The 72,089-nt window shown below is 46.1% G+C and overlaps 2 protein-coding genes across 2 annotated transcripts; one reads left to right on the forward strand and one right to left on the reverse strand.

Annotated features, from left to right (window-relative positions):
• Positions 1–711: 711 nt before the first annotated feature.
• On the forward strand, positions 712–51,896 carry LOC137421677 (transducin-like enhancer protein 1). Its single transcript, XM_068107958.2, is given in 21 exon segments — positions 712–1,105; positions 1,217–1,230; positions 1,232–1,315; positions 1,474–1,537; positions 1,996–2,040; positions 6,384–6,446; positions 6,586–6,660; positions 14,647–14,851; positions 15,806–15,825; positions 19,238–19,327; positions 19,643–19,696; positions 23,872–24,024; positions 24,693–24,825; positions 25,937–26,121; positions 33,110–33,186; positions 33,727–33,976; positions 49,127–49,374; positions 49,532–49,679; positions 49,810–49,960; positions 51,020–51,096; positions 51,212–51,896. Coding segments are annotated over 21 exon segments (2,514 nt in total). The 5' UTR covers positions 712–835; the 3' UTR covers positions 51,320–51,896.
• Positions 37,811–40,582, reverse strand: LOC137422714 (uncharacterized). The gene is made up of 2 exons (XM_068109410.2): positions 39,001–40,582; positions 37,811–38,566 (listed from the first exon to the last, which is right to left on the reverse strand). The coding sequence occupies exons 1-2, from the start codon at positions 40,580–40,582 to the stop codon at positions 38,205–38,207; spliced, it is 1,944 nt and encodes a 647-aa protein (XP_067965511.2). The 3' UTR covers positions 37,811–38,204.
• Positions 51,897–72,089: the final 20,193 nt, after the last annotated feature.

The following is a 72,089-nucleotide window of genomic DNA, read 5'->3' on the forward strand; positions in this document are numbered from 1 at the left end:
CATATCTGCGAGTTCTTCGGAGCACTCGCGCGCGCATTAAGACCGCCATCGTTGCGCGCGCGCATTAAGACCGCCATCGTTGCGCGCGCGCATTAAGACCGCCAGCTCGAGCGCGCGCGCACGAAATTGGTGGCGCGCATCGGGATAATTAAAAGCGACGTTAAATGGCTCGTTTCACCGGAAAGGATTTAACCATGCGGACTATGTCGGTGCGGTGATGGTAGACGGGGAAAATGAGATATCACTTCTCCCCGTCTCTCTCCGGCCCAACGTCTTCGCCGTTCATTTAAATATGCATTCCGAGAATAACGTGACACATTACGCGCACTTTGGTGCTCAGAAAGGAACGGCCATGGCGCATCGGAAAGTAATTAGCCGCCGGTCCTTGTGCGCTCCGCAGGCAGGTCGCGGAATGCGCTCTATTTGTCAATACCGGCGGAACCCCACGTGCTTTTGAGCGACGTCCGGCCAAGTGGCTACAGTGCGGGCCGCGCTCTTTTTGAGTGAAGAAGTGTTTGCACTTTGTAACTCTAATCAGTCGGCCGCCCGTCTTTGCCCCGCCACCGAAGAGGCGTGCTCCCGCGATTGGCTCGAGCACGCGCGTCGTCACGGCCCCACGTGGGGCGCGTCACAGTGGCGTCGCCGCCGATTGGCTCGCGGCGCTAACATGCAAACGAGCATCGCCAAGTAGGGCGATCGGAGGGCGGGTCTCGCGGGCGCGCGATCCGGGAACGCGGGTGGCAGTGAGACTGCGCTGGGTGTCCGGTTCGGGTCTCGCTCTCGGTCTCGCGTCCTAGTCGGAGCTCGCTCGGGACGGCCGTCGTGCCGCGCTGGTATGCTAAAGGGTCGGTCGTGCGCGCACCGTGGCCGGTTACTGGCCCATTGCGTCAGCGAAGCGCCTGGCCGAGCCGATCTCGAGGCGCTCTACGGGATTGCCGCGGCCAACCCCGAGGGCTTCTTGTCGGCCGCGGTTCCTCGCTGGCCGTGCCGGGCGCCCTTCGCGCTCGGCTCGGTCTTACGCGGAACGCGGCGTCCCGCTTGGCCCTTGCTCGAACTGCGCTGCGGCCGGCCGAGCTGCGACATGTATCCGCAAGGAAGGCACCCGGTAAGTTGTGGACATGACCGCTCTGCGCGCTCGCACTGTACCGGGTCGGGACAAAAAAACATTTCCGATCGACCACTTCCGCTGGACCTTTTCCTGTGTGTCCGCGCGCAGACTCCACACCAGGCGGGGACAACCGTTTAAATTCACGGTCACCGAGACTTGCGACCGCATCAAAGAAGAGTTCCAGTTTCTCCAGGCGCAGTATCACAGGTAGGTTGACGGTGGATTCCAACCACGTACCCTCGAGCCGCGTGTCTCCCTCCCTCAAACGGACCTTTTTTGAGAGTAGTTGTGACGTCGTACGGTGCTCGGGATTCCGTATTTTTGCTGATATTTATTACTCCCATTGTTTGCTTCCACCCCGGCAGTTTGAAGCTGGAATGCGAGAAGCTGGCAAGCGAGAAGACCGAGATGCAGCGCCATTACGTCATGGTGGGTCATTACCCCCGTCTTGCATCACGAGGCTTATCTCGCACCACCGCGCCCCGTCCCTAGTATGGCTTATCCTTGCATCACGAGGTCCTCACGTTGAGAAATGCCGGTTAAATGCTCGAGTCGCGGCGACGTCGCGAGAAAGGCTAATTGAGCGGAGCGGTGGCAGATGGTCGCCAAGACCGCCTCGCCGGCACGCTAGGGGCTGCGCTTAATGGCCTTGATGGAGGTGCCACCGCGCTAATCGGGCACCAGGGATCGATCGACACCGGTTGCCCACCTGTACCCACGCCCTCCCCTTAACGCGTTGCTGCCTGGTGCAAATATCATTTCCTTTTGATCAAAATAATTTCATGAAACTTGATTCGGGTTCGTAGGTCGATGTTGTGAGCAATCGTAACATCGGTCTGTAGGAGCGGGTGCGTGTTTCTCACACCTGTGTTTACCTGCCTTTGCAGTACTACGAAATGTCGTACGGCCTCAACATTGAGATGCATAAGCAGGTATGTTTCTTGCACCCATCCCCCTCCATCCATTCCATCCTCCCTTGCATCACATCATTCCCTCCTCTAGTTATCCTGCAAAGGTGAATGATGTAGCTCGCGTCGACTGCTCTTTTATTATATATTTATATATATATTGTCCTCCAATCGACAAGCACATCAAGGTTGGCTGTTTTTCAAGAAAAGCGTCTTATCTGGCGAGGCCGCGGCCGTTGGGACAGGCACCCTGGATGATGTGATTAAAGTCCTGTTACCGTCGAGATTAGAACCTCCTTGTGCACCCACGAGAGCACAAGCATTGCAACCCGCGGGGAGGCAGTGGCTAAAGCTCAAAATGACGACGCACGCCCACACCGATTATTTTTGCTAACCTTACGGTTAATGGAGTGGTGGAGGAGTTCATTAAATCAAAAGGCGTTTTACCAGCGAGATGTTTCGTGCATTTGTTCCACTTTCTGTGCTGATCTTGCAAAAGGCCGCCGGCTAATTGCTGTTCAGGATGAGTTTTCCATGAATAATGTATTGTGGAGCGCGCTGATCATTAAAGCGGGGTCTCTTTCCTAGGACCGAACGGTTCGGGGTCTGTGGATTAGCCCTTTAAAGACAGACGGGTCATAAGCCGGCAACGGTGAGATGAATGACCACCTAATGGTGTCTTGGGAGGGTTTCTGATGGATCCTTTCCTGCTGGAGGCCCTGATGCACTGACCCGGACCCACGAGCTCGCGGCTTGTAATTGCCTTGGAGTCTGGGGCTGATCGCCTGAGCGGACCGGTCCGAGCACGGTGCTGCCTAGTTAACCAGCAAGTGGACTGCGTCTCATTATGCAATAATCAATCCTCAAGAGGCAATACCATTTTGATGGTTGAGGGAATCATTCCCAGGCCTCGTGGGTGTATATTTGGGATTGGCTTTTAGCCTGGCACCATATGACCAAGTTTTTTTTTTTTTTTTTTTTTTTTTTTACCACCACCGCTAACCATATTGAAACGATCACAAAATCCATTTGTTTCCAGTTCTTTCATCGCGCGATGCATTTTGACATTGCATAGGCATTCCTTTCGAATGCATGGATGACATTGCTTTTGAGTATTGCAGCCCGTGTTTTATTTATTTATTTATTTATTTTGTCCGAGCATGTACAGATTGCTGCGCAATTTCCTTGCAGCACATAATCGAGTATCCCCAGGGTCGTAAGCACGAGGAGGTCGGCAGTCGCAGATTTTACTGAACACTGCCCCTTACTCACAACTTATCGTACGAGGGAAGTGAGACGTCGCCGTGCTTTGTGATCCACAATTCCGTTTGAAAAATCCCAGACCACATCAAATTCCTCGGTCTTACCGAGATCTGCCGTCGTGTTCAAATAGCCATTTGTTTGGGCGGCTCCGGTGGTCGGAGCGGTTTTGCCTGATATCTTGCGGCACCATCTCTCGGCGCCGTAGTGAAAGGGAAAGTATTTTGTGTTCCGGCACATTGCCAATTTTGCGTGAATAGCGCTAAACTGCTTGTAAAAAAAACATCCGTCTTTAGTACGGTAGTTTGGTGCTTCTGGGAATAAACTGCGACTAGGGTAGAGAACGTGTTCACTTTGAGCGTTCCCCCATATCCTTTGAATCAGCCGGAGCGGGAACGTCCATATATGATCTTCCGTAGGTTTTATTGGAATTCTGTTAGACTGTTTTTTTCGAGCTCTGCCGGTGTGACTTATTTGATTTCGGACCTCAGCAAAGACTTATCTTTGCCTGTTTATGTCCAATGCGATAGCCAAGCCACCCTTCTCGGAGATCGATTCAGTTCCTTGGGCTGCATCTGATCTACCTGATTATTTGATTGGGATCTCCACTGGGCCTGGAGCACGTTCCTCCTGCCACTGTTGCTGCCACATGGGAGTAATTGCTGTCTGAGACCGGCCAAATTGGCTATGGGTTGTTTTTGCACGCTGTCCCATGCCCTACACTCTCCTCGCTATCATCGATTTGCTTTTATGGGGTTTTATTGGCTGATTTGCTAAGCCCCCTGGGTTGCCGGAACCCAAAAGCACACCTCGTGAACCCGGGTGATTGAAGTACAAGATGCGGTGTTTCTTTCACCCGAGCCTGTTTTTAATGTTGCGAAAAACTATTTTGGGCTTGAGACCTCTGATGCTGATGCTGATGATTATGATTGTCTGTCAAGCAACGATGTTAGCGCAAAATTCCTTCTTTGGGGACATGTGGAATTCATTGCTATTTATGCTCCGCATTTCTGGATGGATGATTTGGGTTTTGAAATACCCCTTTAATTGTAACATTAAGTGGAAGATCATATTATCATATGTACACCACAGGCAAATACAATTGGAACACTTGTTGGGTGGAACTTCTTAACATTATCACACAAAACCTTAATTACATGGGAAAATGTAAGCAATGCGCCATTGATGGATTGCCATTGATTGCTGCTGCCACTAATACTACTCCTACTGCTATTTCTTTTAATGACTTCAATTACACCCACCTCCTTGTGGGGCCAGCCAGGACTGCTTTTGGCCTAAGTCTTTCACGAACCGGCGTGTGCCCATGCCTGACGTTTTACCGAAGCTGCAGGAATTTGTAATTTGTTCACGGTGCCGGTGATAACTCGCTTACTCTTCATTAAAGACACCGTGGGATCTTTAACGACCGATGCTGGCAGACGGCCCCTCGTAGGGACTGCGCACACCTTGAGGCCTCAGCCTGCATGCGAAACACCGGGATGGCAGGTTGGCAGTTAATAGCTGCGTCGAGATTCAAACACAGGCTAGACGGTTCAAAATAGTCTTGGCTATCCTGCCACCTCCAAGGTTACCATTGATGTTTTTCATCACCATATCTGATGAAAGCCCCTTTTTCCAGATAAATTTCAAGTACTGATCAAATAATTAATTGCTTTATGAAAACTTGTAATTAATGCCAACGAAGTGCCGACAGTATCGCCATTTCTTGCGGATGTTTGTATATCGGTTAATTGTCATCCAGAACTCCCATTTAACGAGTGTACAGTTTTGGGGTGAAGGGGAAATCCTCTAAAATGGAAATCCTTTTATACCAGTAAATTCAGGAAAATATACACCGTCAGGTTTATTGGCAATTCCCTTGGTATTTTATTAATTTTTTTTAACCCACGAGTGTTTTGTGCAGTGACAACCCGTCTTAGGCACACCCGTCTTAGTGACCCGTCTTAGGCACACCCGAATGAAAATTCACTGGGCGTGGATTTTTCCTTGAAAGTCGGCTGCTTTGAGGATAAAAACCTGTCTCTCTTTGTTGTAAAAATAAAAACTAAAAGACATTTTCTTTAAGGAAAATTTACCGTGCTCGGATCATGTTAAAGTGCGCATAAATCAAACGCGTCTACACACGGTCCGTATACAAATTTACCATAAAAGCGCCGTTTCGCCGAGTGCTTTCCTCGGCTCATAAAGTGCACCAGAGTTTGAGGAATTGTTTTGTCGGTAATTTCCATTTTGAAAGCTGGTGGGCCCTCACCTCTTTATTCCTACTTTTGCTCCATGCCTCGGAATGGTACGCACCACAGGTAGATTAAAACTCCCGTTGGAATCATTAGAAAGGCTTCGGCTCTCGTGGGACAAACGGCCGGTCCTCTTTTTTACCCTCGCAGACCGAATTGACTGTTTTGTAATTTGATGAGAAGCCGGTGAAACGAAATCAACTTACGGAAGGTAGAAAATCTTTGTCTTCCTTCTCCACATGGAAGGAGATTCCGAAGAGCGAGCGTCAACCCTTTCTGTGTAGGTGCCTGGTGCATGCATCCTGCATTATTTACGAAGCTTATGTCCAGGTTCCTGTCCATCGGCGGAATGCATAACATAGGAGAAAGGGAGGAAGGAGTTTTTTTTTTTTTTCTTCCCCTGCATCACCAACCTTCGTGCTCTGCATCTGACGAGATGCTTCGGTGAACGAAATGTTATTTCGGTGCATGTCTCTCTCGCATCACCTCAACTCTATCCTTGAGTTTACCTTTGCCAAGAGGTGATTGGCTATTTCAAAATGTATTGAAAGCTATTTGCTGATGTTTGTTGCTTGGTTCTGTGAATAAACTCGTGTAGGTAATATAGATTTTTTTTAGCTTCGTGATTCGGAACCTCTTTTGGCATTTGATTATATCAAAGAGCACTGAATAGTGAGTCTGTTTGTTCATGCGTTTGCTTTGGGATGCATCAATAGGTGCGGGGTGGGTGGGTGATTGGTGAGAAGGTACCTTGAATTGAATTCACAGTGCAATAATTTTTTTTCTTTCCCCCCCTCCCCCTTCCTTTCCACACCTTCCCACTATACAACCATCCCTCACCTGTTTTCTCAGACGGAGATAGTGAAAAGACTGAATGCGATTTGTGCACAAGTCATCCCTTTCCTGTCACAGGAGGTAAGGATTCCAAATGGTGTCATTCCGTGCATTTGCCTTTTTGTGCAGTGATATCTGTGCTAGGTGGACCCACCGAGCAGCAGTCGGCCGTATCACGGGCCAGTTGAGGTGAGCCACTGAGCCTTGCTCTTCTCCACAGCACCAGCAGCAGGTAATCCAGGCGGTGGAGAGAGCCAAGCAAGTGACCATGTCGGAGCTCAACGCCATCATTGGGGTACGTACCGGCTTGGCCAGGGTTTGTTTCATCGAGCCTTCTCTGAAGAAGTGGATGATGTTGCACAGAGAGTTTCTGACATTTATTTTAAGTGTATGCTGCAACGCAGGAAATGTGAGGTGGGAAAAAGAAAGTGAATGGTGCATTGGAAGAAGAAGAGGAAGAAGAAGAGCTGTGTAGTGGGTGATGCATTTGACAAAGTGTGTGGTGCAAAGGAAATGGAGTTTTTTTTGGCGAAAGGATGGAGGTAATGGATAATGGGTGGTATAATGGAGGTAGTGGATTGGTGTTAGAGGTAATAAGTGTTGCAAGCTGCGAGGTGGATGGTGCAGTCGAGGAAGTGCATGGCACACGGGAGGAAGCAGATGGTACGGGGAAGGAAGCAGATTGTACAGGATGGTGCAGGGGAGGTATGGAATGAAGCGAGAAGATTGGGAAAGGAAGCAGGTGGCACAGAAGAATAAATTGATTGTGAGGGGTAGGAAGTGGATGGTGCAATGGGTAGGAAATGTATGGTGAGGCGGAGGAAGCAGGTGGAGCGTGAGCGCAAGGGGGTGGAGGGCGAGAGGAAGGGGTAGAGCATGAGAGGAAGGGGTGGCGTGTGAGATGATAGAGGTGCAGAGGAAGTGGGAGAAGCGGGAGAGGAAGGAGACAGTGAGGGGGAGGAAACAGATTGTGCAGGATAGCGCAGTGGAAGAAGCGGTTGGTGAGAGGGAGGAAGCAGATGACATGGGGGAGGAAGCCGGTGACATGGGAGAGGAAGCAAAGTGTGAAGGGGAGAAAGCAGATGGCGTGGGGGAGAAAGGGTGTTGCACGTGAGAGGAAGTGGGTGGCACAGGAGAGGAATTGGTGGTGCTGGGGAGGAAGTATTTGATATCGGGGAGGAAGTGTATCGTACGGGATGGTGTGGAGGTGGAAGTGGATGGTGATGGGGAAGGAACAGACGGCATGATGGTGCGAGAGAGCAGACGGCGCGGTGGTGCGAGAGAGCGGACGGCGCGGTGGTGCGAGAGAGCGGACGGCACGGTGGTGCGAGAGCGGACGGCGCGGTGGTGCGAGAGAGCGGACGGCGCAGTGGTGCGAGAGAGCGGACGGCGCGGTGTTGCGAGAGAGCGGACGGCGCGGTGTTGCGAGAGAGCGGACGACGCGGTGGTGCGAGAGAGCGGACGGCGCGATGGTGCGAGAGAGCGGACGACGCGGTGGTGCGAGAGAGCGGACTGTGCGGTGGTGCGAGAGAGCGGACTGCGCGGTGGTGCGAGAGAGCGGACTGCACGGTGGTGCGAGAGAGCGGACGGCGCGGTGGTGTGAGAGAGCGGATGGCGAGGTGGTGCGGACGGCGTGGTGGTGCGAACGAGCGGACGGCGTGGTGGTGCAAACGAGCGGACGGCGCAGTGGTGCGAACGAGCAGACGGCGCGGTGGTGCGAACGAGCGGACGGCGCGGTGGGGCGAACAAGCGGACGGCGCGGTGGGGCGAACGAGCGGATGGCGCGGTGGGGTGAACGAACGGATGGCGCGGTGGGTTGAACGAGCGGAGGGCGCGGTGGGGCAAACGAGCGGACGGCGTGGTGGGGCGAACGAGCGGACGGTGCGGTGGGGCGAACGAGCGGACGGCGCGGTGGGGCGAACGAGCGGACGTCGCGGTGGGACGGATGGCGCGGTGGGGCGAACGAGCGGACGGCGCCGTGGGGCGAACAAGCGGACGGCGCGGTGGGGCGAACGAGCGGACGGCATGGTGGGGCGAACGAGCGGACGGACGGCACAGTGGAGAGAACGAGAGAGCGGACGGCGCGTTGGAGAGAACGAGAGACCGGACGGCGCGGTGGAGAGAACGAGAGAGCGGATGGCGCGGTGGAGAGAACGAGAGAGCGGATGGCGTGGTGGAGAGAACGAGAGAGCGGACGGCGCAGTGGAGAGAACAAGAGAGCGGACGGCACGTTGGAGAGAACGAGAGACCGGACGGCGCGGTGGAGAGAACGAGAGAGCGGATGGCGCGGTGGAGAGAACGAGAGAGCGGATGGTGTGGTGGAGAGAACGAGAGAGCGGACGGCGCGGTGGAGAGAACGAGAGAGCGGACGACACGGTGGAGAGAACAGATTGTGCAGAATGTCACGGATGGCGTGGTTGAGGAAGCAGATCGTGCTGGGAAGGAAATAAATTGTGCAGGATGGCACTATGGAGAAAGCTGGTGACGTGTGAGAGGAAGTGTTGGCATTGAAGTGCGTGGAACGGGAGAGGAAGCTGGTGGTGTGGAAGCAGGTGGCACGGGAGATGATTCAGTATGTGAAGGAGAGGAAGCAGATGCTGCGGGAGTGGAAGGGGGGTGATGCGGAGGAGTAATGGGGTGGTTTGAGGGAGGAAGGAGGTGGTGTGTGAGAGGAAGGTCGTGTTGCATGAGAGGAAGGTTGTGTTGCATGAGAGGAAGGTTGTGTTGCATAAGAGGAAGGGTGTGTTGCATTAGAGGAAGGGTGTGGCACGTGAGAGGAGGGGGTGTCATCTGGGAGAATTGGCTGGCGCGGGAGAGAAAGTGGATGGAGTGGGCTAGGAATTTGGGTGGTGTGGGGGAGGAAGTAGTTGATGTAGGGGAGAAAGTGTATTGTATGGGATGGGGGGGGGGGGGATCAGGAAACAGATGGTGATGGGGAGGGAGCAGACGTCATGGTGGAGTTAGCGGGCGGCGTGGTAGTGCGAGCGAGCGGACGAGCAAACTGTGCGGTGGAGTGGCCAGATGGATGATGTGGTGGAGCGATAGAAAGGTGCAATGGGGTGAGTAAGAGAACTGCACAGTGGAGCGGACGACACAGTGGAGCGAGTGGACAGCACAGTCGAACGGACGAGCGGACTGAGCGGTGGAGCAAGAGGACAGCGCGGCAGAGTGGAGGAATTGTGCAAGACGGCGCGGTGGAGCGAGTGAGCAAGAGGACAGCGCGGTGGAGCGAGTGGATTGTGCAGAATGTCATGGATTGCATGGGCGAGGAAGCAGATGGTGCTGGGAAGGAAATAAATTGTGCAGGATGGCATTATGGAGAAAGCTGGTGACATGTGAGAGGAAGTGTTGGCATTGAAGTGGGTGGAACGGGAGAGGAAGCTGGTGGTGTGGAAGCAGGTGGCACGGGAGAGGATTCAGTATGTGAGGGAGTGGAAGCAGGTGCTGTGGGAGTCGAAGGGGATGGTGCGGGGGAGTAATGGGGTGGTTCGGGGGAGGAAGAAGGTGGTGTGTGAGAGGACAGGTGTGTTGCATGTGAGGAAGGGTGTGTCGCATGAGAGGAAGGGTGTGTCACGTTGGAGGAAGGGTGTGGCATGTGAGAGGAAGGGGTGTCATCTGGGAGAAAGGGACTAGCACGGGAGAGAAAGTGGATGGAGTGGGCTAGGAATTTGGGTGGTGTGGGGAAGGAAGTAGTTGATATCGGGGAGGAAGTGTATTGTACGGGATGGGGGGGGGGGGTGCAGGGAGCAGATGGTGATGGGGAGGGAGCAGATAGTGATGGGGAGGGAGCAGACGTCATAATGGAGTGAGCGGGTGATGTAGTGCGAGTGAGAGACGTGGTAGTGCGAGTGAGCAGACGAGCAAACTGTGCGGTGGAGTGGCCAAATGGATGATGTGGTGGAGCGAGAGAAAGGTGTGATGGAGTGAGTAAGCGAACTGCACAGTGGAGCGGACTGATCGGTGGAGCAGAGGAATTGTGCAAGATGGTGCCGAGGAGTAAGCGGAAGGTGAGGAGGAGTTAGCGGATGACGTGAGGGCAGCAAGCAGATGTGCTGGGAAGGAAACAAATTGTGCAGGATGGCGCTGGGGAGGAAGCTGGTGGCGTGGGAGAGGAATCGTGTGACATTGAAGTGGGTGGAACGGGAGAGCAAGCTGTTGGCGAGGATGTGGGTGGCATGGGAGAGGAGGCAGAGTGTGTGGGAGAGGAAGCAGATAGCGCAGGGGAGGAAGCGGGTGGTGAGTGAGAGGAATGAGGTGGTGCATGAGAGGAAGTGGGGTCACGTGACAGGTAGGTGTGTCACGTGACAAAAGGGGTGTCGCATGACAGGAAGGTGTGTCACGTGACAAGAAGGTGTGTCGCATGACATGAAGGTGTGTCACGTGACAGGAAGGTGTGTCGCGTGACAGGAAGGTGTGTCGCGTGACAGGAAGGTGTGTCGCGTGACAGGAAGGTGTGTCGCGTGACAGGAAGGTGCGTCGCGTGACAGGAAGGCGTGTCCCGTGACAGGAAGGCGTGTCGCGTGACAGGAAGGCGTGTCGCGTGACAGGAAGGTGTGTCGCATGACAGGAAGGTGTGTCGCATGACAGGAAGGTGTGTCGCCTGACAGGAAGGTGTGTCGCGTGACATGAAGGTGTGTCACGTGATATGAATGTGTGTCGCGTGACAGGAAGGTGTGTCGCGTGACAGGAAGGTGTGTCGCGTGACAGGAAGGTGTGTCGGGTGACAGGAAGTTGCAGCGTGAGAGGAAGCATTGTCTCATGAGAGGAAGGAGTGCTGTGGGAGAGGAAGTGGGTGGTGTGGGAGAGGAAGCTGGTGGAGTTGAAGCAGGAGCCATGGGAGAGGAAGTGGAGTGTGAGGGGGAGAAAGTGGATGGTGCAGGGGAATAAGCAGATGGAATGGGGGAATGAGGAGGTGGCGCGTGAGAGGAAGTGGGTGGCACAGGAGAAGAAGTGGGTGGCTCGGGGGAGAAAATGGTGGCTCGGGGGAGGAAGTGAGTGGCTCGGAGGAGGAAGTGGATGATGTGGGGGAGGAAGTGCATTGGATGGGATGGGATGGCATGGGAGGGGGGAGTGGATGGTGATGGGGAGGGAGTGGACGGTACACGGAGCAAGCGAACAGCACGGTGGAGCAAGCAAATGTCGTGGTGAAGGAAGCGGGTGGCACGTTGGAGGAAACAGATTGTGCAGGTTGGCACCGTTGAGGAAGTGGAAGAAACACATTTGGGGGGATTGCACCAGGGAAGGAAGAGAATGCTCACCTCTTTAGAGGAGGGGGTGCAGTGGTGCAGGGGAGGAGGTTGGAAGCCGATGGGAAGGTGGAAGAAGCTGATGGTGATAGGGTGGAAGCAGATGGCACTGGGGAGGAAGGGAATGGTGCTGGTGAGGAAACTGGGCAGGATGGCGCGGGTGTGGAAGCGGAGGGTGCGTTTGACGAAACAGATTGTGCAGGATGGCGTGGGGGAGGAAGCGAATTATGAGGGGATGGAAGCGGATAGCGCAGTGGAGGGGGTTGAAAGCGGATGGGTGAAGGAAGAAGTGGGTGGCTAGGGGGAGGAATCAGATTTTGTAGGATGGTGAAGTGGAGGAAGTGGATGTTTTGGGGAGGAAGTGGATGGTGCTGGGAATGAAGTGGATGGTGCTGGGAATGAAGTGGATGGTGCTGGGAATGAAGTGGATGGTGCTGGGGAGGAAGCAGTTTGCACAGGATGGTGTGAGTGAAGGTGTAGATTGTGAGGTGGAGGAAGTGGATTGTGCATGGTGGTGCTGTGGAGGAAGTAGACATGAGAAATTTTCCAATATTCTTAATGAGTCTTTCCAGATTTGCGCATAACTATGGGTAATACTGCAGCTACGGTATACAAATTGTGACGTGGACTTTGTATTAAATATCGTTGCATTTGATTTGTGACATTTCAGGTCATTTTTGTGAAATATGAGTATTTGAAAATCTTCCCTATTATTATTATTATTCATGCTGCCAAGAGGTTTTAGCTGTTTATGCCTCCTCTGTGAGACAATCGCAAGATGTGATTGTAATTAGCACGTCGGCCACAGCATCAGTGTGGGTGCTGACGTGATCAACACAGTGTCAAAGCACATTCACTTGCACAGCTACTTTTCCTAACAGTTGATGCTGTGCTTCCCTCTTATTGTGGAGCAGCATCGTCATATGGGGAAAAAATTATGTGATGTATTCAGATACTTTGCTTTGGTTGTCGGTCTCTCGACTAGCGACCGTTTTCACCCCTCAACCCATATTGGGCTAAGGGGTATTGTCGTCACGGGCGTCGTCCGGGCATCCGTCAACTTTTGGTTTCCGTCAATTTCAAGGAGAACGGCTTGTCCGATTAAATCCATTTTTGCAGTGTGTGTTGGGGTTTAGTAGAGGAAGGTGCCTTTCGAAAATGGGCGCGCTGCGATTTTCAATATTGCCGCCACGGCAGCCATCTTGAAATTGGTTTCCGTCAACTTCGAGCAGAACGGCTTGTCCGATTAAATCCATTTTTGCAGTGTGTGTTGGGGTTGGGTAGAGGAAGGTTCGTTTCGAAAATGGGCATGCTGTGATTTTCAATATGGCCGCCACGGCAGCCATCTTGAAATTGGTTTCCACCATGCATTGGCTGAGGGGTTACGCCCGCTTTGCGGTGCTATTTATTAAAGTATGGAAGCCACAGCAAAGCATGTGATAAACTACACCTGCACTGGGAAGAGTGTATACTTCCGCCAGGCTGAACAGTTTGTTTTGTATCTCAATGATAGGCCGGATCTGGATTCGGACCTGAACCTTAATATAATCGCCTTGTTCTTGTCACCAAACCAAATTATTCCTCAAGTTTAGTCATAACTCGCCCATAACCTTTTGAAATAACATGTTATATATTGCTTTTCACCCAATTTCTCAATGGTGAAGAATCACTTGAAACATTAAATAATTCTCGTATCTGAATCCATATTCAGATCTTCACCAAAATTGAATCGATTCTTCCATGTCACATATGCAACCTGTCCACCAGGTTTCGTCCGAATCCGTCCACCACTTTTTGAGATATATTGTTCACAGAGAAACAAACAGACATAGACAGGGGTGAAAATACAAATACAATAGGGTGAGGTAATCACCTCAAGACACCAAAGCTAGAATTAAGAGGCTGAAACACAGAAGACCAAACAACTAAATTCAAACTTCCTGGCAACTGGCACGATTATTTGTTTTTTTTCTGCTCAACAATGGATTTGAAATTGTGTGTAACCAAATTTTTCCCATAAAATGAGGCCTTATAGTTGGCATGGTGAAAGGGTGCTGTGGAGAACCCTAAACTCTCAAATGATACTCTCCGCCCTCCACCACCTTGATATTTTCTGGTTTTGATGTTTATCGATGTATGTAACCTGTTAAGTTCTTGGAGTTAATATTTTTCATGTTTGTAGCTTCTGAATTTACTGCAAAGTTCCTCTTTTACAGCTTTTTCCTCTTTTTCTATCCTTCAAACCAAAGCACTCACCACGTCTGAGGAAGTGGGTAGTGCGATAGAGGAAGTGGATAATGTCCTATATAAAGTGTATGGTGCTTTTCGGTGTAATCATTTAATGCATCACTTCCTGTTGACACCATGTTGTTATCCAAGGAATGACATCCAACGGCAAGTGGTGGCTGTTGTTTTGTGCTTGCTTCCCGGTGGACGATAACAGCAGACTCTCCATACCTTTACTGACCTTGTGGTGGTGGATTAGGAAAATGCATTAATTTTTTGGGTTCTATTATGCAATCGACGGTGGAAGTGTAGTTGTAAAAGTACTTGTTCTGAGACTGCGGCGTGACCTTTGGCAACAGTTTTGGGATTGCATATCTTAGAATGAAGTTCACAGTTATGTCAACCTTGCTTCCTACATCACCCTCACCTTTCAGAGCAGCAGGTTCAATAGCCGTGTTGCTGTTTCGGGTACCCCCCCCCCCCCCACACTCTCCCTCCTCTTCCCCCCCGAAGGGGTGGCAAATATAGAATGCTATTTGCCACTAGTTTTTACCAGAGCTGAATCTGTTTGTAAAAATGTTCATTTGCGGGTTTTAATATAATTGTTTATTTAACATAAGCATTGCCCATGCGCTCATGAAGGTGTTTTTTGGTGGAAATGTTTTTTGCTCTATATTGTTTGCCATGCGGCCATGTTGCACTTCACTCTATCCTTGCATCATGCTACTTATTCTTATTTCAATGTCTTTTCAAAATAGTGTTTGACCTTTTGTCTGTTCTTACCTCTTTCCTTCACCTCTGTACCTCAGCACCAGCAGCTGCAAGCTCAGCACCTGGCCCATGCACATGCGCCACCAGTGCCTCTACCCCCTCACCCGGCTGGACTGCAGCCCCCTGGCCTTCCCCTTGGCAGCAGTGCGGCGTCCGGCCTCCTTGCGCTCTCCGGAGCACTGGCTCCTCCACCACACCTGCTCAGCAAGGAGGAGAAAAACCACCACGTGGACAACCACAGAGGTGAGGTTGGCGGTAAAAAAAATTCAGCTGATATTATGCTAAGCTTCATAGAACACCAGCAAAGCTACTGAAATGGTGCTAGCGGTGCCTCAGTTTTTTGGTCTTTACCTTAGTCAGTGTCCTTTAAGTGTCCGTTTGGAAATCCAATTTGAACCCAATAGCCCATGAGGTTAGGATCCCATTTGCTGTGCTTCTTTTTCCACCAATGTAGGTAATGCCCAGGTACACCGATGTCTCCTTAGAAGGTTCTTGTGATCCGACTCGTTTGAGAGGCTAACACATCTGAGCACAAATAGCTCCTGATCCTGGGGTCCCATTTTCTGTGTTGATTTGGTCAGGGTGCCATTGATATTGTCTGCTCTTCGTGAATGACACTGTGGGATCTTTTAACGTCCACCAACTAGTGCTGGTAGACAGGATGCTCAGTTTAACGTCAATCTGAGGGATGCCAAACACACCCTGGAATTAGGGAGGAAGGGTTTTTAAAAGACCGGCGAGGAAGAGGAGAGAGACGCTGCACGTGAGGCACCAGGATGACAGTTTATAGCTGGGCCATGATTCAAATGCAGGCTAGAAAGCTTGTGGTGAGGGTGGATACCTCTAGGCCATCCTGTCAGTCTTGAGAGGCTGAAAAGGAGCAAAACAAAAGCTAAAGTCATAACGGAAGTGCAGCAATAAACGCACATAGTGTGAGAGACATGTAGTTTCAAACAGAAACCGAGATGTGGTTTTGAAAAGGCCATTTTGTACCCGGAAATTTCCACTATTGTTTTAATTTTATAGTTTCCTCGCTCGGAGCTGCTGGCCGTCCGTACAACCTTCACCCTTTAAAAGTACAATTGACAGTAATGCTTATTTCATGCTGTGATGTTCAAATGGCTGCTAACATACCTGTTTTGCTTTTTCTCTCTTTCTTCCCTTCTGTGTAAAATTGGCCCTGAACTGAATTTTTAGCGGAAAGAGACATGGCAACGGTAAGAGTTTTACACATTTGAGTTTTGTAACATTTTTTCTTTCTTTCCTGTGAACGCTACATGCGCATTGGAATGTGAGATATTTATTTATCTATTTTTAATCAGCATCGAAACTTCTGTGTCTTGGGTTTGTGTCCGCAAACGTCCAATTTGATGAATTTTTAAAAAAGAGCGAGGGCGAACAAGATTGCTTTCAAAGCAATGAAATGGCATTCTTTTCATAGCTACGTTTTACGGGCCTCTGTTTCTGTTTGTATGAATTGTGTTCCCACATGTTGTCTGCTGCCTTGCAAAAAAAAACTGGGGAGGGCGAAGGGGGGAGATTGGGGGAGGCGGGGAGGGGGTTCGACCCCTAACCTTGAAACGCCTAGCTCTTGGAAACATACGACCACTCGCCTGTCTCCAGCTCTTTGTACAGAAACCCAAATAGGAACACGTCAAAGTGTACAATAAGCACGAGCAATCCTGGTCTGGAAAGGCGTCGTCATTCGAAACTTTGCGCATTACGTCGAAACGAGCCTTGATTGGAATAAAAACCTAAGCGGCCTCTGTAATTCTATTTTCTCCTTGCGCGTTCTCTTGTTTACCTTTTGTTAATTTGAAGCTGCCGAGGAGAGGGACCACAGACCCTTATTATGGTCACGTTGACCGAAAATTTGAGGCTCGGCTCCCAATGGATTGTAGAATCGGCAGTAATGGAATAATGACGTTTTGGAGCAGCCTGTGTTGTGTTCGTAAAAGAGGTTTTCCAGCCCCATTCCCCAACCTTTTATTTTTAAACACCGTGCTGCTAATTTATGACACATTCCCTTCACTTGTCGCAAGTTCTCGTCTTGTTTGCCTCGGGGGCCTTTATTAAAATGGGTTTCTTGTGCATTTCTTCCAGTTTGCTTTGGCCACCGTCTGGCTGCGTATTAAGTTGCTCGCACACGGGTGCATATTCTAGCGTCCGTCGCGGTACATCTGGAGGACATTTTGCTTGGCTGCGGTTTCCTGAATCAACAAATGTGGTCCTTTTGCACTATGCGCAAATTATTCTTGTCTGCTTTGATAGTTATTCCGACTCCCTGCTGCTTTCCAGACCAGCTTTTTGAAGTGTCTGGTAAACAGCGTTGTTTCCATTTAGTAATTCCAGACGTGTTCCCCATCAAGCCCCCCACCCCCTCCCTTGCCCCCTGCTGGTAGAGCAAAATGAAATCAAATGCATTTGGGCTTTCTGCCACAGTGAAGCTTTCATTTATTTATTTATTTGCAAATGTCATTTAGGGGTTCTGAAACTTTTAGCACTATGACAACTGTTCGTATTGTAGCTGACAAAGTTGCTACATATTATGCTTGTATATTATTTTCAGGGAAAACGATCACAAAAACAACCTTTTGCCTCTAATAAAATATTAAATCGTAATCCCTCGCCTGGTGTTGGCTTAGCGGCTAGGGTGCCAGCTTAGGGTCCTAGGATCCTGGGTTCGAATCCCGGTCGATCGCTGAATTAACGCCAGGGGGGCTGACTCAGCCTGATCATCCTTCCGAGGTCGGCTAATTGAGTACCAGTTCACCGGTTAATTCCCTGTTTGTCGTAAAAGGCGACAAACAGGGTTGGCGGCAGGAAGGGCATCCGGCCGTAAAACATTGCTTCAAAAAGGGGACCAACAAAAACAACAACAACCACGGTGACCGAAAAAGGCCAACCCCAGCTTTGCGGGGAAAAATGGCCTCTAAAGGTATTTTTTATATTTAATCCCTCTCCTGCTCGCCCTTTTCCGTTTGTGTGCAGCACATGGCTGCTGATTGACAAATTCGCTGGGGGTGTGGCTGTGCCACTGATGCAGTCAGTGTTCCCTGTAGGTTAGAGCAATAATTTATAATTTGTTCAGAGTGCCTGTGATAACTCACCTACACTTCATGAAGGACACCATGGGTCTTTAACGTTCACCAGCTAATGCTGGCAGACGGGACATACCTAGGTTAACGTCCATCCGGGGACCGGCACACACATTGATGAATCACCCTGCCTGTGAAACACCAGGATGACAGTTTATAGCTGGGTCGGGATTCAAACCCAGGCTAGACAGCTTTAAGGCTAGCGTGTGTACCTCGAGAGCACCTGCCAGCCCACTAAATTGTAATTGTGTGCGTCTGTCATTTGCTTAAAGGGGATTGGTAATTCTTCGATTACAAGTAAACGGTGACCATGGATTCGGCATTGCCAACCGAAATTAAAAGCTGTTAAGAAAAATACACAGGTGGCTCTACTTGATGGCCCACCGAGTGTCCCTTTCAACCCATGCTGCACAGTGCCAAGAGGAGTCCATGCAGAGCGAAGCAAGACGTATTGAAACCTTTGTTTCCTCATTTCAATTTACTTCTTTCTTTCTTGCATTGGAAAGTTTATATGACACGCAAGCTAATGTGCCACGAACGCACCAAGTTGCTTTTCATTGCGATGTGGATTTTGGGGAAGTGTTCTCCTGCGGCACGCAATTTAAAATGCAAACCTAATCGGGTGAACTCTTTCGTGGCCACGCGGGCTGTTTTCCTTCTGTTAGCCAGGAGCAACCATGTGTATCTTATTTGTATTTGGCCGACATCCAAAGTGGCAGCAAAGCAAGTGCAACCGGGTGTTGAATTTATATAAACATAAACAGTATAGTAACATAGCTGTGGGCTGGGGGGCTGGGGAGCTGGTGGAGGGGGTAGGGTTAACCTTGAGCCAATGTATTAGGGGGCTGTGGTCAGGGGGGATGAGGTGAATCGTGGCTGGTTGGAGAGCGGACGAGCGATGGTTTATTCCTTCCTTTTCATCCATAACCATAATTGACCGTATGGTGGGGCTTTTCGGCAAAGGTGGAGTAATTTGAGTTGACTGATTACCTACTTCCAAGCAATAAATAAGGAGGCCCAAGGCTGCAAGGAGTGGTTGACTGAGCTGGGTATGCTAAGACCCCTGGCACACATACCCTGCTTTGGAAGGTCCCCTTTGACTTTTTGTATTTCCACCTGGATCGTGGCTGGAAAACTGCCCGGTTAACCGAGTGCATGCTCAATTCGACGAATATTGCCAAGCGGGAGTGCTTTCATTCGGAGTGAGAGGAATTCTGCGTGATGGAAAAATTTGGCACTTTGATTCATGAACGATTTGCCTCAAATTTGCTCAAATTGTTTGCCTGACCTTGGAACTGTGAAAGCTTAATATTATTAACAATTGTGCATTAATTTAAAGAGGTTTTCTTATTTATTTATTTATTTTATTTGAAATGTGGGGACAGTTTTATGAGGCAAATTGTGAGAATCCTGTACCAGGAAGAGGTTTGAGTCCTGCCAAGTGCATTCTGCATCCTGCCAAACATGTCCGCTTGTGAATTGTCTTCTTCGCTGGTGTGCCATTTCCACCCCACCCCCACCCTTTTTACAGAACAAATCCATGTCGCCACCGAACAACCTGCGGACAAGCGAGAAGCATCGCAACTCCATGGATTTCTCCAGTGATGGCAAAAAGCGGAAGGTGAAAGGAAATGTTTGTTAATTGCTGTGCACATGTAAATGGAGCGTTTAAACAGCCCAGTGGATACATCTTAAGGTTCCCCAGGTTGTTGTAGCAGATATGTCACCTGTCGTCATTCCACAATCGGGCACAGGGGCACCACCAGATGTAAACCCATTAATGTAGTTATTACCGGACTACGTGTAAACTGCCCACGTGGGTCCAGTTGTACGCCATGTCCTTGCGCTAAATAATTATCTCTGTTTGGTGTGCTTTGTCAAGCATTGCACGGATTATTCAAGGTTGTGTCACCGAGACCTTTTCATTTCTTCACAGGACAGTGACGTGGATAAAAGTGATGATAATCTTGAGGTCGATGTGTCTAACGAGGTACGTATTGTGACGTCGACATATTCTCAACTCGTCTCATGATCCTTTTGTTGAAGTCATGTTTATCAATAGATGAGGAATTTTTTCCCGTCACTTCGCTGACGGATTTAATTGAGAGACAAGTTTTACTTTTCAAACATTCTGCTCTATTCACTCTATAATTTGTACAAGGTCATCTTCCATCTGCTTGGAAGTGAGCCAACATCACCTTCATCAACCATCCTTGCTGCTTATATATGGCGCGAGCAAAAATCACTTCTGCTTTGCTGCACAGCTCAGTGCTGGAGTCTTTGGTTTGAACCTCCACTTAACATGAATGAAATTAAACATTTTGAAAATTTTGAATTATTCTCACTCAGATTTCAACATCACCATAACGCATATTGTTAAGTTGTTTGAAACTTTCTTTATATAAGACCAGCCGAAAGCACCCGGCGTTGCCCGGGTTCTTTTTGAATGAATTTACTACTGTAATTCAGCCTTTACCTGCGGCCGTAGAAGATTGACTACTATAATTCAGCTCAGCTTTTAATTGCGAAATGGGCCCAGCCTGGCCGAGGCAGCCTCGACCGGCCTCGCCACCTAGCCTATAACCTTCCCGGGGCCCGTCCCGACATTTTTAGTTATTTTTGAATGAATTTACGACTACAATTCAGCTTTTACTCGCGGCCGTAGAAGATTGACTACTATAATTCAGCTCAGCTTTTAATTGCGAAATGGGCCCAGCCTGGCCGAGGTGGCCTCAACCGGCCTCACCACCTAGCCTATAACCTTTCCGGGGCCCGTCCCGACATTTTTAGTTATTTTTGAATGAATTTACTACGATAATTCAGCTTTTACTCGCGGCCATAGAAGATTGACTACTATAATTCAGCTCAGCTTTTAATTGCGAAATGGGCCCAGCCCGGCCGAAGCGGCCTCGACCGGCCTCGCCACCTAGCCTATAACCTTCCCGGGGCCCGTCCCGACATTGTTAGTTCTTTTTGTTTGAATTTACTACTATAATTTAGCTTTTACTCACAGCCGTAGAAGATTGAGTACTATAATTCAGCTCAGCTTTTAATTGCGAAATGGGCCCAGCCCGGCCGAGGTGGGCCTCGACCGGCCTCGCCACCTAGCCTATAACCTTCCCGGGGGCGGTCCAGACATTTTTTGTTGCAGAGGTTTCCTTCTATCTTTCACCGTTCAGGAGATTAGCACGTGCAGACAAACAAACAAACAAACAAACAAACAAAATCTTTCTTATATATATATATATATATAAATATAGATATATAGATAGAAGATGATTTGTAATACTGGCTACCACCAGGTGGCGATATATGATACACACATATACATGGAGAGAAATGTGGTCTTCCCCTCATGTTGAGCCCCCCTCCCCTCCCCACCAGATATGCTACCCCAAGAGAAACCATACTTGGGGTACCCTTGGGCAACATGCAAAATTAGGTTGGATTTTGTTTGTTATTTTTTTTCGTTTTTGAAGCACATGTAAACAAATACACAAACAAATACAGTGCATTCAGAAAGTATTCAGACCCCTTCACTTTTTTCACATTTTGTTATGTTGCAGCCTTATGCTGAAATCGTTTAAATTCATTTTTTCCCTCATCAATCTACACTCAATACCCCATAACGCCAAAGAGAAAACAGGATTTTAGAAAGTTTTGCAAATTTATTAAAAATAAAAAACTGAAATATCACATTGACATAAGTATTCAGACCCTTTGCAATGGCACTTGAAATTTAGCTCAGGTGCCTCCCATTTCTCTTGATCATCTTTGAGATGTTTCTACACCTTGATTGGAGTCCACCTGTGGTAAATTCAATTGATTGGACATGATTTGGAAAGGCACACACCTGTCTATATGAAGTCTCACAGCTGACAATGCATATCAGAGCAAAAACCAAGCCATGAGGTCGAAGGAACTGCCTACAGAGCTCAGAGCCAGGATTGTGTCGAGGCACAGATCTGGGGAAGCCCACAAAAAAATTTCTGCTGCATTGAAGGTTCCCAAGAGCACAGAAGCCTCCATAATTCTTAAATGAAAGAAGTTAGGAACAACCAGGACTCTTCCTAGAGCTGGCCGCCCGGCTAAACTGATCAATCGGGGGAGAAGGGCCTTGGTAAGAGAGGTGACCAAGAACCCGATGGTCATTCTGGCTGAGCTCCAGAGATCCTGTGTGGAGATGGGAGAAACTTCCAGAAGGACAACCATCACTGCAACACTCCACCGATCTGGGCTTCATGGCAGAGTGGACAGACGGAAGCCTCTCCTCAGTGAAAGACACATGAAAGCCCGCGTGGAGTTTGCAAAAAAGCGCCTAAAGGACTCTCCGACTGTGGGAAACAAGATTCTGTGGTCTGATGAAACCAAGATTGAACTGTTTGGTTTCCGTCTGGCCACTCTGCCATAAAGCCCAGATCGGTGGAGTGTTGCAGTGATGGTTGTCCTTCTGGAAGTTTCTCCCATCTCCACACAGGATCTCTGGAACTCAGCCAGAGTGACCATCGGGTTCTTGGTCACCTCTCTTACCAAGGCCCTTCTCCCCCGATTGCTCAGTTTGGCCGGGCGCCCAGTTCTAGGAAGAGTCCTGGTTGTTCCAAACTTCTTCCATTTAAGAATTATGGAGGCCACTGTGCTCTTGGGAACCTTCAATGCAGCAGAGTTTTTTTTGTCGGCTTCCCTAGATCTGTGCCTCGACACAATCCTGTCTCTGAGCTCTGCAGGCAGTTCCTTCGACCTCATGGCTTGGTTTTTGCTCTCATATACATTGTCAGCTGTGAGACCTTATATAGACAGGTGTGTGCCTTTCCAAATCATGTCCAATCAATTGAATTTACCACAGGTGGACTCCAATCAAGGTGTAGAAACATCTCAAAGATGATCAAGAGAAATGGGAGGCACCTGAGCTAAATTTAAAGTGTCATAGCAAAGGGTCTGAATACTTATGTCAATGTGATATTTCAGTTTTTTCTTTTTAATAAATTTGCAAAACTTTCTAAAATCCTGTTTTCTCTTTGTCATTATGGGGTATTGAGTGTAGATTGATGAGGGAAAAAATGAATTTAAACGATTTCAGCATGAGGCTGCAACATAACAAAATGTTTAAAAAGTGAAGGGGTCTGAATACTTTCTGAATGCACTGTATGATGCCAATTATTGCTGCGTTCTATGGTGATCAATAAAGCCTCCAGTCTCCTAAACTGCGACGCAACGTTGTCTTATTACTGTGTATAAGGGTGGTGTATAAGATTGCTTCAGTCACACTACACTTCCGGATTTTTTTTTAACGATCTTTAAAATCATTATGTTATTAGAATTGAAGTATACTAGGGCATGCCCGTACTATATATATATCTAAAATTATATCCCCCCCCCCCCCCCCCTCTATTTACATGAAATGGTTTGGTCCAAAGCGAACGGCTTGCGAGTACGGTGACAATCCCCCCCCTCTATTTACATGGAATGGTTTGGTCCAAAGCGAACGGCTTGCGAGTACGGTGACAATCCCCCCCCTCTATTTACATGAAATGGTTTGGTCCAAAGCGAACGGCTTGCGGAGTTTGGTAAAGAAATCGCCATAGCGTGCACAAACGCGCAGGAAAGCGAAAGAATCGCAAATTAGTTTTAATTAGTTTTAAAACATAGTTTAACGCCAACATAGTTTGCCAACGTGAAATAAATGAATACGCTCTCAAATGTGCCGTCCGAGGCAGAGTCTGTTCGGCACGTTCGGCACACGTGATAGCTCGCTGCTCTCTGATTGGTTGAATCGTTTTTTGGACATAGCTCGGTAACTACTTGTCCGATTAATATGAAACCTTGAAAAGGCACATCCTCGGGTCCCCAGCAGTATACCTGGCAAGTTTCAAGTATATCGGACCCGTGGTTGTCGAGAAACAGCGGTCACAGACAAACACACAGACATACACACATACACACACACACACACACACACACACACACACACACAGAGATTACTGGAATTATAGATAGATGCTGGACTTAAACACTGCATGGGGTATCGTGTTCTATGAATTAATCGAGTTAATAATGTTTTGTTGTTGTTTTGTGTTCTTTATTAAACAATTGCTTGTTGTTTTTCCGCTTGTAATGTTCTTGAAATTCCATTGGGATTGTACAGTTTTCCTATGTCGTTCCCTTTAGGACACATCTTCTCCTCGCGGTAGCCCCATACACTCTCCGCGTGAGAATGGCTTGGATCGCTCACTAAACGGCAAGAAAGAGACATCTGTGAGCCCGGGCTCGGTGGCGTCGAGCAGCAGCACACCGTCGTCGAAGTGCAAAGAGCTTGCTCAGGTGCCGACCGTTCCGAGACGCATAGACGGGAATTGGAGGTGTGAGATAGGTGTTTAAGATGGCACTCGCCACGCTCGCCATTTCGGAGCGAGGAGTTAGCTTGGCATTGTGGTACCATCAGGCCCAACCCGATCATTCCTGTGGACCCGCAGAGGATTTTCATGGTTGAAAGGCCTCGGTGCTGATTTTCACCTTTTTGAATAGGCTCCGGGTGAAGCAGCCTGTTATTTTCGCAGTTTCCTGGCCTGCTGTCAGACATCACACAAATGTGCTGTCTCTAGCGTTTCTGAACCCGCGATTCCTCATTCTGACTGACACACTCTGGCACGGAAGGCTTATCCACCATTTTAAAGACATGTGCTGATACTTTCCTAAAGCCAAGTGAAGCACTTTGCCTCTTCTCTGAAGCGCTTCCTATATCTTTTTGGGGTTCTTACGACAAAGACCTTTAAATAATCCCCTTTTCGCTTTTACCCTGAGCTGTAGAAATGTTCGTTCATTTCGTGTTTTTTTCACATATCTATAGCTCGTGCTCTCGGTAGAAATGTTTGAATTACTTTTTTTAGTGAAGCTGTCTTCTGTGCTTTGAGCTGTGATGACTTGCATTGGATTTTCCAAGGAAGCTTTGCATGTAGGAATTTGGGTTTGATACCAAGCCTGCTTTTCAGACCGACAAGGGAGCTGGCTTGGGAATCAAAACCAGTACATCGTTATCCCGTGGAGAACTGCCCGGTCTGGCCACGAGCGCAGCACCCGGCCTCAGGCCTGTACCTGGGAAACTTTCTGCAGTTGACCACCTCGGTTAGTCTTTCTGACTTCGGGGCCTGAAATGGCTGCTGTCACATAATTAGCCCATCCGCCACGCAGTGGGTGATGGGATTTTGCAATCACTTCTGTGTTTGTGTGTGTCTGTCCGGCTGTAACTTTAATTAAGAATTTGGTCAAAGGTCAACGTCAAATAAAATTGTCACTTTTCATCCAGTTGACCTGAAATTTTAAGAATTTGCATATTGGGTCGCTGAATTGGTTCATTGGTCAAAAGCTAGAAGCCGATTATTTTTTTATTTTTTTTTTATTTTTTGTAAGAACAAGATGTCAAAGGTCAAGATCGCATAAAATCGTCAATTTGTATTCGATTGGCTTGAATATGAACATGGTTTGCATATTGGGTCACTGAATTGGTTCACCAATAAAACGCTAGAAGCGGATTGTTTTGAGGTCAAAGGTAAAGGTCACAAAATCGTCAATTTTCATCTGATTGACTAGATATTTGAGCAGAGTTTGCATACTGGGTCAATGAAGCCTATTGCTTTTGAGGTCAGAAGGTCAAGATCGCCTAAAATTGGCAATCTTTTTTTAGTATTTTTTTTTAGCTGTTTTCATCATGTTTAATATGCTTCAAAAAGGAAACCACGGTGCCCCAAAAAAAGGCCAACCCCCGCTCTGGGGGGGAAATGGCCTCTAAAGGCGGTTCTTTTTTTTTCCCTTCATCATATTTACCATACGGACAAAGTCTGAATACAAAGCGGATGCGGAAGGGCTTTGCATTTTCTGTTGCCTTCGAGTTTCCTGCTTGAATTGGCCAGATCCCACTGTATGTCTTTTTCCATGTACCGCTATTACGATTGCCTTAAGGCAGACACTACTCTAACATCCCTCTCGACACCATGTTGTGTTTATGACCAACCAACCAAATGTGCTGATATATATATGTATATATGTATATATGTATATGTATAAAATATATATATGAAAATATCATTTTTGAGGTGGGCTGGGAATTTGAAATTTTGCATACTGATGTCGCTCAACTAGATGTTTGCATCTATTTCTTAAAGTTGTGAAGTGTGTGTTTCTTTGTGTGATTTTTTTTTAAATGTCAACCCTCATGACCCTTACTTCTTCTGCACAGGTGCTAGCCTCCGAGCCCCACTTGCCTCTGTGGCTGGCCCGTTTGGAAGCCCATTTGGAATGCTGCCCCATCCCGGTCTCAATGGGGAGTTGGCCAGTCCCGGGGCCTATGCCAGCCTACATGGAATGGCACCACAGATGAGTGCTATGGCAGCTGCAGCTGTTGCTTATGGGCGCTCTCCTATGGTACGCAATGAAAAGTATAAACATTTAATGCCAAGAATATATATATTTTTTCATTCACATGCTATAAATAGAATTCGGGTCCCTTTTATTCACATTCTATGTCTGATTCCCTCCCCCCTCGCCCCCTACCCCCCCCCCCCCCCGCCACTTGCCAGTTTGAATATTTTTGTTTTAAAGGGAGGCATTTTTTGCCGTCTTCTCTCTTGCCTCTTCTCTCTTTTGTCGTCTTCTCTTTTGCCGTCTTCAGCTTCCGTCTTCTCTGATTTGGGGGCCATCTAATAAGGCGAATGAAAGAGATAAGGTTGGGGATTGCTTATGAACAGGAAGAGGAGAGCTGAGAGGAAATAAAAGGGGACAGTTTTATGGGAAAAGAGAAATGTATAGGGGAGTAAGAGCAGCTGAGATTGCTACTATTGGTTCATGAGTTATCAAACAGTGACCACTATATTCGTCATGGGTGTGTGTCTGTGTCTGTCTGTCCACAGCATAACTACCCGATGATATCATCCAATCTTGATGAAACTTGGGTGGGAGGTTGATATCATGATCTAGTTGTGTCCTGCCTAGAGTGGGCGTATTGCACCCATTGTGGGCGGAGCCATGCCCGAAAAAGATGTCTTTTTAGGGGGTAATCGATTTCAAGCTACATCTTCTCCGAGGGGTTTGGTGGAATCTGACAGGGGTTTCGGTATTTCGTTAGGCCAATGTCATGTGTCTAGCCCCAAGGAGCTCGATTTTTCATTTTCGCCCCAAGGTCAAGGTCACAAGGTCACGAAATTTAGAAAAGTCGATTTTTGATGGTTTTATTACATTGTTCGCTTCCTGATAAGGTGAAATGTCGTACATGTTTTTATATTATCACATACATCATGAAATACAAGTTTTCCAACAAATTTCAGAATCTTCGACCTTTGACCGTTGAAGCTCACAAAGGTCAAATTTTCAAAGTTGTCGGAATCGAACCGAATTTTCGGTATTGTGTAGCTTACTAGTCTCATAACAGATAATACATTCCTATTTATATATTTTCAATGTCGGTTTTGACCTTTGTCATTGAATACCGCTCGCTCATGAACCATCGTCATCTCCTGACTTGTTTTTCATGTACCTGATATGTAGATTGTGTTACGTGGTCCTCCCGGTGACTACCTGGTCTCGGTGACCCCCAGACCGTGAGAGGAACTCCGCCAGAAAGATCTATTATTTATGCTCTTTCGTAACGCATAAATCTGAATTCCAATCAATAAGAAACCCCACACCAAGGATCCGGAATAATCAATGATATATTCCCCGAGCAATCAACAACCATCCACAATCAGCAATCAATAGTACAAACATGTAAACTCATCTATAATAACTCTAAGATGGCCATCTTATACATTCCTCACGTGAGCCCCACTCCCGACTCCCTCCATGGTCAATGTCTCTCTCAATGTCTCCGTACTCCAGTAGTTCGATCTCCGCACGTGGGCGGTTGAACGGACCCTTCCTGACGTGCTTTCACCGGGCACGTCCCGTACCGGGAACAACGGCTGCAGCGCGCACCTCCTGGCCAAGCAAAGCAGGTACAGCAAAGCAGGCAAAGCAACACGCGGCTTGCCCAGCGCGCGCGGCCCAAGGTGCGACCCGTACGCGGCCTTGTAGACGGTGAGGCGAACTGTGCCAGCTGCTTGGTTCCGTGCACGAACCCACGGCGACTTGACGTGTCAAAGGGTAGTTACACGTCCCGGTAACTCCTCTCGCCAGACGGGCTTTTACACGCCGATTCTGTTACGTTGCTCAATCGATACCGCTCGCGTCCGAGCTCGGCAAGGAAGAAGAAGAATCGTCGCTTCTCCAGGACCTCGTGTCTTTTTTCCTTCCGTTTCCGGTCTCCTTTTTCCCAGAAGGGCTCCTGACCCTTTAATCACAACAACCTTTAATCGACTACACATTGATAAGCAAAGACCTGAATAGTAATTCACATACATTCACATAAATATGTAACACTCCCCCCCTTCAAGAAAGACAGTTTGAACCCAGCGAAAACTTTCTTTGCCGGCCAACTTGGATAAACAAACCAGATAACTCACCCCCCCCCCCCCAACTCATCAGTTCCCCCCGGGCACAGTCATCACTTAAAAATAAAGCAACAAAATTTCACACAATCCCCTAGATTAATTCCCTCTGGACCAAGCGTCAACCACTTCTAGTTTCTCTTGAATGACGGTTAAGAGGTGGTGACCAAAGCCCCCAAATTTAAACCTCTCTATAGCACTTTTTCGGGAGGCCAAGCGGAGTATTCCCTACATGGACGCCTTAAGGAATGTGGAGTTCACGGTTAGTCCGGGGAGGAAAGTTCATTACATGGATGCCTTTAAGAACGTGGAGTTCACGGTTAGTCCGTGCAGGAAAGTTCACTACCTGGACGCCTTTAAGAACGTGGCGTTCACGGTTAGTCCGTGTAGGAGCCCCGGCTCGGCGGCTCCCCCGTATATAGTGCTTCAACTTCTCCAGACTCCTAACAGTTACGGTGGGACCCCTTGTCCCAGCCGTTACCTGACTGGCGGTCTCCTTCTCGGCCAGTGCTCGGACATTCATTCTTTCGGGAGGTGCCGTAACTCTGGGAGCCTCCATAGTAATATCGGCTGCTGCCAACCCCAAAACTACTGCCAAGTTGTCCTCTTCTGTAGACCTCTCGACGCCTACGAAATGCCTTCCCTACTGTTATGGTCCGACCCTCCAAATCCTTACCATTCCAATTCTTCTCTGCCTCCCTGGCGTCTCTTGTGCTTGCAAACGTGACAAAGCCGAACCCTCTTGACCGTTGCGTTTCCCTGTCTTTTACCACCCGCACTTCCACCAGCGGCCCATATCTGTTGAGGACAGAGGTCAGAACTTCTTCCTCTGTGTTGAAGTTCAGTCCCCCTACAAATAACTTGGAACTTTTGTCGCCATCCCGAGCTGGTGGGGTGTTATTTTCCCTGCTGTGCTCTTTACCAACCCTCGGGTTACCATAAATTTGCCCCCCGGCCAAATCATTCCCAATAATCACAGATACTCCCTCTACAGGAAGCGTGGCTTGTAAACCGACGGTGACCGGTCCTGACACCAAATCGGATTCCAAATGGATGACATGAAGTGGGGCACTAACACAGCCACCGATCCCTTGTAACCGAACACTATCACCAGTTGCGGTACTCTTTGACAATGGCAAAATGCCTTCAAGCATTAAGGATTGATGGGCTCCTGTGTCCCTCAAAACCCTAACCGGTCTTGGGTTAGTCAAGTCTCCCTTGAGTGAGACCAACCCCTCATAAATAAATGGTTGGTAACTCTTCTGTGGGCGATTTCTTACGTTTGCCATCGCATTCGGAGTTGTACTAGTCGGACTCCGCTCTGGGTTGTCCCTTTTCATGAGGTAACAACTGGACATCAAGTGTCCAGGTTTTTTGCAAAAGGCGCAAGTAGGCCCAGAGGAAAAACTCGTGGTCTGCCTCGGGCCCCCCGGGAAATAAGTTTGTCTTGGGCCCGTAGCCCCCTGATTTCGAACAGTTCGGGTATCAGCGTTGTCCCCATATTCATCTCGAGGCCGCCGCCATGTATTGTTGTTCTCCGCACCTGCTGGTCCACACCTCCCCTGCGGAGATCTAGGCGAGGAGTTAGGTTCGTGGACCCCTATCCGGTGTGTTAAGGCATAATCATCTGCCATGGTGGCTGCGTCCCACAACTTTGGTACTTTCTTTTCCTGCAGGTACACTTTGATGTCCTCGTGGACACACTGTTGAAATTCCTCCACCAGGATCAAGTCACACAATGTTTCGAAGTCTTTCCCGACTCCTTTTGACTCACACCACCGATCAAACATATTTTCTTTCACTCTGGCAAACTCCACATGGGTCTCACTCTCCCTCTTCCTGGCATTCCTGAATTTTTGCCGGTAAGCTTCCGGAACCAACTCATAGGCTTTGAGGATGTGCTTCTTCAATACCTCATAATCTGCACATTGGTCCATTGGTAGCGCCGAATAAATCTCTTGAGCTTTTCCCACCAGCACACTTTGCACTAGTATGGTCCAGGCCTCCTCCGGCCAGTTTAACTGTCGAGCCACTTTCTCAAAGTGTGGAAAAAATTTAGCGACTTCCTTTTCACTGAAGGGTGGAACCAGCCTCACATGTCTGCCCACATCCCAGGTGTTCTGGCTAGGTGTCGACCCCGTCAGCAAGGGTGGTACCTCTCCCCGTTCTCTCATTAAATCCAGCTCCTTGAATTTAATCTCTTGCTGAAGCGCCAGATCACGTTCCTTCAACTCCCTTTCGGCTTTTCTCTCCTCTGCTTCGAGTTCCCTGGCAGCTCTCCTCTCCTCTGCTTTTCTCCCTTCTAACCTTTCCTGGAGTTCTCGTTCCACTCTCCTTTCCTCTGCTTGTTTCTCTTCTCTCCTCTCTTCTGCTTTCCTTTCTTCTTCTGCTCTTTCCTTTTCTGCTTTCCTTTCTTCTTCTGCTAACCTTTCCTGGAGTTCTCGTTCCACTCTCCTTTCCTCTGCTTGTTTCTCTTCTCTCCTCTCTTCTGCTTTCCTTTCCTCTTCTTTTAACCTTTCCTGGAGTTCTCGTTCCACTCTCCTTTCCTCTGCTTGTTTCTCTTCTCTCCTCTCTTCTGCTTTCCTTTCTTCTTCTTTGATCCGTTCCTGGCTCCGTAATTGCAACTCCAGTTTCCGGAGCTCAACGTCTTCTGGTTCTTCGGGTAGCTACTGCCAGGCTAACTCGTCCCATGTTCCTAATTCCACCATAGACTGTATCACTGTGGTCTGCAACTCTGCCTTCCTCAAATTAGTTCGGACCTCCAAGTTAAAATGTTTGGCCAATTTCAAGAGGTCCGACTTTAGTAACGCTCGGAACTGTGCCTCACTCGGTGTTACCGCAAAGTTCTGTGCCACAAACGCCATGGTGCCTATCGTTAACACCTGTTAACCTTCACCCAAGACTTTACCCCCAATTTCCCCAAACATTTACCAATTAATACTTAATTAATAAATTTTAATTAATAAAAATATTATTTTATTATTTTATACAATTTTAGATCCCGGACGTAGACCCAATTGCGAATCCGCAAATCGTAATTTGGACGAGCCCCCAATTCTGTTACGTGGTCCTCCCGGTGACTACCTGGTCTCGGTGACCCCCGGACCGTGAGAGGAACTCCGCCAGAAAGATCTATTATTTATGCTCTTTCGTAACGCATAAATCTGAATTCCAATCAATAAGAAACCCCACACCAAGGATCCGGAATAATCAATGATATATTCCCCGAGCAATCAACAACCATCCACAATCAGCAATCAATAGTACAAAGATGTAAACTCATCTATAATAACTATAAGATGGCCATCTTATACATTCCTCACGTGAGCCCCACTCCCGACTCCCTCCATGGTCAATGTCTCTCTCAATGTCTCCGTACTCCGGTAGTTCGATCTCCGCACGTGGGCGGTTGAACGGACCCTTCCTGACGTGCTTTCACCGGGCACGTCCCGTACCGGGAACAACGGCTGCAGCACGCACCTCCTGGCCAAGCAAAGCGGGTACAGCAAAGCAGGCAAAGCAACACGCGGCTTGCCCAGCGCGCGCGGCCCAAGGTGCGACCCGTACGCGGCCTTGTAGACGGTGAGGCGAACTGTGCCAGCTGCTTGGGTCCGTGCACGAACCCACGGCGACTTGACGTGTCAAAGGGTAGTTACACGTCCCGGTAACTCCTCTCGCCAGACGGGCTTTTACACGCCGATTCTGTTACGTTGCTCAATCGATACCGCTCGCGTCCGAGCTCGGCGAGGAAGAAGAAGAATCGTCGCTTCTCCAGGACCTCGTGTCTTTTTTCCTTCCGTTTCCGGTCTCCTTTTTCCCAGAAGGGCTCCTGACCCTTTAATCACAACAACCTTTAATCGACTACACATTGATAAGCAAAGACCTGAATAGTAATTCACATACATTCACATAAATATGTAACAATTGCCTCTGCTCATCTCGTTATTTTTTTTTTCTGCTCTTATCTGAAATATGTCAGGATTGACAAAGATCTAGAAAGACAAAGATGTGACAATACATACAAATAGTATTTCTGGTATTTCTCTGCTATGGTATTTCCAGTTGCAATGTGTGAATGTGAGTCATGGACAGTGAAGAAAAAAGGAAAGGAAGAAGATTGACAGTTTTGATATGTGGTGTTGGAGACTAATGTTAATTCCATGGACTGCATGAAGAACGAACAAATCAGTGCTTGAATAAAGTAGACCTCCATGTACATTAGAAGTGCTGATGATAAAAAAACAGAAACTGTCATACTTTGGATACATCATGCGTGCAGAAATGAAAGTCCGGAGAATTCCACCATGCTGGATATGATTGAGGAAAGAAGAGGAAGAGGCAGACCTTGTATGTGCTGGATGGATGGGGTAAACGATGCACAAAGCAGTCTCTGCCAGAGCTTTGAGAAGCAGTATAGGATAGGAATGTTTGGAGAAATCTGATCATGAATGACACCAGAAGTCGGACATGACTTGACGGAACTAGATACGACTATATCTGAACTAATGCTGTCGTTGCCTCGTATGTCGACCCTTATACACCAAATGCAATAGCTATAAAGTATAGATATGATTGTGGATCAGGAACAAAGTGCAAGTTTCAAAATAACTTCTTTTCATACTGGTAAGTGTTTGTGGAGTTTTTCCTCAGATGGTTCGTATTGAGAGTGACAAACAAGTTGTCAGGTCAGGAGTCCATTTAAATCTGCCATTTAGCGTGCTGGTGAAAATTGGACCTCTGTCTGTGTACTGTGTAACCAAAAAACCGATGTTTTGAAACGTGCGTCTCTGGGGTTTGCTGCCACACTGTTCGAATAAATGAAAAGAAAGATGATGCAATGTCATAATTTTGCACAGTTGTTGCACCATTGCTTACACTCGAGACATTTGTCAGGTGTGATAATTGCATCGTCTCTTTCTTTCATCCCGCAGGTTGGATTTGACCCCCATTCCCACATGCGTGCGCCCGGAATCGCAACTAGCTTGGCCGCGGTTCCTAGCGCAAAGCCGTAAGTAACCAGGACATTAAGGATCATCAAACAAGCCATTTAATACCGGGAGGTCATTGTCAAAAACCCGGTGCAGCCACTAGAATGAGACAATCGTGTGCACGCATTTTGGACTCTCCATTTGAGGCGGTTTTTAAATGGTTTGTTATTACTGCCCTTTGCTATTTCATTTCCCATTTCCCCCAGCATGCCAGCACTTGCGTAATTGCAAGTCTGTGAGCACTTAGGAAAAAGCTGTTTGGGGACGTGGGGTTTGTTTGGCCCGAGGAAGCTGGCGTGTGGACACTCGCTCAGTGTGCCCCTGCCGGCGGCCACACTTATTACGATGAAATTCTTAATGAGTTGGCTGCTTTCATATTCCACGATAATTTGACATTTTTCGACTCGTATATATTTCATTTCTTCTGGCTGTCAGGACGATATTTTTCAGTTTGGAAAGGCTGTAACTCGACCTTTGCCATCTGATTTTAATTATTTGTGAGACAAGGTGCAGCTCTGTTGATGTAAAGGTGTTGATTGTTTATTATTTAATTTCTCCAGGGCATACTCGTTCCACGTGAGCGCCGACGGGCAGATGCAGCCTGTACCTTTCCCTCCGGATGCACTCATCGGTCCGGGAATTCCTCGTCATGCTCGGCAGCTGAGCACACTGCCGCACGGTGAGGTGGTGTGTGCCGTCACCATAAGCAACCCGACGCGGCACGTGTACACGGGTGGGAAGGGCTGCGTCAAGATCTGGGACATTGGACAGCCTGGCAGCAAGACCCCCGTATCCCAGCTCGACTGTCTGGTGAGGTTTGTCCACGAGTCTTTTTGCCAAGATGTTGTATGTCCCGCCCCCCTCTGCCATCCCCCCTCCATAGTGTGTCAAATGTTTGATGGCAGGAAAAATTACAGCATATGAAAGATGGGGTGCAGAGGCCAAAGGGGAAAAATAATGAGTTTATAAAGCCAAGGATTACTGGGGAAAATAGGTGTTGAAGCTGATGATGAAGTTGGAGAAAATGGTTTTTGAAATGGGAAAAGCTGGTTCTGAAGACTGGCATATCGATAAAGCCAGGGAGTGTGGGGTCAGGGGGAATATTGACAGCACATGTAGTAGTACTAAGAATGATTGATAAGTGAGCAACACATTAGAAGATGGTAGAGGTGCAAAAGAGCCTGCTGAATACAAAGTTTGATAATTGATCATGAAAATTGATTTGGCATCTTCTCTAAAGAACGAAAACTGGTGCCACAGGACCTGATATGCCAAGAATATCCACCTTTTTCATGGGTGATCAAACAGAAATAATAATCCTGGGTATTTTGAATGTTTGAGTATGGTGAGGCTTGTTTGGAAAGTCCATGTCGATTAATCAGATTTGTACTTTCAACTCGCTCCAAAACATCAGAAACACGAACTCGAGCTTCCTCAAAAATTGTTTCTTTTTCTTTTGTATGTTGCTCATGGCTGCAGGTAGCATCATTTTCTGGTGGTGCAACTGTGCTGTTGAAGCAGTGCTCCCATTAGGTTGGAGCAGGAATTTGAAATTGGTTTATGATGCCAGAGATAACTTGGCTACTCTTCTCGTGGTACACCATGGGATCTTTAATGTCCACCAACTAACACTGGTAGATGGGACGCCCAGTTCAACATCCATCCAAGGGGTCCACGCACACACATTGATGTATTGTCCTGCCTGAGAAACTGCAGGACGACATTTTGTTTGAACGAGATTCCCTGACCTACAATGTTCTGTTATTATTATTATATCACAAGGACATTTGGGAGATGTCATTGTAATTTTACATTAATCTAAGGGACTTCACGGCAAATCAACATAGTAAATGGGATTTTGAACCTGAGATTGCAGCATTAGGAGCCTTGTGCAGTTGGGGAGGCCAAAACATGCCGATGTTTCTGAAACACAAAATATTGTTATATTCACTCCTTCAGTGTTTAGTTTAGCAATATCTATACAGCTGATGGAGTAACTTGTAGATAAAAGGTGAATCGTTTCCCACTTTTCTAAAACATTATGTTTGTGGGTCAAAGTACAATTCCTCAATCCGGAGTGGATGGAATATCGCATAAAGTGTAAATTTAAAATCGAGAAATATCAATAAAGACAGTAAAGAAGCCTTAGCGTCGGTCAGATGTAAAACAATGTTGTGTACCTTCTGTTCAACCCAAAATAGCTTTTCTTGATTGAAACCTATCCACACATACCCAGCAATATATTAAATATTGACAATAACTTCACCAATATTTGTCCTCCATTCATGTGACATCTGCACCTTCTCCATCAACAGTTTCCTGATGATGGAGTTGCGCAAGCATGACAATGTGTTGGAAAAGTTGGCAGCCAGGCCAAAACAGTTGTTAATTTGATCAAATTATATATTTTGAAATTTTACTCTTTGACCTTTTACATTTTCAACCTTGAGTAATGTCATTTATTAATTATCAAATACAAGGTCTGCCATAATGACGAAGAGAGAAATCTTGACTGGTTATTCATAGGAAAATGCAGTAATAGAGCAATAATGTTAATGATCATTTATTATTATTAATAATTATTGTTGAAATTATTATTATTATTACTAGCAAGTTGCTTAAATTCTAAATGGGTAGAGATGAAGGAGGCGAAAATGCAAAATGGCGTCTTCATTCATCGAGCTGGCAATCTGGGAGCAACAATCTGCATTTATTGCCACATCTGATTCAATTTAAATGCTCGAATGGCGACGAGGTGCTCCATTTGAAACTGTTGTTTGATATATTTATCTTTTTGATGCCTCGGGTCCGCAATAAAAAATTTGTATTGGTTTCAATGCCAGTGACAAATTGCAAATTAATAGTAGGATTATTAGATCATCAACCAACAAAACTTGCATTTCTTGCAGTGTAACATTTCACCTTCTCCATGCCACTGCTGATACTGATAACGTTTGACAATACCATGGAAATAATTTTGGAAACATTTTTGGAAAAGACTATTTTAGCCAATAAAATCATCTGGGTTTTTGTTGTTTTTTTATGTGGAAAGTACAGGGAAAAGGGTTGGGGCCTTAATCATTTCGATCAACCTCCTGTAGCAAGGGAAGGGAAAAAGTGAACCATAATGAGTGTTCCAGCATTACACATACACCATAACAGGTGCAGCAGGCAGATTATCCTACCTTGAAGGTCATTAATGAGCCAGCTGGGTTTTACCCACAGTCCATTAGGGGTGCGGAAACTCCTTAGCCTAGCTTGACTCCCCAGAGATTGAAATCCAAATCCTTAATATCGCTGCCTTCATCAGGATTTGAACCCACAACCCCCTGGGATCCCAATCCATTGGCCTTACTAATAGGCCACCACTGCATCACAATTTATTTGTTCGTGTATTGGAAAACGAGGATCGATTATTTAGCCAGTGGCACTATAGGGGGTAAGCAGTGAGCCCTGACAGGGTATGTATGGTCTTCAGTTAAGGTCACTTTGTGATGGCTGTGTGGAATTTGACGATGTCTTTCATTCCCAAGGGTACTTTGGGGCAGTTAATGCTCAGAAGTAAATGCATTCTAGGTCTCTTGCCTCAAAGGGACACTCTCTATTTGTATTTTCTTGCTCTTTGAATGGAATAAACACACAAATGACCACATCACGATAAAGCACATTAAGTGGCTACAATGGCCTCTGTAATAATTACTATATATATTGGGTTGTTCTGTCTGTCTGTCCCACCCTGAAACACAGAAACGCTCATCAGAGAGGAATAAAAAGAAGTAAAAGCTGCTTCAAATTAATCCAAACCTATGGGAAAATTGTAATTTTTTTCAATCAAACAAAAAATTGAACCTGGGTGGTGTATATACAATAGACCGCTGTCTCGATTGCTCCCCAAAAAAATCAATTTGTGTTATGACATAAAGGTGGTGGACAAAAATGGAAACACCAATGTAAAGTCACTTAATAGGGTGTTGGGCCACCACGTGCGGCCAGTACGGCCAGTAGGTGTATGTCCCGTGGCATAGAGTCTCCCAGCATATGGAATTCTACAGAAGGGATGCAGCACACACCATTCTTCTATGAGAAAGTCAATCAACTCACACCTATTTGATAAAGGTGGAAAACGCTGTGTCAGGCATCATTCCAGAATATCCTATAAATGCTCGATTGGGTTCAGATCTGGTGACTGAGAAGGCCATGACATTTTGATAGCATCAGTGTCATCCTCATGAAACCATTGGGTGACCACACATGCTCTGTGGTTGGGGGGTTTGGGGACTCTCCTCTTGTAGCCATGCTTGCCATAACTATAGGCAACCAGGCATGTGCAGCATTTTTATGCCTTCGCCCCCGAAGGTGGCCGGAGGCATTATCTTTTTGGGTTATCTGTCCGTCCGTATTAGACACAGGGCCATAGGGTGGATATCTATTTTTTTTTTTGGTTTCATGACCTGAACCTAGGGATTTGGCAAGATGGGTGTGGGATGAAGCCTTATGACCTCCAAAACATCTTGTTTTTTTTCACAAGCGATATCGTGGTACGTTACCGAGAACCGCTGCCCCAAAACACCAGTATACACCAATTGTATGTTACATTTGAAATACCCATTTACACAGTAAAAAAACAACACAAACTATATGATGTCATGTTCACATTGGTCTTGGCAGCAATATTTATTAATTCAGACCCCCAAAAGTAGTAAAAATGTTGTTTTAACGACTTGGTAAAATAACATGCTGTTGATGCATTTATCAGAAAGTCATGTTTTTGGACCTTAAAACCTGCATAATTTTAAATTTTTGTACAATATTTGTGATTGGTGTTGCTACTACGATCCATGGTGGTTTACCAATGCTATTTTGAAACTGTTAATAGGTCCAATAAGTGTGTAAGGGGTGATATTTTAACCCATCAAAGACAATTACGCGGCGTACAAGCGAACCAGTGCGCATTGACGTCATGATAAACTCGAGATGGGCTGAACTATAGCCACAATTTGTCTCTTCGGCTTGGTCATGTTGAAACTTGTCCAAAACATCATACAAATAGTGCAGTTATTTCATCCTCTTCAGCATCAGCGTCTTCCTCATCTTCAGATCTGGAGTCTTTATCATCATTCTTATCATCAAAGTCAACATGGCCAGTTATGTTTGAGCAGTCGTTCCTGCCGCACTTGCACAAATCTATGCACGGAATGTTATTCTGTAGGCAAGTGCATGTAGTTTCGTTGCTGCATCGTGTCTTCTTGCAGCTTCCAGTGCAGTTAGCAAGCTCCATCACGCTGTCTGGTGCAGGTGGAAGTGTCATCCAGTCCATGGCAAGTTCCTCTTCCATCATCCATCCATAGCCATTAGGGTCGGGAATGTCAGGGATGGGCTGCAGGCTCCTCTTGTAAATTCCTGAAATATTGAAGTGATCAATAACATTAAGAATGGAGATATACATATTTCCAAAACAACATCAGAGGTATATCATTAACACTAATAACAGAACAATCATATTATTGGGAAATTCTGTGTAGAGAAACATGCGAAATCCAAAACATCCTGCTCTGACTGAGTGTGGAGCAAAAAAATCTCTGGATCATCTACATGTCATGTTATCTTAACCACTCAACTGTATAGATAGTTACTTCAATTACTCTTTCAAATAGACCTGTTAATTTTGAACATTTACAAAGCATTGTTCTGACATTCAATATTTTGTTTTCAATTCAATAAACTTTCCAAATAATCATCTTCATTAACACATGCTGCACCATATACTAGTACTCCTGTCCAAACATAAATTACAGGTGACGTTCAATATTCAAAGAAACAACCAATTAACTTACCAGCTTGGTAATTGGCTCTCTTGATGTGCTGTCTCAGGGCATCTTGGTTGGGAGGCATTGTGATCTCAGACGTTCTAGCAAGACGAAACATGTTGTACCTGGCCTCATTCACAGTAGTGATATTGTGCTGTCCATATAACTTGCAGACAAATGTCTCCAGTGCTTCCATCATGTCTGGATGTATGTCAAACCGTTCTCCAAGGTCCTTCAAGGCACCGCACAGCTCTGGATTCTTTAGTATGATGTTTAAGGCCTTCTTTTTGCCTTTGCCATAGAAGGCGCTTACACTATCACAGCCAGTAAAACAGTGTAGGCCTATCAAAGCTTGGCTGACATCATCCCCAATGCTATCGTAGATTGCTTTCAAGTCAATTGTCCTAAGGTTGACTCCCTTTCCTGTGTGGAAATATAGATGTGCAGAGATTTGGGGTACTAAGGCTATGCCGATTATGAACACATCTGTATCCGGACTAACGATGATGACGTCATTGCTTGTGTGTGCTGCATGCGCGGCATGGAGGAACATCCGTGTGTCCGCCTCTTCATGCGTCGAATTTAGTGATGGCTCTTCTTTCACTTCAACTACCTGATCTGGAGTGCTGCTTCCTGTGAAGATATGGCATTTGGTTCCATGTGCCAAGAACACTGTAATTCCTCTGAGGTATGCTGTCTTGACCTTACTCCACGTCTCAAACAAGTATTCGATTAGCGACTCCTTGTTGTCACCGTTGGATAGGAACTTTTTCCATTGTTGAGGAAGGGACTGGCCATATATTTGCATCACTTGAGACCCTCTGGCTGCTCTCTTCTCTCGCTCGGCGTTCTTAATCGATACCTTTCGATAAGTATCGGTTACGAAATGGATCTCACTGCACTTGTTTCCCTCTGCTCCCTTGACAAGGCGCTTCAGTATTTTGTGGGCCAGATTGAGAAATGTCCTTTCCCCGGTGAGTTTGTTGATATTCAATTTCTGTATCATTGCCATACCATCCATTACATACATGCCTCCTACTGGAATATCAACCACAGGTTTCTCTGCCTGACTTTCAAGTGCATGAAGTAGGTTGGCTTTGTTGGTCTTGACGAGGCAGCCTTGCACACTTGCCAAAGGAAGAGGTAGTGGGCCAAGAGAATAGGACATTAACTCTTGAAGATCAATTTTCCGGAACTGCCCGATGACAACAAGCCTTGCTAAGAGATTTCTGGCAGCCTTCAAAGACACATCCTTTCCACGAATTTTCTTTTTCACAGCCTTAGACATGTTGGTGAATGTCTTAAGTTTCAGTTTCTTCATTGAGCCAAACAGGTCGACTGTCTCCGTCTGAAGTCGTTCTTTACATAGGGTGGTGAACTCTGTTTCTCCTCTTTCATATGCTGTGTTTAGATCTTCCTGAACTTCTCTCGTAGCCACCACACCAGATGTAACATGAACCAAGTCCTCTCCATCATATTCAAATGGATTAATCATGCTGTTTGTCATCTCGATTATTTTGTCAACATCAGCTTTGTCACGTAGCATGCGACTTTGTAGTAGATCGGAGCGTGTTGAGCTGTGCTCTTCATATCTGGACTTCCCTGCCATAACCTCGCATTCCCGTGCAATTGACCCCCTCGCGTGGTGTGACCAAATCCATCGGTTAACTGTCCCCTTGCTGGTAGTGAAACCGGTCATGCCCCCCTTGGTCTTGGAATCCCTGTTTGCTGCTCAATGGTCTGGTCGCAGGCGATTTGGGCAAAAGCTTTGTCGCTTCTCTGGGTAGCGAATTCACCCTCCATAAATTTCTGATGAATGGTGGGATGGGTCTGCTGAACATCTGACATTTCCAGCCAGTATACTGGAAGGTATCTGCTATAATTAATGTGATCATAGGCAAATTTCCATGGAAGCATACATCGTATGCTGGCGAGGTGAACATCCCAGTTGGCTTCTCGTGTCCCTCTAATGAATAGCAAGAGAAGCTCCACCGTCTCAATGTATGAACTCCAGAAGCGAAATGTTGGTTTGGTGTCACTTGCTTCTAAGAATTTGTCAAAGGAGGTTTTGAAGTCTTTGAACTTGTCGCTGTTGAGAATGACATGGTAGTTTGGATCTGGGAAAGCTTCAGCTAAGTTTGACAAAAGTTCCTTCACTCTACCTGCCTCATGTTCTGGAATAGATTCAAAATATGCATCCAGGAGCATCTGCTGCATCGCGTCTGACATCAGCTTATGGGCTCGAACTGCCCTGTTGTAATGCTTGCCGCTGAACACTCCATTCACAGACCCCACTGCAACAATCTCTGACTCAACCAGGATGTCTTGGAGACCACCATCTCGAAATCTCTTTCCAATACAGCCAAGAAAGGACATTGCAGTGTGGAATGCCCCAAGTCGAATTACCAGTCTCTTCATGAACTGTGCATTCTTCCATCTAATGAGCTGTGCCTTGCAATAGATGGCTTGGTCAACGACAATGACGACTGCTTCCAACTGTAACTTGTCGGTGATCTGAACACTTCTCTGCAGTATTGTTAGTACCGTATTCATTTCAGTCGGAGTGGCATCAATGACAGGGAGATACCCTATCACGCTCTTTGGTGGAACTTCAACACAAGACAGTAGTTGGTTGAATCCTGTCCAAGATGGCAGAGTCCCGTCAATGTTGTACTTGGTGATGTGGTATGCTAGGTCTATCGTCTTAGGGTGCTGGAGTAATGGGAAGTACGTTGCTCGATCCAATGGAACGCTGGTTGCGAATGGAGCGGGTCCTTCTTTTTTCCCTCCATAATATGTGGCAAGGTTCACTGCAGGTGGCTGCATCGATCTCTCCCGCGTCCTCTTAACTGTAGTGACTGGTGCTGGTTGTACTACTTCATGGGATTGACTTGGTCGCTGTATTATAATCCCATTGGTATTGTGCGTTGTTCCGCGCCCAGACAATGTCTCCTCCCCGAAGTCATTATTGTCCCATACGAGTGTGACATGCTTGCCCGCCTGAATGATTGATGGAAGAGCATCCTGTCCACGATGTAGTTCTTGGTTAGCCAGTGCAGTGTCATGATTTAAGACGACAGAGTTTGAGACGCAGTAACCAAACCCGTTCAGTAGGCTGATTAATTGGGCTGAACCTGAGAGATGACGTACTGTCATTGCAAGTGACAAATGTTTGGGCATCTGTTTCCTTCCCTTTGATTGGAGGTATATGATGTCCTGTGCAATTGTGAGAATTCTTCTATGTATTGTAGATTCTATCTTTACAAACTCATCAGAATCAGGTTCGTCTGACACTCCCACCATCCATGCAATAAAGTTATAGAGACAGGCAGGTACAATTGCTTCTGCGGCATTTGTTGTCAGGTGCTCAGAGGTTGGGGGCTATGGCATATTTGGCATGATCTCATCTATTGCATTTCTCAATTGTAGTGCAGTGAAGTAGTGTTCTCTAAGGTTATTCTCAGTATGCCCAGGTTGCTTTGGTGGGGTTGGTTCAGAGTCGGATGTTTGTTCTGTCTCTGTTGTGTCATCACCTGAACCATGCATGGTTTCTTGCAACACTTTCTTTTCTTCAACCAGCACTTCAGTGGAGATGTCATTAACATACACAAGGTGTCCTTGGCAGCGCATATACGGGGTTAGAAAGCATAGTTGTGGAAATGTTTTCATCAGTCTTGTCTTGAGAAAGCCACTTTTGTAGTTTGATTCTATTCCGTGTGTTGCTTTGATTTGTTTCATGAACATGTCATTAAGTCGTTTCAGTCTGTAGATTTCCTTGTTGTCTATTATAAGATCCTTGACTGTTGCACAAAATAATGTGTATGCTTCTGAGTAGTTGGAGTCTCCTTGTTGCTCTGCATTAGGTGTTGTTGCTAGCTTGCCTAAATACCGGGTATACTCCTTGTAGCAGCGACCATGGTATTTTACCTCTATCGCAACACAATCGCGGTCTTGAATTTGAAGCAGCAGGTTTGTATTGTTGTTGTCTTTAGCGGCTTGCTGCAGTCTTGGTGCCTCAATTGTTGAGCACCTCGTTAGAGGCTCTTTTCTTCGTCCCCTTTTGCCTGTATTGATTGTTCTCTCTTTCTGACAAAGGATGCATATATTAGGCAACACATATTGGGATCTGGCTGAACATTTAGGCTTGCCTAAGCTGGAGCGTAGAGCACGTTTCTTGACTGGTTGTGGGCCTTTATGCACCTTGTCAATGTTGACGTTGATGTCATTGCATGTTGAAGCTGCAATAAATACACATAAAAGAAAACAATAAAAATTATGTGAGTTAAAAATGTCTAGACCTCGTCATGGTTAGCCTGACTAGATTCCCTCCCCCCCCCCCCCCCCTTCCTCAGACTTCCTTTTAAAAATTTATTTGTTTCACCTCGGCCCTACCTCCTTGCATAAATATTGGACAGTTCCTTCAATTCCAAATCGTTCAAGACTACACACAAAATTATTTTACATATACCTCACAAAAAAAAAAAATCAAACTAAGTTTTGAAGCATTGTCATGATTTATTATTCAAGTTATTGAACCTACCAGTATTGGCTGCATTTTCTTCTCTCTTTTTCATGCTGCTTTGCACCCTGCTCACTCGTTGTTTGTCGGTAAATCGTGAATAACACACTTGATGAAACGCTGCATCATGCGGTATAGCTATAGCAGGTATTGTTACCATACGTGAATGGATCCACATATCCACGTTCGCCGAATTCCACGTTCCACGTTCCACGTTCGCCGCTCCACATATCCACGTTCGCCGTTCCACGTTCGCCGAATCCACATTCCACGTTCCACGTTCGCCGTTCCACATATCCACGTTCGCCGAATGGATCCACGTTCGCCGAATTCGTCAGCGTGGTTCTTCACGAAATTTCTCGCAATTTCAGCTTGATCACCTTCTAAATTCTGCCACGTAAGAACAAATTGCAAATATCGCGGCCATGTTCTATCACTAAAAGGTATTAAACTTGATCTTTTGGCCGGAGAAATGCACATATAACAGCGTTTCTCGCTCCCACCCTCGTCACCGTCGCTGCTACTGGAGGCCGCCATTTTGTTTACTCGCAGCCGGACGCCCAGACATCGTTCGTAGCGCGAATAAGCGCGATCCTCATTGGTCAATACATCGAAATGCGTTCGAGGCTAAACGGAGATTTTGGAAATAAAATTATACATTTCAACATTATATTACAGACTAACGTACCAGAATCTGACTTGTGAAAAGTCATGAACATTATTTCTTAATTTTTTCTATATTATCATGCCAATTTGATGCCCACCCGATTTTCAGGTCACGAAATGAAATGAAAAATTGGAACACCTGGCAGTCTATATGGGCTAAACCTCATTTTTCTGAGCAACCACATGTCTCATTGAGACAAAACTTTCAGGGTGGGAGCGACACCCATGCAGAATGTTTTAATGTTAATTTTGATGTCATAGGTCACATGGTATGACAGATATCTTGGATTAAACGCAAATGTAAAAATGAAAAAAAAAAAACTCGGAAACTGCTGAATGGAAAAATTTGAAATTTGGCACATTGTCAAGTACTCCCAATGGCGAACAAAAGCATGATAATGATGACATCATCAGTGAAATCTCAATCAGACATGTGGTTGCTGATACCAGCGATAAATGTTTTAACTGAATGCTTCATCCTAAAAATCTGAAATTGCATGCGCATAATCTATGACCGATTTGTTTTTAAATATTAAATATATGACATCATAGGTCACATGGTTTGGCAGCCATATTGGATATAACCTAAAACCTGTGAAAAAAATACCTTTGTCCAAACCACCAAAGCGATTGACTTGGCATGTTGGTCGACTAGGCATGGCTATTAAAAGTTGACAACAAAAACGTCATTGGTCACATGATGTGTCAGCCATATTGGATTGAAGCCCGTATAAGTATTTTTTTACCACGGGCTTCTGCTTGTGCAATAAAAGTGAAACCTAGGAGCAGATTACAATAATTAGCCACTATATAAAAATGGAATGGCGGTAAGAAAAAACAGGACAGGAGGAAGGATATGGTTAAGATTAATGAAAAATCAGCATGAACAAACTCATCATTTCACATTCAAATAACCTGCAAATATCACTTACAAGAGTTGACCAGCTTGAAGTTCCCATCTGAGTCCTTGTCTCATCATGCGGGGATCCCAAGTCATAGCCAATATGCTGTGTGTATTTGTCCATTGTCTAATTCTGGCCTTGTCCTGCATGGAATATTTGTACAAGCACCTCCATAATTCCTTAGACAGTGTTGGAAAATATAAAACATGTAATTAAAGAGTTGCTGTAGAGAAGATGACAAATTCTCACATCAACAGCTATAGCCCCTACCGAACAAACAACTGTATTACAATCAAGCCATCTGTTGTTGAGTGGCTTAGTGGTTGAGTGAGTATAGCCTTGCTGCATCGCTGCCACTGATTTGGGTTCAAATCCCAAGGCTGTTCAGTGGAGATTTCTGCACTTGCATCCGAGTGGTGAACTATCCTGAGTTGATTCATAGCCATGGGGAGGCACCCTTGGTACTCAGAGTATGGGCCTTACCCTGTCATCACATTCTCTTCTTGAGATATTATACAAAAATGTTAGAATGAAGAACTGGTTGCCATACTTCAAGAGTTGACCTGTTCATAGCAGGTGATGGTAAGTGTCGATCTGGTTCGGCTGTCTGGTAGAGCAACGGATGAAATCATCAGGACGTTGGTCGAGGTTTGCTAACCCCCGTGGGAAGTGAGGAGAAGGTGACGTTTCGGGCGTTAACCCCCCTGCTCTTTTGCTTTGACGAAGGGTGAATGCCCCCAACGTTAGCATCCCCTTGCTTCCCACGGCCTTCAGCATACCTCAATCAACGTCCTCTTGATTTCATCCCTTACAAAAATGTTACATCATGGTAAAACATTCTTCACTCATTCGCAATACGAACTTTAATCAAATGAAGCATTTCTTTCACAATTGTTTTCTTTTTTTTCCATTAATTTTCTTTGGCAATTGAAAAAGAGCATTTATGTTATTAGCTTGAATTTGTGAGTTTGTAGATCGAGGTGTACTTCTCCGAAACATGACCCTTTTCCATGTGATCAAACATGCGCTATTGCTTACCCTGCGTTCATTTGTTTTTACTCCTTGATAAACTTTTGTATACTCGACAAACATGTATCAGTTGAATAAACAATCCATATTGACTAAGTGTAGCCTTTGTTCCACCTTCAAGCAAATATTCGTTTGTTTGAAGGTAGACCACAGAACAAAGCCATTTGAGCCTTTGCATTAGGTTTCTCGTACACCTTTGCAGTGTCGGCCACAGAAGGTCAGCAGAGGGATGGGGGAGGGGTCAAAGTTCATCATTTGCATACAGTTGTCTACCTTAAGCGTATGTGTGTGAAATGATTGGCTCTTTGTTCATAAAAAAAGCTGTAATTGTGTTCTCATCTAATTTGTCGCATCCTTGTTTGATTGGTCCGAGTTGGTCCTAGTTTGTTTCATTCTTAATTCATTCACAAGCTAGTTGCATTGTCAAGCATAGTGGACGAGGCCCGTAGCTTCTCTTCGTTTTATCCCACGTCCATACTGGCCTGTGCATGGGTAAAAATATAACACGGGGAGCATTGGGACACAGGGTTCTTCGGGTCACCTCCTCTAGCAGCTATTCCTGCCTAATGATGCTAATTGCCAACACATTTGCACTTGACAACACTTTGGCACTTGACGTCATTGGCGAGGAACAGCTGCTAGAAGAATTGTCCCAATGCGGTTTTCCAATTCATTTTACTCCTTTTTCGTTGTAACCTCCACAGCAATGCTGTATAAAACCACAACGGATGCAAGCAGGTGTGATAACTGAGTTGACCAACCACCACCTTTCCAACCCAATATTACCTCATCGCTGGTTAAACTTTGGCTTAACTCGCAAAAGGCCATTATCATATACTCCGTGTGTTCTACATAATGAAATTCCTCTTCCGCTTTTAAAAATGCATTTGTCACATTAAAAATTCATGGGTTCTTGAAATTATTTTGTAGACATGTGGTTATAAATGCTTTGGCTTGCTTTATGCATGATGCCATTATCCAAAGATGAAAGCTATGAGATGCTTGGGATTCAAACTAGGCCCTCAAAGATTCCCACAAGTGAAGCAGTCCCCAAAGAAACAAAGCAACGAAGTAGGGCCCCTAAGTGGACCCACAATGACAAAGGTCTTCTTCTTTTTCTTTTATCGCAAGCACATGTTGCCACATACTTCTTTTGAACGGTACATGAAGGGTATATAATACCTGGCAATTGATGCCTGCACAGTTCTGGATGAAGAACACTCATTGTGGTCAATGTCTAACTGCAGCTTCTCGCGTATTTTGAGAATCGTCGGTACATTTACCTATTTATTTGTAACTAATTCAGCATTTCTAAACGGGTTGATAAGCCAAGATATGTCCCTGTAAAGGCCCACAGTCCAAGTTCTAAGAGCCCACGAGCCAAGTTATGCAGGCCCCTGTAAGGACCCCCAACCCAAGTTATGTAGGCCCCTGTATCGGCCCATAAGCCAAGTTGTAGGCCCCTGCTTCTTGTAGACCTTGATAAGAACATCTACGTCTGCACCACTTGGCTACGGTGAGAAAGCTTTGCTAAGAATCTCTAATGTGCTGGATAATGTCAAAAACATTTGGATGTTTCCAATTGCCAAAAGTTGATTTTCCAATGTTATGACCCATCCACATTGCAAAATTCCCACCTTCACCATTGCCCACTTTATGAATATCCTTTCTTGCCCACAAATTATGACATATAACTTGAATGCACTTGAGGGAGGTGCTGACTCATGTCGTTATGTTTCTCTTGAAGTCATGGTTGTTTGGTAATTTGATGTACCTGAGGACGGTGATACGGCACCTAAGCTAGGGTGTATATTATTATTTGTGTAGCTTTGTTAGTCTCGCCCCAAAGGAGATGCAATACTATCGCAATGCCACTGTCTGTGTATGTGTGTGTCCACGTCAATATAGTTTGGTTTTAAAAATGGTTCTCTCTGCAACCGCTTGTCTGAACGATGCGGAACTTTAAACATAGGGGGGATTCCCAGTGGAGAATATGCTATTGCTAACGCTGACATCATCGGTCACATGGTTTGGCAGCCATATTAGATTAAAGGAAAAAACATTGGACATCATTTTCAACGAAACTGCTGAACGAAAAAAATTAAAACTTGGCATATGTCATCGACTTCCAATGGGGTACATATGTTGAGAACAATGACATCATCTGTGAAGTGGTATTCCAGCCATAATTGGTTGAATTAAAATTCCTATACAAAAATCTGAAACTTCATCTATCTCTTCTATGACCTGATCTGAGTGATGAATTAAATATATGATGTCATCAGTCACTTGGTATGGCAGCCATATTGGATTAAAGGAAAATTTAGAAGTCATTTTCTCTGAAACCTCTCAATGAAAAAATATTGAAACTTGGCAAATCTCATCAATTCCCCATGGGATATATAAGGTGATAATGATGATGTCATCTGTGAAGTGGTATTCCAGCCATAATTGGTTGAATTAGAATCTTTATCGAAAAATCAGAAACTTCATATATATCTGATCTATGAACTGATGTCAATGAAGAATTGAATTTATGATCATAACCCATGCCAAAAAACATTTGGACATAATAGTGTGCATGGATGATTTGGGTATATGGGCCATAAAACATGGGTCAACTTCAGCTTCACCTATGGCTATGGTGTGAGTAAATATAGAACTGTACTTGATTTCATTTTATATTTTTCCTTGTGAACTCAAAGTTGAACTCATTTCATGTATTTACAATATGAAGCTCTGTGCCAAATGTTGCCATTCTAGCTTATGTCGTTGTCAAGTCATTCTGTCAACAAACAGGCACGTACGTAAACAAACAATCACACAGAGGGGATCATCGCAATACTCAATGGCTCGGCCTGCGACCGTGGCGTGAATAATTATAATAAGGGTATTCTCTGTTGGGGTCTCAAAATTATTGAAAGGACTTCATTGTATAGTGGTAGAAGTACACCAGAACTCGATGAATAGACATGACAGCAATCCATGTAATAGGGTCATGGATGTCATTTCTCTTTGTAATATTTTGTTGTGGCAGAACCGTGATAACTACATTCGATCCTGCAAGCTGTTGCCTGACGGGCGCACTCTGATTGTGGGAGGTGAAGCTAGCACTATCTCCATTTGGGACCTCGCCGCTCCGACCCCACGCATCAAGGCCGAGCTGACCTCCTCGGCACCAGCGTGCTATGCGCTCGCCATCAGCCCCGACTCCAAAGTCTGCTTCTCTTGCTGCAGTGATGGAAACATTGCCGTGTGGGATCTACACAACCAGTCGCTCGTGCGGTATGTCTGCATGACACACCAATCTTTCATTTATATTTGTTTGGATTTTTGGGTGTTTGAGGTTAGCTTATCTTGGGCCCGGTTTACCAAAAGGACTTTGGTCATATCGAGAGGAAGCCACAATTGACTGGTTTATGGACCATGTTGGGTCTTGCAGGCAGTTCCAAGGTCACACAGATGGCGCAAGCTGCATTGACATCTCGCACGATGGCACTAAGCTATGGACAGGTGGCCTGGACAACACGGTGCGCTCGTGGGACTTGCGTGAGGGTCGACAGCTGCAGCAGCATGATTTCACATCCCAGGTAGGGGCTCCTAGAGGACTGTCGGCTGCACTTTACTTTGCATCTTCCACCTCATCCTCCACCTTCTTCACGTTATTCCATTCCCAGATTAAAACTTATTTTCTGACATGGCCAAAACCATGTCTGGTAGATCTTCTCTCTGGGATACTGCCCGACGGGAGAGTGGTTGGCTGTCGGGATGGAAAGCAGCAATGTGGAGGTGTTGCACCACAGCAAACCGGACAAGTACCAGCTCCACCTGCATGAAAGCTGTGTGCTCTCCATAAGATTTGCTTATTGTGGTGGGTTCTGAAATCAAGTTCAACTTTAATCCTTTCTCTTTTTTTTTTTTTTGGTGGTAAAAATAAATTACCATTGCTTTTCAAATACTACCTTTTCTTTAACCTTTTAATATTTATCTTTAGCCCATCCCCTGCGCATCGGGAGACGGGGCTCTGCGTGTGTGTGTCATTGAGTCAGTCTGTCTCTCCAGGCCTAACCTTTTTGCCATTTGAGTTTTTGTTATCAAATTTTCAACAAACCTTTATTATGAGAATATGGAGAACACTTAATCCATAAATGTTACCTTTTTCTGTTGTTTTCATCAAGTTTAGTTGGAGGCAGAGGCAGCCAGGCTTTCCATTTTGAGATGCTTTGTCATTCTTATTGTGGTTTGAGTCTCATGGAAGAGTTTGTACATATAATCACATGTATGACCAGTTCATTGGTGTGTTAATTAACATGGAAATTGACAATGACGTTGGGAGACGATGTACGAATCAACACAGTATATGGGACCTGGACCGAGGATCCCAGCTTCATAAGCCAAATGTTCAATAGGGAATTCCCAACGTTCTTGTGTGTATCCTCAAATTACTTGCTCCATAAGCATTTCTCACATTTTTATTATGCGCCACAATCACCACATATACGAATGTACCAAGCATTAAAAAAAAAACGCCCAACATTTTGCTCCTTTTTAGTAATTCTTTTAAAGAGATGAATAGGGTGCAAAATCCCAGTTGGGTTTGGCAAAGGCACCTGCAGTGGTGGTGTTTTGAATTGTCTCAATGGAATGCAATTCAAAAAGGAGAATGGATTAGCAGGAAAGAAAAGAATTACTGTCAACAGGAGTGCTGCTACCAAAGCAGCTCGCGTTGTCTTGGGATTTGATGTAAATTCTATTTTACTGCCTTCGTGCTCATAAACCTTATCTGAGCACTCTTGCTCTCCCACTATTGTGCTGTAATCTTCTTCTTTTTTTCCCACATTTATTTTGCTTCGCGAACGTCAAGTCACTGCTCGATGCATCCTAAACGGTGTCTGGCTTTTTCTTTCCACCTTTCTGGCTTGTCCTACAGGAAAGTGGTTCGTAAGCACCGGGAAAGACAACCTCTTGAACGCTTGGAGAACCCCGTACGGTGCCAGCATCTTTCAGGTAAGATTGCCGTGCCATTGCCACGCTTCTCTACTCACCGCTCTGCTTCTTACCAAGTTTGGCCGGCGATCGTTGAATGAAATCTACGACGCACTGTTAATGTTGTCCTTTGCAGTCCAAAGAATCGTCCTCCGTGCTCAGCTGCGACATCTCCGTGGACGACAAGTACATCGTCACGGGCTCCGGCGATAAGAAAGCCACTGTGTACGAAGTGATTTATTGACCACCCGAGTCGTTGGTCTTGGCTGGATTTTCACATTAGTTCGTGTCCTTCTTACCCGCGTCCTGTACATATATTAGAGTGGCTTTCGTAATTCGAGGAATTTAAAATTTCGTGCCAGCACTATTGTGAAGTGATTGAATCCCATTAGCTGTGTGTAACGTTAGACTTTTTAATTATTCTGCCTGTTTGCCACGGGTGCACTTCCCAAATGCTTACAACGGCAAAGCGCAACATGTTCCATGTTTAGCGTGTCTATAAGATGATGATGTGAGAAAATTTTTACAATGTCTCTTCTTTTATCATGCCTGATAAATTGTTGTTGCACTAAATTTTACGGTGATTTCTGCGCTCGGACCTTCTTTTGCTTTACGGTCCGTTGGTTTCTGGAGTGTACATTTCCCTTATCGTAAGCTGTAGCTCTTATTTACCTGGTCATGTTGTTTTCTTGAGATATGGCCTTGGAATGTAAAAACGTGTACATATTAAATATTTCATTTAAAGAATTGCATGTTCATTCCTTCATATTGAAGCGTTTTCATTGTTTCTTATTTTTTAAATAAATTTGCATAACACGGTATTCGCTGATGTTTTATGAGCCGTTTGAGCTCAAAGTCGGAATCGAAAAGTTTTGCATCCGAAAATAAATATTGCCAGGGGATGAAAAGAAAAAAAACTCTTCAATCTCTCAAATTGGTTGATGTCGAAAAAGAAAGTTCAACGGATGACGAAGTCGTTTTTAAAGATTGACGTCGAGCACATTGTTTTTTGGGGGGTTTTTTTGTTACAAAATTTGTGGCCGTGTATCAGGCTGCAAAGATTGCATGTTGAGGTTTTTGTGGTAAAGGAGTCAGATTATGGAAACAACAGCTCCTTGTGTATTCGCTCTGAGCCTAATCCAAGGCGATGTCCCTCTGCCCGACGGAGACGGATATCGTCCGAACATGTCCCGTCATGCACTAGTACGAAAGCAGCTTAGGCGTAAGCTTCTGAGAAGGTTTAGCAATGGGTGATTAACGGAATCCTATAATCTGCTTTGGTAAGCTGTCCTGGTGTTTGAGAAGTTACCAAAGGCAGAGAGATTTGCTGAAATGTCTTCCAGTGGTGGCTTTTATAAAAAAAAAAATTTTCATACGTTTCTTTGAAGGAAACATTTTCATTTTGAAATGTCTCTTTTCCTTTTTCTTTCTTGACCTCCGCTAGCTGGATATTATTGCACTTCAAAGAGGACGATCCGGAACGCTCCAAGAAGATCTAAAGCGATGATCTATGGTAGAACTTTAAAATCGATTTTCTTTTCGCCAAAATGACAACATAGTTTATTGTTGAAATGCGAGGAAAGGAAGAATATGCACTGCATTTGAGAAAGAAGAAGGAAAAAAAAACCAGATTATTTGTAAACCGGCATTTATGTTCTGCCAGGAGTTCCCCCTGAGTTTGTTCCTTTCAAAAGCTCGGCCCTTGTTTGGTTTTGAATGCTTCATTTGTTAGCGCTGAGAGGTCCAGGTCGATGCAGCCTGTGGCACTGCTCAATGGCAGCTGTGAAGCACCATTCATCTCCAGCATTAGGTCCCGCCGATGTTTGTTTTGACTCGAAAGAAAAGGAAAGTGTGGGGGGTGAGGGTGGTTGGTGAGGAAAGAGCGGAGCCCCCTGGGTGAAACGTGAGAAAGTTTATCCGCAACTGAAATCCCGATGTTTTTGAAAGCATGTGAGGGACAAGTTAAGCCCTGGGGTGAAGATCTTTGGCACGTGAAAGAGACCGCTGTTGCAATCAATGCCGCCCCAAAGTGGTGTTGTAGTCGTGACACATTCTACAGCAATGCGCAGCTTGATTGTCGCATAGGGCTTTAGAGTATAGTATGAGGGCCTGGGCTGTAGGCCTGTGTTTCTACACATGTCGGTCTAAATTCCAGGAAGTCGATAAAGATGGCAGGGTACTGTGGTGGGAATTCTGCGGTGTGATTTTATTTCTTTTCCTAAAGGGCCATCTATTTATCACATGGGTGAGAGTGTAGGGGAGTGCTAAACAGAGGTAATTCAAGTGGAATGGGAATTAGAGAAGAAAGACTTTGGAGGTTTGGTAAGAGGGTCAAAAATTCGGCCATATTGAGTACACATTGAACATTGAACATAGATAGAAAATTGAACAGCATTTGCACATTGAGTCAGTAAATAGGAAAACGAACTATTTTTGAGGTCAAAGGTCAATTCAAGGTCAACCTTCCAAAATCATCATTTTTCATCTGAAAAATCGTCACTTTTCTTCCTATTGACCCGAGCTTTGATCAAGATTGTCAATTTTAATCTTGATGAAATAGACAATTTGCTGTATCAATGGAATGTTCTGGCTTCTGAAATAAATTCCAGCATGATGCTGAACAAAACACCTTCTGTCTCACAACTGCTAATGCTTTACTTTGGGAAAGAATTCCCTCGAGTTTGTTCTTCATTTTGGACAAATGCCCTCTAGGATTTACTCAAGCTGGGGTGAGGATTGACCTGCATCTTTAAGCTGCTTTTACCCACCTCGACTGGAATCCGGTACCGTAAATAGCTCTGAATTTATTTGCTCAAAGGTTTTTGCCAATGTTCCGTGTGGACCGCAGAGATTACTGAAACAAAATGTTATTGTTACATTCGTACAACTGTCAACAGAAGATGCAAGAGGTCTGCTGCAGTCACGGAAATCAGAATTTAATGTAGGCCTCAAAACATCACTTGGCAATACTCCATGAAACAGAAGAAGAATAAGCAATCCTTTCACATCTTCAGATGCATAGGGCTGCCAAAGCTGTTTATCTTTGGCTATTGGACACAATCCTGGACGGATGGTCCACTCCGACACAGGATACTCAAATGGCTCGTTCTTCCCAGTAATCTGGTACTCATTTTGCATGACCTCGGAAGGTATGAGAGGCTGAGTCGACCCACCTGGTGTTATGTGAAATGGCATGACAGGGGTTTGAACTCAGGACCCTAAGATTTTAAGTGAGCCAACTTAACCATTAAGCCACCACCAGACTCTCATGAACCACAAGCATATGTTAGGATAGATAATGAGGCAAAGTACGTTCCTTTCTGAAAAATCCAACGACGTAAGACGATGTGCACCTTCGATTCGATCTGAGACCTCCTGAAGTAGTGTCGGGAGGTTTTGTTGCAGACGCAGCACGACACCGCTGTAGAGGACTTCATCTCCTGTCTATTTATCTGACTTTATTACTGTTGGGTATTTCAAGATCATCTAAATCCATTGATTATCCCTAAAATATAGAAATGGAGGACAAACAGTAATTGGACATCAAAGGACAATGCGAGAGTGTTTAGCTTGCACATCAAAAGGTCCTCGAGTCACAACTGAGTGCCCCGTTGACTTGTAGGTTGCATGTGTTTGCATATGGATGGAAGGCCTCCATATGAGGCCAGGTATTGGTTCAGGGACGGCAGGGTAGCTCAGTTGGCAGTGTGCTTGCCTCTTCAGCTCTCTGGTTCTCAATTTGTTCCACTTTTTGCTCAGATTTGATGCGTTGGCACATGGAAGCTGAGCAAATTGGTAGAGTATATTTAAATGAGGTATGGATAAAGCTCAGGAACGATGGGCTGAAATGTCCTCCTCTTGTGTCAAAGTATGGAAACTGCAGACCGCTTTCAAGTTCTGCAGAAACATACATGACAATGTTGCTCATAGTCTCAATGTTCTTTCATTCCATTATTTTACTTTTCTCCCCATGTGCGAACTCACGGGAAGCAATTGCTTCAGTCTGTCTATCTGGCTGTCTCGCAGACAATCAAAATTGAAAATCATTCCAAACAGGAAACTTCCTGTTTTTATGGACGTCATAAAGGACACAAACAACAAGCACGAATAACTAATTTAACGTCTTAAATAAGATGGTGCAACAAACGATGTATCAGCGATAGCAAACTTCCAATTCAATGTTTTGTTGTACACCACTCCTTTCCTATGCCATATCCAGGCACTGCATAACGTCATTGCCGGGCACCGAAGGGGTCCCGGCAATGACGCACGCTGAAAGGGAGTACTCAGTTTTCACTCCGGTTGTTTGTTTTCTTGTTGTACACCGCTCCTTTCCTATGCCATCTCCAGGTGCTGCATAACGTCATTGTCGGTCACCGAAGGGAGCCCGGCAATGACGCACGCTGAAATGACGTACTCTGTTTTCACTCCGGTTGTTTGTTTTCTTGTTTGTTTTCTTGTTTGTTTTTCTTGTTTGTTTGTCCAGTCGATATCTCAGCCATCATTTAGATTAGTCATGATTCGTCATTTATTTATTTTCTTTCTCATCTGGGCAATATCTCAGGCCCCATTTGAGCTAGGAAGCTGATATTTGGACACGACAGTGACCAAGTGATGTGGCTATAAAGGATATTTTTGATTTATTGATTAATCAATTGATCGATTAATTATTTATTGATTAATAAATTAATTATTTAATTTTTCCGATTAATGACTTATTTAATTAATTTTCTAAAAGTTGCAGCTTCAGATGAAGCACTGGTGGTTTAGGTATGCTATTAGCCAATTGATTAATTATTTTATTATTTCATAATTATTATTTATTTCTTTTCTTTCTCATCTGGGCAATATCTCAAGGAACCTTTTGTTAGGAAGCTGATATTTGGACCAAGTGATTTGACTGTAAAGGGTATTTTTGATTTGTTGATTAATCAATTAATCGATTAATTATTTATTAATTAATCAACCAATTATTTAATTTTTTCAATTAATGACTTATTTAATTCATTTTCAAAAAGTTACAGCTTCGGATGAAGCACTGGTAGTTTAGGTATGCTATGGCCAATTGATTAAAAAAATATTTTATGATCATTGTTTATTGATTTTAGTTATGCAATTAATCAATCAATTATTGTACACCTCTCCCTCCCAATGCAGTCTCTATGCGCTGCATGGCGGTATTGCCGGGCACCAAGGGTGCCCCAGCAATGCCGCGCTGGAGAATGTTATTTATTTATTTGGCAGGTGGGCGGTGTACTTTGAATGTATCTGTACTTGTTTTCTTTCTTGTTTGTCCGGGCGATATCTCAGCCATCATTCGAGCTAGGAAGCTGAAATTTCGGCACAATAGTGAGCAAGTGCGTTGACAAAAACAATATTTTTTATTTTTTGATTAATCAATTAATTGATTAGTTCTTTAATTATTATCGATTAATTAAGCACTTATTTATTTCCATTCACATCTGGGCAATATCTCAGGCACCTTTTGAGATAGGAAGCTGATATTTGGACATGACAGTGACCAAGTGATGTGGCTTTAAAGGCTATTTTTCATTTATTGATTAATCAATTAATCGATTAGTTATTTATGTATTCCATTAATTAATTAATTAATTACTTATTTAAAGTTACACATTCGGATGAAATGGTGGTGGTTTCTGTATTATATTAGCCAATTGATTAATAATTTAATTTTTTAATGATTATTATTTATTTATTTTCATTATTAATCATTTATTTATTTTCTTTCTCATCTGGGCAATATCTCAAGCACCTTTTGAGCTAGGAAGCTAATATCTGGACATGACAATGACCAAGTGATGTGGCTATGAAGGATATTTTTGATTTATTGATTAGTCAATTAATCGATTTATTATTTATTGATTAATCAATTAATTATTTAATCTTTTTTAATGACTTATTTAATTAAAGTAAAGATACATCTTCGGATGAAGCACTAGTGGTTTAGTTATGCTATTAGCCAATTGTTGAAGAAAATATTTTATGATTATTATTTATTGATTTTAATTATGAAATTAATCAATCAATTTTTGTACACTCCTCCCTCCCAATACAGTCTCTATGAGCTGCGTGGCAGTATTGCCGGGCACCGAAGGCTGGAGGATATTTATTTATTTGGCATGGGCGTGGTGTACTTTGAATGTATCTGTACTTTTAGATATTTAGGATTACTACCATGGACCACCATCAAAAATGGGCAGTGAAGTTGTCACGATGATTTGCAGAAGTTCATAACGCCAGTCTTGGTGTTTTTACCTTCACGACCAAAGGTGGATGCGGGTTATGTTTTCACCACTGTCTGTCTGTCTGTCTGCTTCATTGTTTGTCTGGGAGCAGGATATTTCTAAAAGTTATGGATGGATAGCAGGATATCTCAAAACGTTACGTACAAATTTGGACGAAACTTGGTGGGTAAGTTGGGTTTGTGACAAAGACGAAATGATTAGATTTTGTTGAAGATCCGAATTCGGATCCAGATACTATAATTTTTTAATTTTTACGAGATTCTTCACCATTGAGAGATGGGACCAAAACAATATATTGCATAGTATGATATATCCAAACGCTGTGGACGAGTTATGACAAAACTTGATGAATGAGTTTATTAGGCGAGATGAACAAGCCGATTCGATTTTGGTTCAGGTCCAGATGTAGATCCGGCCCATCAGTGGGATACAAAATGTGTACTGTTCACCTTGGCGGAGGTTTACGCTCTCCCGAGTGCCGTTCTAGTTTATTTCTACTTTTTATGTAGTACAAGGCTCGCGGAGGTGTTGCAACACAAATCACGCTCGTACGTGTAGACGAATACACAAGGCAACACCGGACTTTACTTCAGACAAAACCAAACACTGAGCTTGGGGGAAATGACATCACTTCCCTGGGCATTTTGGGTACAATACTGAGGTTTTTATGAGGTCAATATTCTCTTCACATTCAGCCTGGCAATTATGGAGAAATCTCTCCTTGCCACCTGGTGTTGGCTTAGCGGTTAGGGTGCCGGCTTGGGATCCTTCACACTTGGAAAAAAGTTGCCTTTCTAGAGAGGTTACTTTGATAAATGCGCATAATTTTTTGCAAGTGTGGATTATCAGCAGATTATGTGAATTCCTTTAAAGCCGAACCCCCTCTTTGAAGAGACATTAAACTGGGCTTCCCATCTGCTGGCAGTAGTTGGTGGACATTAAACCTCCCACGGTGTATTTCGCAAAGCGTAAGCGAGTTATCGCTGGCACTCTGGCTAAAAAATAAAAAAATAAAAATTCCCTGGTGTTGGCTTAGCAGTTAGGGTGCCGGCTTGGTATCTTAGGATGAATGAATGAATGAATGAATGAATGAATGTTTAGCCTGGTGTTGGCTTAGCGGTTAGGGTGCCGGCTTGGGATCCCAGGATCCTGGGTTCGTAATCCTGGTCAATTGCTAAATTAACACCAGGGGGGTTGACTCAGCCTGTCATCCTTCCGAGATCGGCAAATTGAGTACCAGCTTGCTGGGATGAATGATCCCGGTGTGTACCCCGGTTTAGAATAGGTACACCGTTTCCCTGCGCATCGTAAGAGGCGACGAAGGGTTGGCGTCAGGAAGGGCATCCGGCCATAAAAACATTGCCTCAAACAGGGAACTATGATTGTCATGGGGCCCGCAAGGCTAACCCCTGCTCTAGCGGGGAAGATAGCCTTAAAACGATCATTCATTCATATTCATTCCACCAACCTCATCTGCATGTGGATGGCAAGCTATGGTTAATTTGTTTGTGCTCTGTCCAATAAATGCTGAACGTCAAGTAAGGAAGCAGCAAATAGGATGTAAATGTTTTTGGTCGGACTCGGCCAGGGTCAGTATTTAACCTCTGACCTCCAAGAAGATGATCTTCACAAATATACCACCGAGTTTGGTTATATTATCTGTATTGATGTAAGCGTAATTTTTTTTTTTTCATATGCAGCACAAGGCTGCAAGTAGCATCATTGGCTGGGGGCGTAGCCGTACCGCTAATGCAACGCCCTCTGTCGGTGATGGCAGGAATTTGTGAAGTGTTGATGGTACCGGCGATAGCTCGCCTACTCTTCAGAAAAGGACACTGTGAGGGCTTTAACATCCACCAACTAATGCCGGCAGATGGGAGTAATTCTATTTGTGGCGACGTTTCAAGCTGAGACCTCCTGATCCAGCATTATGATTAGCAGGATATGTGATATATATATATTTTTAGTTTGGGCATTTAAAGGTAGTCATAAAATCCCAACCGAGGCAGAACTCACCATGAAGAATGTGCTCTCGGTTGGTCCTCAAGAGGAGGGGACATTGTTGTCATGCTGGAGTAACCACAATTCCTTGCTCTGCATGTAGGAAATGGGAATGCTTATAAGATGGAAATTACACATAATTGTAATCGCATCTTGTTACGACTAAAAGGTTTACAAAAACACTTTTCTTCCTTTCATATTTGCGTGGGACCTGGAATGAAAAGAAAAACTGGTTAGGAAAAATAACCCAAAAACGTGATGCCGAACCGGTCCCAGGTGTTTCCAGAAAAATAGAATCCACCTGCAAATGTAGCGCGTTCATACACCTGAAAAAAACAATCAATAGCGTCTGAACAAGAAATGCTCGGCTCCTTCCTTTCAACATCTGATACGATTTCATTACATTGATTTTCATCTTGTATGTCGTATATGGTGTTGCTAAAGTGCACAAAAAAACATTTAGGGTTGGATTTATACATTTATATGCACAGCGTGTCTACATCAGTTCGACTGTCGGTTACTGCACCTGGTGTGATATTATAGAAATATATATATATATGTATATATATATATATATATATATATATATATATATATATTGTTGCGGATATCCTAACGTCGGCCTTCCCCTTATCAAGAGGGAGTTAATCCCCTTGTCTTTTATCTGACCGACGCGATCCCGGGGGCTATAACGTCCTTCCCGGGCAGCGTTAAATAGGGTTGTTGGTCGAATTTGGTCCTATACCTAAGTACTAACGCTGACCGGAAACGAGGAAATAACTCCCGCCCGAACCATGGCGTTAGTGGACACGCCGAGCGAAGCGAGCCGCGGTTCGGGCCGTTAGCAGGTACTAAACCCGATTCTAAGCGGTTACTAATCGTGCCACGCTTACCCAATTGAGAAAAGACTGATACGGTCGAATTGAGAGGAAACCAGGAAGAACAGGTAACGTATTAACACTTTGTACAATTAGAAGAGGAAAAGAAAGAAGAGAATGTACAGGGAAGAGGAAGAAGCAGATACACAGGGCAGCCTTAATAACAGTCTTAACTTATTCCCTGGACACGGGCCCGTTCACTCTCAGACTCACTCTCAGGGTCACTCACACGGGGTTTGAAGATGGTCGGGTTGAAGGTCCAAGGGTCCACTGCTCGTCCGGTCCCCGACTCGTACCGTGCAGATGGTGGAATATGGCAGGAAGCTCTTCCCGTGGCGTAGGCGCGACGCGGACAATTATATCTCGGGGGATCGGTTGGCGATTAGATGCGGCGTACATAATACTTGCACCGGCGCCTTTATATGCGCGCCCGGTATGGTTATGATCGATGCGCCACTTCCCCAATGTCCTTCTGCACGCTGCAGTCCTCTGCAATGCGTGCCGCGTGCCGCGTGCCCGCCCTTTGTAAAGCTGGTTGCCACAGCGCGCCTCTCCCTCTCGTAACTTGTTCACAATGATCACAGTGCGTCCGTTCTCTCAACTCAGGTACAGTGTTCAAGCCCTCTCTCTCCTCATAACTCTGAACAAGGCTCATAGTTGCATCCCTCCTCATAACTCAGGTACAATGTTCAAGCCCTCTCTCTCCTCATAACTCGAGTTCGTAACTCAGCGCCTCTCCCATCATAACTCGTTCACAATCATTGCATTGCCGTCTGTCCTGATAACTCAGGTACATTGTTCAAGCCCTCTCTCTCCTCATAACTGAGGTGGGGGCCTCGCGCAAGGGGTTATATTGCCACACCCAGCGAACGCTCTCGAATCTCTAGCCACACCCTGTCAGGCGATGTCACTCGAGCCCTGATTAGCTGGTGAAGGCTTACTGGCTCCGCCTTGATGGCTGCTTGACGTGGCCGCACCTCCACCCTTGCGCTCCGCCCCCTTTTCGGGCCTTACCTCGTGGCCTTTGGGCTCGCTTAAGCGGAGGCCCAACGAGTTCGCGAAGGCTGCTGGCAGCCGAAAGGGCGAGGGCGAAGTACAGACTGGCTAGCGCTTAATGCCGTCGCTTGGAGGGAGGCTGCAAAATGGACGGATGGGCCTACTCTTATTTGTTCTACACAACGCAGATGCAACTATTGGGAATGGCCTTATCCTAAACACATACTAAGAAATAACTAATGTCCTAAGGTGACCTACATGTTGCATATGGCCTATCTATGGGGTGCAACCTTTAACCTTTAATGATGTTACCTGTGTGGGATCTCAAAACCGCAACAATATATATATATATATATATATATATATATATATATATATATATATATATATATACATACATACATACATACATATATATATATATATATATATATATATATATATATATATATATATATATATATATATATACAGTGGAACCTTGACTTACGAGTTTAATTCGTTCTGTGACCGAGCTCGTAACTCAATTTGCTCGTTTCTCAAATTAAATTTCCCCATTAAAATGCATTGAAATGCTATTAATCCGTTCCAGCCCGCCAAAAACCACACCAATTTTAAATATACAGTATATATAAAAATATCTCGCGCTTTATATTTCACCTGTATGCAGCATATAAGTTGGCAGGATGGCCTGGACTGGAGGTACGCACACTTGACTCTAAACTGTCCAGCCTGGGTTTGAATCCCGACCCAGCTATAACCTGTCATGGGTGAATCACAGGCAGGGTGATTCATCAATGTGTGTACCGCTAAACTTGGCGCCCCGTTTGCGTCCCATTAGTTGTTGGATGTTAAGGATCTCACCGTGTTTTCCACAAAGAGAAGGCGAGCTATCGCCGGCACTCTGAACAACTTGTGGCCTGGCATGCTCTTCTCCTCTGCCGTTATATACGTCCTCCTCGGCATCTTTTTCCAGAAGAGCCCTGTCTCGTCACAGTTGAAGATTTGCTGGGGGATGTATCGTTCGGCTTCTATCAGTTCGGCAAAAGTTATAATAAAATCTTCAGCTGCCTTCACATCCGCCTCACCAAGTCGACAACACGCACACCTCGCTCATGTTTTTCGACGATTGCGTGTTTTATATCCAAGCACATCATCCTCTCTTCCCTTGGCACTCAATTTCTTAGGACCCATGGTTAAAACTAAGAAATTTTCCAAAATAACCAAAATGCGAAAACAAAGCAGCAGCGATATACGGCAGAGATACTTGCACGGCAAGATAACCACGTGACCGGAACCCACCTGGTGGCGGGTGGCGAAAGCTCGTAACTCAAATCTCGGCTCGCATCTCAAAGCAATAAACTGCCCGAGCGACGGCTCGTATCTCGAAAAACTCGTAAGTTGGTGCACTCGTAAGTCAAGGTTCCACTGTATATATATATATATATATATATATATATTGTTACGGGACCGCGGCGAGGATGTTGTTTGCCGAGTGGATAGCCGCCGTGCCCGAACAGTTACCCCGACTAACCAGATTCCTGAACGTTGGCCGAATCGCGCCACAGATATTCAATGGGGAAAAGACTAAAACGAAGGATGTAAAGAAGAAAGAAAGACAAAGGGTTAGGAATACAAATATAATTTATTTACTATTTACACAATTGAAAGAAACATAGGAAAAAGGAAGGATAAGAAAATAAAATACAGAAGAGGAAAGGTGACACAGTGGAAATTGCGAGCTTATCTATTAGTCTTAATTAACCCAGGGACAGAACAAACAAAGACGGACTCACACGAATGGGGAATGGAGGCAGGAACGATTGGCTGGACCGGGAGGAAGGTTCAGCTCGGACCACAAGCTGGAAGGCTTGGCAGGGCGCACAGCAAGCCGGGCCTCGTCAGGCTGGGAGCGAGCAGGGTGACGTCGTGCACTTCTCTCAAGGCTTCCCCCGCGCTTCTCTCGCGCACTGGTGTTAAAGGCTTCCCCCGCGCTTCTGTCGCACTTGTCTCAAGGCTTCCTTCTCGCTTCTGTCGCACTTGTCTCAAGGCTTCCTTCTCGCTTCTCTTCCCTCCTCGCGCACTTCTCTCAAGGCTTCCCCCGCGCTTCTCTTCCCTCCTTGCGCACTTCTCTTCCCTCCTTTCGCACTTCTCCCTGAAGCTCGTCCCTTTGCAGAACTCAGAACTCCTCTCTCTTAGTCCAACAACTTCAAGGCTTTCGCGCACGCTCTTTATAGCGCCTCAGGCGATCAAGCCGCTGCTGTCCAGGACACGCCCATAGGTGAGCTCGCCTCGGCCCTGATTGGTCGGCACGGCCTTCTGGCTCCACCCTTGATGACGAGGGGCCGGCATGCCCAGGATTCGGCAGCTCCTCCCCCTTCTTCTCCGAGCCGACCTCATGGCGAATGGAGTCACTGAGGGAACAGTTGGCAATTGTTGGAAGGGGAATGGGAATGAAAGGGGATCTACTCTTATTTCACTTGGTGCAATGGAGTATTTAAATTAATGGAAGACACAGCCTTACACTAATACACATAATAAGGATATAACTACTGAACAGGGCTATATGGTGTCCTTCATGTATGTTTTATGGAATTAACTACGGGAACGCCCTTTGACCTTTATACAACAACAAATGCAGGAAGGAGGGTGACATTTTACAACAATTCATTGCACAACAATAATTTAAAAAAAACATTCTCATATCCACAACACTGCACCCTCCCCCTCTTAGGCACGTCCCGGGCCTATTACTTTAGCTTTTAGTGTGGCACGTAGGTGTAGTTCCCTCTACATTTAACCTGACCCTGAGTGCGACAGTTTTAAAACATAAATAAATATGTCCCGCTGCTCCATTGCACCCTGCCTAACAGATTCACACCCACAACTAACCGAATTGCGGAATTGTCTTCAAACTAAAACACTTACGGTGGGGGCGCATTATTTACAATGACTCGACTTTATTTACAATACGCAACCCAGGACCTGTGATTGTTCTTTTTTTTGGGGGGGGGAGACAGTCTGCTCTGCATCGATGCACCATGAAAGCACCCAAAAATACAACAAAGCACCCTCAAGCACCAATCGGTGCACAGTCATCACTGTTCATGAATAAAAATAAAAACAACAAACCCTGGTGCTGGTCTTCCTCTTCGGCTCCCTCTGCTGGCTATTGTTATTTTCCTGTGGTTGTCATCTTCTTTGCTGGCGGCCTATTTGCAATAATAAAATGCACCCAACGTGTCCATTTTTATTTATTTATGGCCCACAGGGCCGACTTGTGTGGTTCACCTGTGGGGCATAGGTGCCCTGTGACCAAGGTCTGCCAGCAAGATCTCGGGCCTTCATGGCCGGTTCCAGCAGAGGGGCCATGCCCCAACCCATGGGGTCCATCAGTGGTGCTCAGCCACAGATATGTGGTCCATAAGGTGGTGCATCGATGCAGACAGCTGTGGTTGCGAGAGGTTCGGGCGCCCAATGGCAGACTCACCACGCTCCCCTCGGCGCCCAGTGGCGCACAGTCCTCATGTGGGAGACAAGGGGGGAAAAGACAGATGAGCGAGGGGTAAGGTCTCAAGGGTACACATCAAACAAGGCAATGCAAGGCGAGGTGCGTTTGGAGACGGAGCGGAGAAAAGCTCGTCCCTACCATACGTCACCCCCCCCCCCCCTGTCACCTACTCTACCCTTGCCCTTACCCAATATTTACAACAATCTACACATTTACAAATTCGTCACTACTGTCACGTCTCCCCATATCTCTTCTATACCAAATTCGTCACTACTGTTACGTCTCCCCCATATTTCTCCTACACCAAATTCGTCACCACAATCCCACTAATCAAAATTTGCCATCAACCAATTCATCATCAATTCTCATAAGGAGGAAGAGATGGAACATCAACACAATGTCACACCCACGTCATGATGCGTCTCACATTCCAAACATTTGCATCAATAAAAATAATAAAATCAACCTGGCATGGTGCAGAGTACCATCGTTACCTCAGGTGAGTGGATGTAGATGGTGCAAGGAGATTTTCATCCTAACTACTTTCTAAATGACATTAACACACTTTACACTACCCGGGGTCTTTCCCTGCCAATCCATTGGCCAACTTACACTACGGGTTCTAGAAACCAATTCCCATTGACCAAACTGTGGTGCTTCTCAATTTGGGGTCTCACTCCCCCGATTCATCTCCCGGTGCCCTTGCACAATTTCCGGGCTGAGTCGTGTAGCTCTCCCAGCAGGTCTACCCACCTGCACACCTCCACCACTGTAGTTGCCACCCGAGCTTACCTAGCTCCTCACCCTAACCTATCTAATTGGGGAAGGCCCCTCCTAGCTCTGTCATCCCTTGGTGCCCTCTGGCACTGGGCTACCCGGGTCCGTCCTCCGGATCCTCGGGCCCCATCCACAACAACTACCGGCTCCCAGAGCCCACCTGCAGCCTCACCTGGCCGACATCCTCACAGTGGTGGAGTGCCCAACCAACTATACACACTAACAGGCTACACGCCCAGCCATTTCCACAACACTAATGCACCCATTCAATCACCATTCTTCCACCACGCACCACAGATGCCAATATCCAACCACAATTTACCTGTACCCTCTACCTAACTCTTAGACTACCCTCCCTGGGTATTCGTGATGGGGGTCCACTCTTCCCCCATTCACACCTCTGCACCATCCACTCCACTCCACAGTTTCCACCATACTCACTCCACGACCATCCATTCCAATACTCCATATACTCCACACAACCATTCTCCATTCACCTGTAGTTGCACACCTGTGCAATCTCACCTGGTGCCACCTGCACCCTCCTTCCTTCCTGGACTATTTGGTCAGCACAATACACATCACCATCACTCACTCATACACTGCTCCATACACCTGTTCAGTTGCACACCTGTGCAATCACACTACAACTCACAATCATTTACTCATACCCTGCTCAATACACTTGAATACACCTCCAACACTCACACGGCATCATCTGAACTACCTGGTGCCCTGCTAACTTAGTGCTCCCCGTCTTCCCTTTAAACGAAGCACATACCACGTCATTATCATCCACACTAATCTCCCTGCGTCCCCACTACAGGTATCATTGTCACTACCTAATCTTACCGTTACCTAAGGTCATCTTCTCTAGTTCCCTACACACAATATCCTAACCCTCCCGGGCTAGTTTTCACTGCCAAACCCCATAAAACTAGTGCTCCTTTGCCCCCGCTGTGAGGGATGGCAGAGTTGCCATCCCACCACATCGGGCATCTCCCACGACCAATTTGGCTCATCCAATTGCAACCAATCAAAAAATTTTCAATTACTGCCAATTCTATTCACTTTTTTTAAATTCCGGACCAAAAACACTATCATCATCATCATCACAGTCCGTTTTATCTGAGCCTCGGTGCGTCGTCACATCATTAAAACTCGGCTTCGCAAAGCCGAGCAATGAATTCGGGTGGTTTGGTCGCCTGCAGGTTGAATCCGTCCGGCTTTCGGTTCAAGGGAGGTGGTTTGGTCGGGCCGAGATTCCACGCACCATCTCGGCATGGTACCTTGCGGTTCCGGGCCCGATGACCGAGGCTCGCCCGGTCGGAACCCCGTCCCCACGAGGGGGCACCGGTCCGCTTCCTCCCACTCGCCCTTGAACCGGACCGGTCGCCTCGCCCGACAAGGCCCGGACTCGACCGTGCGGGGCAGGGCCAGGCCCGAATCGTGCGCGACGCTCCGAAGCGGGGCGACGCAGCATCGATCCGCGCCGGGCCTGGCATCCAACAAAGCGCACCGCGCCCCGAGTGCTCGCATCGGCTATCCGTCGCCCTAAACGCTGCCCCGTTCAACGTCGATGCTTTACTCGCATGCCCACATGCACACGCGACCCTTTTGACACTCACAAAACCCGGCGTTCCAACACCGTCCGTACATTCCACACACTCCGTCCATTCCACCAACGCACTCCCTGTTACACACCACACCTCTCGCGCACACTCGCCATTCGCACACCCCCTTAACACACATCGCGCACCGTCTTGCGCACTCTCCCCCCCTCGGTACGTACCCCGTACCACTCACCATGGGCGTGCACTCTTGCATCCACCCACTAACGCGCTCAGATGGGCTCTCCCACACCCGCGCCACGACCAACTCAGGTGTGCTTCCTTGCACACGTTCCACCACCACCTTACTCTCCGTGTCACACTCACCCTCGCACGTACACTCCGTATTGCTCTCACTCCCTGTGTCACACTCCGTACACCCCGACGTGCATTCTCGCTCGCACTCGGTATCACTCCCACACTTTATAACACACCCACTCACCGACGCACACTTTTTCCTCACACGCGCGCCATTTCCACTCACACGGGACCCTTCACCAATGCCCGGGTGCCATATTGACCCCAATCGCGCGACAATCCTGTTGTAGCCAAACATCCTTCCACAAAATCTCCCCGCACAATACACAGCACGACTCACCTGGGGGATCCTTTTCTCCACGCGCACCTGCAAACTTCCATTTGGGTTAAGCACAGCATCGTGATGTGAGCAGGGACTTTGTACATAATCCATTTCTCCCTGCAATTCCCGGGCTACCTCCGTCGTCTCTTCAATTTTAATTCCCAGCACTTTTCCTTTATTCACCTCGACGACCGTTGGCTTTATTAAAATTCCCTCTTCTACCTCAACGGTCACCGGCTGCCCCATACCCCGGGTCGCGATTTCTATACCCGTCATTGTACCCGCGCTTTCCTCCACTTCGCCCAACCAGTGCTCCTCGACCCGCGTTACCTCCTCGTGCACCCCTGGGACCTTTTCGCCCACCCTGCGGTCAATGTCTTCCTGTATTCTTTCCATCGTGGCGTTTATTTGCTCCTGAAATCTAACTGGGTTGTACCTTGCTTCGTGCCTCGCTTTTTTTGCGTCTAGCCCCTGAGTAGCCATCATTGCATCAAATCCCTTACTGTCACCCCTCAGAGCGGCACTGAAATGCATCATCAAAACGCCCCAGCCCATTGGCACTGCGGGTCCGGCTATCGCCGTCACGTACGGGAGGCCGCCATTTCGTGTGCCTGTAACCCCCACGACCGCACCTTCTTTGCTCTCCTCCTCCATTTTCCCCACTTCTTCCCTGGGGTCCTGGGTCAATTCTACCCCCCCCTTCTAGTCCCCCCACCAGCATCCCTTCGCCTTGACTAGCCATGGCGCGATTTCAAATTTCGGATTTTTCTCAAAGAAAACAAAACAGAATTTCAGCCGCTCGTAATTTTGAGCGCGTTAAGCGTGCTTCGGGTCCAATCCCGCTCCTGACACCAATTGTTACGGGACCGCGGCGAGGATGTTGTTTGCCGAGCAGATGGGCGCAGCGCCCGAACAGTTACCCCGACTAACCCGATTCCTGAACGTTGGCCGAATCGCGCCACAGATATTCAATGGGGAAAAGACTAAAACGAAGGATGTAAAGAAGAAAGAAAGACAAAGGGTAAGGAATACAAATATAATTTATTTACTATTTACACAATTGAAAGAAACCAAGGAAGAAGGAAGGATAAGAAAATAAAATACAGAAGAGGAAAGGTGACACAGTGAAAATTGCTAGCTTATCTATTACAGTCTTAATTAACCCAGGGACAGAACAAACAAAGACGGACTCACACGAATGGGGAATGGAGGCAGGAACGATTGGCTGGACCGGGAGGAAGGTTCAGCTCAGACCACAAGCTGGAAGGCTTGGCAGGGCGCACAGCAAGCCGGGCCTCGTCAGGCTGGGAGCGAGCAGGGTGATGTCGTGCACTTCTCTCAAGGCTTCCCCCACGCTTCTCTTGCGCACTGGTGTTAAAGGCTTCCCCCGCGCTTCTGTCGCACTTGTCTCAAGGCTTCCTTCTCGCTTCTGTCGCACTTGTCTCAAGGCTTCCTTCTCGCTTCTCTTCCCTCCTCGTGCACTTCTCTCAAGGCTTCCCCCGCGCTTCCCTTCCCTCCTTGCGCAGTTCTCTTCCCTCCTTTCGCACTTCTCCCTGAAGCTCGTCCCTTTGCAGAACTCAGAACTCCTCTCTCTTAGTCCAACAACTTCAAGGCTTTCGCGCGAGCTCTTTATAGCGCCTCAGGCGATCAAGCCGCTGGTGTCCAGGACACGCCCATAGGTGAGCTCGCCTCGGCCCTGATTGGTCGGCACGGCCCTCTGGCTCCACCCTTGATGACGAGGGGCGGGCACGCCCAGGATTCGGCAGCTCCTCCCCCTTCTTCTCCGAGCCGACCTTGTGGCGAATGGAGTCGCGGAGGGAACAGTTGGCAATTGTTGGAAGGGGAATGGGAATGAAAGGGGATCTACTCTTATTTCACTTGGTGCAATGGAGTATTTAAATTAATGGAAGACACAGCCTTACACTAATACACATAATAAGGATATAACTACTGAACAGGGATATATGGTGTCCTTCGTGTATGTTTTATGGAATTAACTACGGGAACGCCCTTTGACATTTATACAACAACAAATGCAGGAAGGAGGGTGACATTTTACAACAATTCATTACACAACAATAATAAAAAAACAACATTCTCATATCCACAACAATATATATATATATATATATATATTGTTACCCGCTCCTCCCCGACCCCCTGGTCACGGTTTACCTCCGAGCCCCGAGAGGAGTCACGGCAGAAAAATGTGTTATTCTGTATGTCAAAGATCAAGGGAGAAGCCACCCCAATTGTTACTCACAAACAAATATTGTATTAAGATCACACAAGAATAACAGTACAACAATAATAGTATTCAAAAGTACAATCAATATGTCCTATGATGGTACCATCAGTATTGTAATATTTAACTCACTGTGCTCATTGAGCACTCATTTAACGAAACCGCGAGCGAAGCACAAATCCTGCGCGAGTCAAAATGGCCGACGACCTGGTCTCGTGGCGCACGGCACGGTGATGATTCTCTCCTGAATCGATCGCAAAACCTGACATGCAGGTTGACCGGTCACAGCGATGACAACTCCGTCGTAGCAATTCCTCTCCCGGAAACCCGAAAGTTCGCTAGTGACTCTGGCTCGCCAACGTTCGCTTCAGAGCCCGGAGCAACTCGGCTTTCTTGTCCGACTCATTCGCTCAGCCCTTTTTCTCCTCTTCTTCTTCGTCTTCCGGTTCCCGATCTGGTTTCATTTTTAAAACATTCCTTTTACCTTTTGACAATAATAATTGCTATTTCCCTTAAACAACAATAATAATAATACATGGAACCAGAAATGTCTCAAGTGGATGAAAGCCACCACAACGGAAGTGACGAATCCGTACCATAATATTTAACTCACTGTGCTCCAAATGAATGAAACACGAACATTCCCCAATGTCTCTTATTCCCGGCTTCGAGACGAAATTGATTCGCTCCAGCGATCGCCAGAACGAGGTCCAATCGAGAACAGAATCCGTGCAGATTGCAAATACAGTCACACAGCCGAAGTTGCACAAAGGCGCCCTAAAGGCGCCTGGGAAATCCAAAGGCGCCCTACAGGCGACTGAGAGATCACACCCTCGGGTATGGACGAATTAACCTTCAAAAAGCCACTTCACCCCCAGATCGACGTCTGAATGCGGTGGAGATGGTCGAAAAGAGACGAAACCGCGAGCGAAGCACAAGTCCTGCGTGAGTCAAAATGGCCGACGACCCGGTCTCGTGGCGCACGGCACAGCGATGATTCTCTCCTGAATCGAACGCAAAACCTGACACGCAGGTTGACCGGTCACAGCGATGACAACTCTGTCATAGGAATGCCTTTCCCGGAAACCCGAAAGTTCGCTGGTGACTCTGGCTCGCCAACGTTCGCTCCAGACCAAGCAGCCGCTATGCTTCTTGTCCGACCTCTCTCGCTCTGCCCTCTTTTTTTTCCTCCTCTTCCTCTTCGTCGTCCGGTTCCCGATCCGGGTTCCTGTTTCTTTTAACATTAACTTTTTTTCCTTTTGAAAACAGTTCATGAACAATAAACCTAACACAATAATAGTACATGGAATCAGAAATATTTACAGTGGATGCAAACCACCACAATGGAAGTGACGAATCCGTAACACTTCCCCCCCTCAAGAAAGAAAGTTTGAACATACTGAAAACTTTCTTTGTAGGCAAAACTCTCCCCACAAACAAAAGTAAACCCACACCCAAATCATCAATTCCCGTGAGCAACGATAATCAATATTTCCCAAAAATAAAGCAACAAAACTTCAAACAACCTACAGAGAACTCCAAAGTTAGTTCACTCTGGACAAAGCATCCACCACGACATTGTCCCTGCCCTTTACATGCTCAATTTCCAAGTTGAACTCCTGCAAAGCCAAACGCCATCTCATCAACCTCTGATTTTTCTTTTTCTTTTTTTGAATGAAGGTTAAGGGGTTGTGATCAGTGAAGACTTTTATAGGAAAGGTAGTAGTTCCCAGATACACCTCATAAAGCTGAAGCGCTAGCAGGAGAGCAAGGGTCTCTTTTTCCACTGTGGCATAATTTGCCTGATGTTTGTTAAACTTTCTGGAGTAGTAGCACACCGGGTGATCCACTCCATCCTCATCTTCCTGTAATAGAACTGCCCCAGCCCCCACATCACTTGCATCAATGGCCAACTTGAAAGGTGCTTGAAAATCCGGGGCTGCCAGGACAGGAGAGCTCATTAATATTGCTTTGACGTGGGCAAAGGCAGCTTGACATTTGTCATCCCAAACAAACTTGGTCTCTTTCCTCAGCAAATTCGTTAAAGGGGCTACCACATCGGAAAAATTCCTGCAGAACCGCCGGTACCAACCAGCCATACCCAAGAATCTCATAAGCTCCTTCTTCCCTTTTGGAACTTGGAAGCGATC

Source organism: Myxine glutinosa, chromosome 2 (assembly GCF_964187855.1).
Source record: "Myxine glutinosa chromosome 2, kmMyxGlut1.1, whole genome shotgun sequence".
NCBI lineage: Eukaryota > Metazoa > Chordata > Myxini > Myxiniformes > Myxinidae > Myxine > Myxine glutinosa.

Bases quoted from the DNA above. Each gene is read 5' to 3' on its own strand.
- LOC137422714 (XM_068109410.2), bottom strand. From the start codon at position 40,582: ATGGCAGGGAAGTCCAGATATGAAGAGCACAGCTCAACACGCTCCGAT. The intron at 38,567-39,000 runs GTAAGTTAATTG...TCAATATTTCAG, and splicing joins GAGAGCCAATTACCAAGCTG to GAATTTACAAGAGGAGCCTG.